Source organism: Stomoxys calcitrans, chromosome 5, assembly GCF_963082655.1.
Source record: "Stomoxys calcitrans chromosome 5, idStoCalc2.1, whole genome shotgun sequence".
Classification (NCBI taxonomy): Eukaryota; Metazoa; Arthropoda; class Insecta; order Diptera; family Muscidae; genus Stomoxys; species Stomoxys calcitrans.
In genome coordinates, this window is record NC_081556.1 from 18,928,672 (window position 1) to 19,000,760 (window position 72,089).

The 72,089-nt window shown below is 39.9% G+C and overlaps 1 protein-coding gene, 2 long non-coding RNA genes and 5 other non-coding genes across 8 annotated transcripts; 4 read left to right on the forward strand and 4 right to left on the reverse strand.

Annotated features, from left to right (window-relative positions):
- Positions 1 to 14,295: 14,295 nt before the first annotated feature.
- LOC106086971 (chitin deacetylase 8) lies at positions 14,296 to 21,177 on the reverse strand. The gene is made up of 3 exons (XM_013251815.2): positions 20,932 to 21,177; positions 20,141 to 20,865; positions 14,296 to 14,601 (listed from the first exon to the last, which is right to left on the reverse strand). Exons 1-3 carry the CDS (start codon positions 21,145 to 21,147, stop codon positions 14,349 to 14,351), a joined length of 1,194 nt encoding a protein of 397 aa, XP_013107269.2. The 5' UTR covers positions 21,148 to 21,177; the 3' UTR covers positions 14,296 to 14,348.
- Positions 21,178 to 25,268: 4,091 nt separating this feature from the next.
- LOC131998182 (uncharacterized) lies at positions 25,269 to 41,012 on the reverse strand. The gene is made up of 3 exons (XR_009398636.1): positions 40,781 to 41,012; positions 25,584 to 25,860; positions 25,269 to 25,500 (listed from the first exon to the last, which is right to left on the reverse strand). It is a non-coding gene; the product is annotated as an uncharacterized LOC131998182 (long non-coding RNA).
- Positions 26,392 to 26,473, forward strand: Trnal-aag (transfer RNA leucine (anticodon AAG)). The gene has a single exon. It is a non-coding gene; the product is annotated as a tRNA-Leu (tRNA).
- Trnal-aag (transfer RNA leucine (anticodon AAG)) lies at positions 31,757 to 31,838 on the forward strand. Its single transcript has one exon. It is a non-coding gene; the product is annotated as a tRNA-Leu (tRNA).
- On the forward strand, positions 33,567 to 33,648 carry Trnal-aag (transfer RNA leucine (anticodon AAG)). The gene has a single exon. It is a non-coding gene; the product is annotated as a tRNA-Leu (tRNA).
- Trnal-aag (transfer RNA leucine (anticodon AAG)) lies at positions 34,243 to 34,324 on the forward strand. Its single transcript has one exon. It is a non-coding gene; the product is annotated as a tRNA-Leu (tRNA).
- Positions 41,013 to 41,176: 164 nt separating the features above from the next.
- Positions 41,177 to 41,249, reverse strand: Trnak-uuu (transfer RNA lysine (anticodon UUU)). The gene has a single exon. It is a non-coding gene; the product is annotated as a tRNA-Lys (tRNA).
- A 5,464-nt stretch (positions 41,250 to 46,713) lies between these two features.
- Positions 46,714 to 56,045, reverse strand: LOC106086973 (uncharacterized). The gene is made up of 3 exons (XR_001221211.2): positions 55,829 to 56,045; positions 55,599 to 55,747; positions 46,714 to 47,221 (listed from the first exon to the last, which is right to left on the reverse strand). It is a non-coding gene; the product is annotated as an uncharacterized LOC106086973 (long non-coding RNA).
- Between the last annotated feature and the right edge of the window lie 16,044 nt (positions 56,046 to 72,089).

The following is a 72,089-nucleotide window of genomic DNA, read 5'->3' on the forward strand; positions in this document are numbered from 1 at the left end:
TTTTCCGATTAGACAGTGAACTGTCATGACGGACACAATGAATGAGGCGTCTGTTCTAGCCAATAACAGCAAAGCAGTAGACCTCTTCAAGTGTAGATTAGGTCACATTTTTAGAATGCTCACAGCCGCCTCTTTGTGACCATCTATCATTCGCTGTCCTTCGGGCCTGGTCCTGAAAACTTAGCTTACATGTCGCTAGAGGCATACCCACAGATTCCAACATTCCTAGAATGTGTTGGGTAGTTCCTAGTCTCGCAAGCTCGTACGCTTTACAATTCCCTTGGATATCTCTGTGGCCCAACACCCAGAGCAGGTGAATTTTTAATTGGTCAGACATCTCGTTGCGGTTTTTGTGTTCAGAAATACGTTTTCCAAGGATTTAATGGCTGCCTGGATGTCTGAGAAGATATTTATGCCAATCGTCGTTATGACATTAAATCTTAGCCATTCCAACACTTCCTTTATTTCAAGGATCTTTGCTTGATACACACTATAGTGGTCGGGTAACCTCTTTGATATGACCAGTTCTAGATCTTTAGAGTACAACCCAAAGCCCACCTGGTCGTTTAGTTTGGAACCATCCGTATAGAAGTCCATGTAACTTTTGTTACCAGGGATATTGTAGTTCTAATCGATTCTATCAGGAATAGTGGTACAGTACTTTTTATCAAAAAGCGGCTGAGGTAGGGTGTAAACCACACTACCTGTAAAATCGGATATTATATCAAAGAAAGCACAGTGTATGTAGCCGCAATATGACCAATGAGAAAGCTCCCTTGAGCTCACTGCAGTGGTCGCTGCAATTTGGGTAGCCACAATGTCCAGAGGCATAAGATGTAGCATTAAATTCAGTGCATTAGGTGGTGTAGTGCACAAACGAGCCATCCTTTGGATCCGGTTAAGTATTGAGGTGTAGGTGGACTTTTGAAGCGCCGTCCACCAAACCACAACACCATATAGCAATATAGGTCTGACAACTGCAGTATATACCCAATGCATGACACGCGACCTAAACCCCCAACTTTTTTCAATGGTTCTCTTGCAGGTGTATAGGACAAGAGGTGCCTTTCTTGCATTTTCCAAAATGTTGGATTTGAAGTTCGATTTCCTGTCCAGCAAAACACGCAGGTATTTTGCGCTTTCTGTAAATGGAACATTCTCTCCTCCCAAGGAGACAGGTTCCACTATAGTCAACTTGTATCTCTTGCTGAAAAAAAACTACTTCTGTCTTGCACGGATTTATATCTAGACCATTTTCGGTAGTCCTGGAGTATATTCCTTAGAGTACTAGGAAACTTTCCCTTAACTGCAGTTGACGTGTCGTGAAGATCTGTTTCAGTTCATTTGCCTTTACTATATGCATGCTGCTGCCGCGACAGGCGATCTCCAGGGATCCTAGTCCTAAGATATGTTTCTATCAACCTCTCAAGAGTCTTAAACATAAAGGATGGCAGACTAATGGGTCGAACATCTTTCGCCGTCGTGTGGTAAGATTTTGCTGCTTTCGGAATGAAAATGACCTTCGTGTCCCTCCATCCCACAGGTATATATGACATTCTGATACAAGTAGAGTATATCTCACTAGTCCAGGGAACCAATCTATCAGCCACAGCTTGTAGTTCAACCGGTGATACATCATCAGGGTTAATTTGTGTACATTTTTAAAAGAACCCAAGGCCTATCACCTATATCTGCCAATATGACGCTGGAATTCAAGATTGTTTTAAGTTCTCATGATTCATTGCAACTAAATTATACTGCGCCACTGCTGCATGCTTGTTGCTAAACAAACATCGAACTTTACCATAAACTGGACATAACTCAGGGATGGTAAACATTATGATTAAGTACTATTTAAAGCCTACATCACTACTGTGGGACATGAATCACTTTTGGATTCCTGTTGAAAAGGCCGCAACATTGATCTGATCTTAGCAACATTTTTAGATTACGGGTGCAAAATTTTCTTCACAAACAGTCCAAGTTAAGATATAGCTCCCATATATACACTCATACAAAAAAGTCTGCTGATAATAACAGCCACTGTCTGCTGACTGTAGTTAGTTTATTTTGCTGCTATTACAGCAGCAGTTCTGCTGTCATAACAAAATGTTTGCATTTTCAGACCAGCAGTCTGCCTGCTAAATAGTCTGTTGTTTGCTGAAAATCTCCGCTGCTCTAATTATTAAGGGGGTTTTAGGGAAAAAGTAAAATTAACTAAACTAAACTAAAACATTAAATTAAATAAATAAAATTAAAAAAAAATAAAACATCGTATGAGAATTGCGCCCTCTAGAGGCTCAAGAAGTCATGATCCCAGATCGGTTTATATGACAGCTATACCAGATTATTGGAAGTGGTTCCAAAACACTACGTGCATAATTGCAGTCAAACCAGACGAGAATTGCGCGCTCTAGAGGCTAAAGAAGTCAATACCCAAGATCGGTTTATATGGTAGCTATAGCAAAACATGGAAGGATTTAAACCATACTTAGCGCGGTTATTGGAAGTGATACCAAAACACCACGTGCTAAATTTCAGTTACATCAGATGAGAACCGACCTGCACTAATAAAAGGTATTTGTGCAAAATTGCAAACGGCTAGCTTTACTCCTTCGAAAGTTAGCGTGCTTTCGACAGACAGACGGACGGACATGGCTAGATCGACTTAAAATGACATGACGATCAAGAATATATACTTTATGGGGTCTCAGACGCATATTTCGAGGTGTTAGAGACTGAATGACGAAATTAGTATACCCCCATCCAATGGTGGAAAGATTTTGTTGCTGAAACAGCAGATTTAGTTGAATTAGCAGACCGAAATGTTTGCTGACACAGCAGCACTTTGTTTGCTGACACAGCAGCACTTTGTTTGCTGAAACAGCAGTCATGCCTGTCTTTCCATTTTCAGCAGACAACAGCAAACATTTTTGCTATTTTGAATAAGAATTTTTTGTTGAGTGTATCTTTCATCCGATATTCATTTTTATACCCACCACTTTAGGATGGGGGTATACAAATCTAGTCATTCTGTTTGTAACACCTTGAAATATTGATTTAGGACCCCATAAAATATACATGTTCTTGATCGTCTCTAAAATTGTGATTCGAACTAGCCATGTCCGTCCTTGCGTCCTGTCGAAATCACGATCGTACGTGTAGAGCTAGCCGCTTAAAGTTTTGCAAAGATACTTTGTATTGAAGTGGGTCATTGGGGATTGCAAATGGGTTATATCTGTTCAGATTTCGATATAGCTCCCATATAAACCGATCTCCCGATTTGATTTCCTGAGCCTCTGGAAGCCGCAATTTTCGTCCAATTTGGCTGAAATTTTGTACATGGTGTTCTGTTACCACTTTCAATAACTGTGTCAAGTACGGTCCAAATCGGTCAATAACTTGATATAACTCCCATGTAAACCGATCTCCCGATTTGACTTCTTGAGCCCCTGGAAGCCGCAGTTTTTGTCCGATTTCGCCGAAAAAAAATTTTATGGGTCTTGCTATCGCACTGTGATATAGAATCGAAAACGAGATAGCTCTGGGGGGATTCTTGAGCATTATCAAAAAAAAAAAAAAACAGAATTTTGAAAATCGAATAACAAAAGAAGATTTGGCAGCCCGAACAATTTTCAAAATGTCGAGGTGACCAATTTTAGGGTCCTGCCAAGCGACTCTGGGGCCTCATAGGACATTGAACTATTGTACTTGATGTCGATAACACTTCAGCTCTAACCGTTCAACATTACAAAGACTTATCCCACTGTGCATCGCCTGCTTTTCTATGTATAATTCTCAAGGATCTTTTTTTTGCAATAAACAAATTCAATCTGCTTTACTTTCTTTACAAAATTTACGAAATTTCAGTACAACTAAACTTTTTACCTTGCACAACTATCAAACAAAATGAATTTCCCATTCCTGACACAACCTCAAGCAACTGAAATGTTTGAGATCAAACCTACTTTTTGGTTTGCTTGCAACCTTTGCCAATAAAACCAGAAAAAAACGCATTTCCGGTTGAGTTCATTCTGGCTGCATGAACTCCCCATTTGAGGTGCATGTGTTTATGTGGTAGTGTTTGCATTGGAGTTTCGCATTATTGCTCTCTGCACATAAATAGGGGGCACGTTCATCCAACCAGTGCAGCAACCCCTAAGAACCTACTCAGAAAAAAGGAAAACAAAATGCTACCAATAAACTTGCAAACAAAAAAAAAAGAAATAGAAAATGCAACAGACAATGAATGACACGAAGAGGAAATGAAAATGGGAAAAACTCAGTTCCAACAACTCGGAAAATTTTTAACGACGAATGAGCGATGAGCAAGAGGTTTACGCCTTACTACGTGACTTTTGCCATTAAGGGAGGACCAACTCAATGGCCCACATTGGCTAGGTGGAGAGGCTTGGTTTGTTGGTAGGGAAGCTGCTACGTGGTGTGAGAGTCTCTGTGGAGATGCTTTTTGAAGGATGAAATGAAACATGCTGCTCCTTTGCTTCAATGCTGTTTGTTTGTTGGCTCATAAGAAAAAGGGCGCATTGCTGCATGATGTGGATGGTGTGTTTGGTAGTAGTGGTGATGGTGGTGGTAGTGTTGCTGGTATGGCTGGCTTGCTGACTGACTTTGGTGTTCGTGCATGGTGGTTGCTGTGTCAGAAGCTGTTGACAGTAATGCATTTATTATACAAGACCATGTATGCATTTCTCTTTTTCTTAGGTATTAAAACCACCAAAGAACCTCTCACCTCCCTACCTCAGCCCGTCCCGTACTTAGGGCAAGGACTTTTCGTTGTAGACACCAACAAAATGTTTAATGAGTTCATATCCTTGTGAAGGCTTAGTTTTGATGTAAAACAAAGAAGTCCACGTTGTTTTTAGCGCTGATTAAATTCTCTAGGAAATTTTGCAATGCTTTTAACAGCGAGTTGCATGACATACTCTGGTACACTTTAATGAAGTTATCAAATGGTAACCAACAGTGTTGCCGGACTAACTTTTATGGAACGTTTTTCAAAGACAGAAACTTCCTTATCCTAGAGGGCTCAGATGTATCCTCCACGGAACTGCAGAATTCTACCTAGGATTGTTTCTGAGCCTTTCTCAGCTCGCCCTTATATTTTCTTAACTCAGCCTTATAGATGTCGCAATCGTGTGGTGCTCTTATGGCTTTTGCTCTGTTGAAGAGATTTCTGCAGTCCTTCCTTAGACCAATCAGCTCTGGGGTTCACCATGGCGGTCGCTGTTTGCCCCTTGGCTTGGCACTAGGACATGCTGAGATAAGCGAGTCATTCAGGGCCTTCGTAATCCGCTTGACCACTATGTCCACATCCTCCGCAGTTTCCAAAGTTAGCAGACTAACTTTCTAGGCATTTAGAGCCTAATGGCCTTCTTGGCGACCAACAGTACGGTTTCCGCAGATATAGCTCTACGGGTGACCTCATGGAATTTCTGTCGGAACATTGGAGTCGCTCAATCCAGTGGTTTAGTGAGAGTAAGGTTGCTGCTCAGGATATATTTTAGGCATTTGGTAGAGTCTGGCACGGTGCACAACTATGAAAGCTTGTCGCATTTGGTGTCGGTAATGGCTTCGATCCATTTATTTCGAGTTTTCTCAGAGATCGCTCTATACGAGTTGTTAAAGATGGGTTCTCATCCAAAGAGCATAAATTGACCGCAGGTGTACCCCCGGGCTCTGTCCTTTCTCCTTCTCTTTTTCTTATTTTCATCAACGATTTGAGGAGTCAGACATCGAATCTGATCTACTCATTTGCGGATGACAGTAATCTCTGCCATTCGTACTCATTCGACTATAGGCCAAGAGTTCGAGCGATTGAGGACAATAGGCGGGTTATGAACGATACACTCTGCCAGGATTTGCTGAGCATTTCTGAGTGGGGTCGAATGAATCGAGTAGATTTTAATGCACGGAAGACTCAATGCTGTTTATTGTCACACAAACGATTCGCTAAAGCATTACGATCATCGGTATAGATGTTGAGGAATCAGAAGCTTTTGATGTTCTGGGCATGAAAATACAAAGTGATGTCCGTTGGGTTAAACATGTATTTGCAGAGTCGAAAGAATTGCTAAGTCTTCCTTAAACGATGTAAAAATTTCTTCACTCCTTCTGATCTTCTTAACATCTATGCCACTTTCATAAGGCATAAAATGGAGTATAACTCACATGTATAGGCTGCAGCTTCAAAATCATCCCTGGAGCTAATGGACCGAGTACAGAGTAGAGCGTTAGCTTTTATTGGGGACATTAGGGTAACCAACTCTGTTACCTCCTTTGAACATCGTCGCAATGTGGGTTGTGCGGCGCTGTTCTATCGGTACTTTCATGGTGCGTGTTCGTCTTCTTATTCCCCATGTAAGGATGTTTGTCAGAGATACGAGACATTCCAGGCACTCAAAGCCGTTTGTAGTTGATGGGCCAGCGGACCGGACAATGCATTATAGAGAGAATTCTTATTTCGCCCGAACCGTTCGTATTTTTCCCGCCCACTATGAAAGGCTTCGATTTTATCAAATACTTTGACCGCAGTTCTGTGGTCTTCACTGCTAATCTGCTCTAATATCTGCTCTTTCATTCTCCGCTATCACCAGGCACCCAAAGGATGCAGATCGTGGCATCCTCAGAGAAGGCGTTGATCTCCTTCTTACACTCCAAGACTTTTCGTGATTCTACAGTCCTGGTTGCTATTGCCCTGATGGCCAGCTTACTGTCCGAAAACGTATTTACATTCGACGTCCTCGCGTTAACACTACACCAGCTCTCACATTCTGTGATCGACCGGATCTCCACCTGCAGAACTGTATTATTGTCAAACAGTGGAAAACAGATCTCAGTTCCTGGGCTCCCAATGTAGACCTTCATTCCCACTGTGTTCTCTAGCTTTGATCCATGATCCATGTAGACCCCCAAACCCACGCTGTCAGCGAGCTTTGATCCATCCGTGTAGCATGAATTTCGAGATGGCAATACCAGTGTTCCGTCAATCCAAGACTGTGCCGCTGGTAGCGGTGCCTCGGACTCGACCTCAAGTGTCATCTCACGTATCCGATCGGAAATCTCTCTCACTTTTCCAGGTTTCCTTTAGTTGCCTCGATTATACCGCGATGATATGACCTGTTGCTATCCTCTACCCATTCTTCCATCGCATTAAGTCCCATAGCTGCATTGGCTGCCTCACACTTAATCTGTATGTCTATGGGTGGGTTATCTAGAATAGCCCTCATTGTCTTAGTGGGCATGGTCCTCATCGCCCCGCTTATGCTCTTTCATTCCCCCTTACTCCGATACGGCCCAGCACCCAAAGGATGCGAACACACGGGCGTTTATCTCCTTTTTACAATCCAATATTGTTCGTGACCTCACCGTTCTGGTTGTTTTTGCCCTGATAGAGAGTCTATTGTCCGTAAAGATGTTCATACTCGATGTCCCCGCGTTAACACCATACCACCTCACGCATTCCGAGATCGGCAGGATCTTCACCAGCAGAACCGAATTATGGTCAGACAGTCGATAACAGATCTCAGTTCCTTGGTTTTCAATATAGACTCCCAGGCCCACAGTCTGTCCTCTAGATTTTATCCATTGTGTGGTATGAATTTCCAGATGGCAATACTTGGGTTCCATCAATCCAAGACTGGGTTAGCATTGAGACCCCTAGGTCTAACCCATGACTTTGTCAAGGGAAGGTCGTTGAAGACTGCCCTGCACGAGGTTGTGCATAAAATAGAAGCATCCTTCGATGCCAAGACGTACACATTGGTGGTTTGCATTGACATCGTGGGACGTTTAACAATGTGCGGACCGACGCATTAATCCAACCCTTAAACTACAATAGTACCGGGTGGACCTGATCCTTAGAGATTGGATAAACCATATGCTAAGGAACAGGTTAATAAATTGCGGGTCCTATGACATAAATATAAGGCAGTAATTGGCACAGGGCACGCCACTACTTTGGGTGACCAGCATAAATGACCTATTACGGATGCAGACTCGATTGGTAAACCAATCAAATGCCTTTCATTAGAGATTCAAAGTGCCTCAACCGACCACATATCCTTTGTATTAATAGGATATGCCCCTTGAGGGGCCCTCTGACTCTTAAATCATAGTTGTGGCTACGAAATATATGGAGGTAGCGATCCTCGTTAAACTCCTGTAGATGCACAAGATCGCCACAGGAACGTGATGGCCATTGAGTATTTAAAAGTGCCCCTAACTCGCCTTGTCCGATGCCACTCGGCCTCTCACTGAGACTCTCCACTCGATACCTCTGATTGTCCACGACTTAACTTGTAGTTTCCCCCCCTACCTTCGGAGCATTTCATATCCACAATTTGTGGACCGATGAACGCCACACTGGTTAGAGCTCACAATTCCAACCAGTGTGGTGCCCATAATTGTGGCTTCCCGGGGATTATTAGGCTCTTGGAGTTTCTCGTGATACCGATGACCACCACACAAGTTATCTGAATATTGCTTTGAATATCATTTTCGCACTCTGCTCCTAAACACTTTTCATTTGAGACCTATATTGTCCCAATCAGCCTACATGCCCGTTTTGTTGGTTTGTGATGGGGCATCCCCCTCATTGGCGAGGCCCCAAACTTCTTAACTCCTCAAAAAAATTCTTGTTTTAGGGTTACCTTAAACGGAAAAACAAAAATTAGCTTACAACGTATATGAATCTCGGATATGATCTGGCGTTTTAGAAAATTTTGGTAAGGGAGTGTTTGCCTCGTTCCTAACTTGAGCTAGAATTTTTCTAAGACAGCTGTATTCTTGGGTATTTTTCTACCCCTTCGTTGTTGTGATGAAAGGGTAGTTTGTAACGTACAAAAGCAATCATAGAAAAATATTTCCTGATAAAATTCCCACAAGGGTATCTGTCCAACTACAATAAATCTGAGACTGGAAACTTTTGCAACGTAAATTGTGTCCAAGGTGTAAAACCAAAAGAAGTCAAATGTGACCTTCAAAGGTTAGGCAGGGTATTATGACACTTTTTTAGTTTCCTCTCTATTTAGCAACTCGGCAACACTGCTCTCAATACATTGAACTCAACCCCAGTCTAATATCCTGTCAAGTAGTTTATCCCTTCTACTCTTTTATGTTGCTTCGATTCCTAAGTTTTAATTCAATTTATGGTCAAGTTATTGGTTTTTTTCTCCTAACAGCATAAAAGGGAGCAGAGGACAATGCTCGAACCCAAAAACAATTCAAACTTTCTACATCTTGAATTTTCCTATTTCGGTTTTGTTTTACAAAGACCACTTATTAGTTGACTTCCATTTCGTTTGTATTTCAAATTATGTTGGCTGGACACTTTACAGGGAAATTCTTTGCAGACTTGGGGAAAATTTCAAGTGCAAATTTGTACCCCCCCCCAAAAAAAAAGGAAGTCGCTTGGCAAATATTCCCTTCAAAACAAAAACTCCTGGCCACTTGTCTAATAATTTTGAGCATTACCATTTTCAACTCCTTATTGGAAAACTTTTGGCTCAAACCCTAAATCACTTGGGCAAAACTCTTCAAAAAAGCGACTACGTTGTTGGTGTGAATCGATGACTTGTCCAAGAAAATTTATGGTAAATCATGGCATGATGTGTGCAAACAAATACAACAAATCATACGTTAAACTAACAGAAAATTTGGAAGTGCTTGAAAACTAGAAGAACACATTTGGCTGATTAGAAGGGGAGTAACTTCACCCTTTAAAGTTAAAAAAAAAAAAAAATAATTTTTATGCTAATCAGGGCCTTAATTTTAGAAAGTTTTAATTTTAATGGTATAACTATAACCAAGCATTGAGATGACTGAAGTGTCTATTGGAAGGGTAATAATTGAAGTTATTGACCTGATAACCTTCAACCTATAACTCGATATCAATTTTAACCCATTAACGACAAAGGGGTAGAAAAATACCCAGGAATAGAGCTGTCTTAGAAAAATTCTAGCTGGAGTTAGGAAAAAAGTATCCTTATGAAATTTGGATTGGCGTAAAGTAGACGAATGAAACATGTCAAAAAAAAAAATTACCGTCATATAATGTCCGTTTTTAGGGGAAAATTGGCTTGCCAATAGTTAGCTATTTTTTATATGCAAAAAAAATCTAATAAAATATTTTCTCAAAATTCTTAGGATTGAGATTTCTGGAAACCCTTTTAATATACTGTTCCATATGTTGGTTTCTATTAAAAAAATATGCTGATAAGCCTACCAGTCTTGACCAGGGTTGCGGAGTCGACGGGAGTCGAGGTTTTGAGACCGGATTCGAAGTCTGAGTCGGACTATTGGGCCGAAGTCGGAGTTCGGTTTGAATTTGAGCAAGCTTGCCCCCAATACGGACCGCTCTCCGACTACCGGTTAATACTCCAACTGCAACTATGATTCTGACCCGAGATCGTTGGTTAAGGTCAAAACTCGCTCTCCGACTACGGCTTAATACTCCAACTGCAACTATGATTCTGACCCGAGGTCGTAGGTTAAGGTCAAACCTCGCAGCCCTGCTCTTGACAGAAAGTGCGATTTTGTGTCACAGTCATTAAAAATCCACTTTTCTTCACTAAATGGCCATAAAATATTAAATATTAAAAATAAAATATTAAAAAAATATTAATAAAATGGGGGGGATTGCAAATGAGGCCATATCGGTTCAGAGTTCACATAGCCCCCATACAAACCGTTCCCCCCAACCCTCGATATGTGTTCTTGAAGCCTCTATTTGCATCACACTTGGCTAAAACTTAAAACAAACAAAGACTTGGGTTACAACATCCAACACCCATGCAAAGTATGATGCGAATCGGTCTATAAGCAGACATAGACCCCGTATAAACCCATTGCCGGTTTTGACTTTTTGAGCCCTTAAAAGTTTCAATTTTATCCGATTTGGCTGAAATTTGGAACAAAGACTTATGTTATGATTTCCAACGTCCATGCCAAGTATGATCCGAATGGGTCTTTAAAGAGATATAGCTCCCATATAAACCCACTACAGGATTTGTAAGCCTGGAGTCTTAGCTGAAATTTGGAACAAAGACTTACGTTATGACTTCAACATCCATGCCAAGTATGATACGGGTCGGTCCATAAACAGATATAGTCCTCATATAAACCGATTCCTTGATTTGATTTATTGGGCCCTTAGAAGCCTTAATTCTCATTAGATTTGGCTACAATGTGTAACAAAGACTTGAGTTACGACTTCGAACATCCATGCCAAGTATGGTCCAAATCGGTCCATACATAGATATAGGCCCGATATAAATCGATCTCTGGATTTGACTTCTTCAGCCTTTAGAAGTTACAATTTTCATTCCATTTGGCTGAAAATTGGAACGAAAACTTGTGTTTTGACTTTTAACATCCATGCCAAGTATGATGCGAATCGGTCTATAAACAGATATTGCCCCACATTAACCGATCCCCGGATTTGATTTCTTGAGTCCTTAGTAGCTTCAATTTTCATCTGAAATGTCTGAAATTTAGAACAAAGACTTAAGTTACTACTTCCATTATCCCAGCCAGCCAAGTATGATCTGAATCGGTTTATAAACAGATATAGCCCCCATATAAACCGATCCCCGGATTTGACTTCTTGAGTCTTTAGAAGCCTCACTTTTCATCCCATTTGGCAGAAATTGCACACAAAGACTTGAGTTACGACCTCCAACATCCATGCCAAGTATGATCCGAATCGGTCTATAAAAAGATGTAGCCCCATATAAATAATCCCCGGATTTGACTTCTTGAGCCCTTAGAAGCCTAATTTTTCACCTGATTTGGCTGAAATTTTTAGCCCAAGAACCTATCTTATGACTTACAACATCATTGCTAAAATTTATCGGAATCCTTAACTATGGTGATATAGGCCCCCATAGTACCGATATCCCAATATGACTTCTTGCGACCAAAATTATTCAAATCCAAACTTTGGGTTCCCCACTTTACCAAAAAAATGGAAAAATCATGTATGAGTCTTTGGTAATTTAAGCACATATCGGCTAAACCATTTTTTTTTGGAAATAATGACATAATGATCCTGGGGGTGAAAATAGGGCAATACATTTTTTTTATATTTGAAGGGGGGACGGACCCTCCCCTTATCCTAATTTTCAAAAACACCAGATCTCAGAGATGGATATTGCGTTTTAAGCGAAATTTTGTGTGCTCTCTTATAGTAAGCTAAAAACAAATATTTGGTATCCAAATTTCGGATGGGGTATCTAGGGGGGGGGGGGGGGGGGGGGCACCCCTCCCCTAAAATCCACCAAAAATATGTATAGACCTATCAAGACAATATGGGACTCAAATGAAAGGTATTTGAGAGTAGAATACGAATCGTATATCTAAATGTGGGACCAAACATTTGGGGGACTATCCCAGCCTCCAAAACACCCCTAAATGAGACATTTTTATCGACCATGGTAATATGGGACCCAAATTCAATGTATTTGAAAGTAGAACACGAAACTGATATCAAAACGTGGGACCAAGTGTTTGGGGGGTTGCCCCTCCACCAAATACACCCCCCCAAAGAGGACAAATTTACCGACCACAGCAATATGGGGCTCACATGAAAGGTCTTTGGGAGTAGAGCATGTACCTGATATCAACATTATCCATAACACTCCCCAAATAGGACGTATTTGCTGACCATTGCAATATGGGGCTTAAATAAAAGGTATATTATTGGGTTGCCCAAAAAGTAATTGCGGATTTCTTAAAAGAAAGTAAATGCATTTTTAATAAAATTTTGTCAAATATAATTTTTTTACACTTTTTTCTAAAGCAAGCTAAAAGTAACAGCTGATAACTGACAGAAGAAAGAATGCAATTACAGAGTCACAAGCCGTTGAAAAAATTTGTCAACGCCGACTATATGAAAAATCCGCAATTACTTTTTGGGCAACCCAATATTTCCAGGTCAAGTCACCCGCACCATCCTTCAAACCGAACCTGTTTGTGGACTATGGAAATATGGTGCTCAAATGAAAGATATTTGAGAGTAAAGCATGAATCTGATACCAACATTTGGAATCAACTGTCTAGGGGATGTCCCACTGCCATAAAAACCCCCAAAATAGGACGTATTTGCTCACCATGACAATTTGGACTCAAGAAAGTGGAGCACAATGTTGATAGTTTTTAGGACTCATTCCTGACTATTGCAATAAGAAAAGGTATTTGTGATTAGAAAACGTATTTGATATTCAATTGAGGCCAAGTGTTTGGCCCTCTTAAACCAATGAAAATATTTGGTAAAAAAAAATAATATTTGAAAGTAGAGCACGATGCCGACATTTTTTCAGGTCTAAGTGTTTGGGCGACCACTCCACTCCCCAAAACAACCCTTGAAAGGACATATTTAACGACCATGGCTATATGGGGTCAAATGAAAGGTATTGGGGAGTAGGACATGTAATTGATACCCGCTTTCGGAACCAAGTTTCTGGGAGTCCATCCCTTCCGCAAAACACCACCAAATTGTGGTCGCCAAATATGTATGCTTTAAATCCGGCATACATATTTACCGGCCAAGGTAATTTGGGATTCAAATGAAAGGTATTTGGGAGTAGAGCAATTGATACCCATATTAGACCACGTTTCTGGGGATCCACGTTTCTGGGGATCCACATCCTAAACCCACCACCCTCGGGCCCGTCCCAAACCCAAAATCGCAATGAGAATATCGGCCCCTAATACAGTTTTTAAGAATGGAGTACATAAAACATCCAAACTTAAATGACCCTTAACCCTCGTAGCGAATTCATAGGCCAATAAAGATCCCATATGATCTTCATACAAAGACATATTTTATTATACTGTAAGTCAAGCAACATACATATACCACTTTCGTTCAAAGGTATTTAACTAAAAGCTCTTTAACTGTCGAAAATAAATATTCAAAAGGTAATCTTGTTCCATATACTGTAAAAGAAGGCGCAGCGGAGTGGGCCCGGCTTCAGCTAGTTTAGTATATTTGCTCGGAAATCTGTTTTTATTCGTTCCAGCTATTTGCCCTAGTACACACAAATGGATAGCAATCGACTTTTTGTGTAGCTTTTTCACATTCAATTGTGCCCTCTATCAGTATTTTGCAATCATTAGAACATTTACAGTCTGATCATAAGTCAAGTCACAAACCAAATTCTAGAACTGTAAGGGTGATCAAATCGTTCAATTTATCGTCGAAGTATTGGGGCACACAACAATGAAAATTTACAAAAAAAAATAATGAAATTTTTATAATATAGACAATTTCTACTCTTTCTTTAATTGCGTTTTTATATAAGAATTTATTTGGGTTTCTTTCTTTTTATTTATTTCAATACCTCTCCCAATGGGTTATCAAGCCAAGGATACGTTTCTGGGCAACTATCACAAACGGTCATGTAACGCATTTCACCCGAAGGTTGTTTGGCAAGGCCACACGTTACTGGCTTACAGGTTGTATGAGGTTTTTTGAAGCAACCCTTAAAGGGTTTGTCCAAATTAGGATGTTTCATGTACTGTATAACGGCCGAGGGAGTGGTTATGTAAACATTGGGCAGTGAGTTGGCGTATTCCAAAAATCTGGAAAAAATGGATAACAGAAAAAATATCAAATATAGCAAGAGGAAATTTGATGTAGAAACAAGTAAAAGCCTAATAAGTTCGCCCGGGCCGAATCTTATACACCCTCCACAATGGATTGAATTTATCAAGTTGTTTGAACGATATCTCTTTCAAGAGACAACCAAAGGCTAATAGCTAATAATTGCTATGCTATTTCAGCTATACGAAGTTATGAACCGATTGGGGCCATACTTAGTGCAAAATTTCAGTCAAATCGGATAACACTTGCTCCCTCTAGAAGCTCAAGAAGTATAATCGGGAGACCGGTTTATATTCGAGCTATATCAGGTTGTGAACCGATTTTGGCGAAGTTGTTGATGGTCAAACCAAAAAACTTCATGCTAAATTTCAACCAAATCGGATAATAATTGCGCCCTCTAGAGACTCACAAAGTCAAGATACGAGATCCAATTATATTGGAGCTATATCAGGTTATGAACCGATTTAAACCATACATGGCAACCAAATCGGATAAAACTTGCGCCCTCTAGAGGCTCGCGGAGTCAAGATTTGAAATCGGTTTGCATGGCAGCTATATCAGGTTTTACTCGATTTGAAGCCTACTTAGCACAATTGTTGTAAATCATAACAAAACCGATTTGGGCTATACGTGGCGAAGTTGTTGATGGTCAAACCAAAAAACTTCATGCCAAATTTCAACCAAATCGGATTATAATTGCGCCCTCTAGCGACTCACAAAGTCAAGATTCGAGATCGAATTATATGGGAGCTATATCAGGTTATGAACCGATATTAACCATACGTGGCAACCAAATCGGACAAAAATTGCGCCCTCTAGAGGCTCAAGGAGTCAAGATTTGAAATCGGTTTGCATGGCAGCTATATCAGGTTTTACTCGATTTGAAGCCTACTTAGCACAATTGTTGTAAGTCATAACAAAACCGATTTGGGCCATACGTGGCGAATGGTCAAACCAAAACACTTCATGCTAAATTGATGGTCAAACCAAAACACTTCATGCTAAATTTCAACCAAATCGGATAATAATTGCGCCCTCTAGAGACTCACAAAGTCAAAATTCAAGATCGGATTATATGAGAGCTATATCAGGTTATGAACTGATTTAAATCATACGTGGCAACCAAATCGGATAAAAATTGCGCCCTCTAGAGGCTCGCGGAGTCAAGATTTAAAATCAGTTTGTATGGCAGCTATATCAGGTTTTACCCGATTTGAAGCCTACTTAGCACAATTGTTGAAAGTCATAACAAAATAGTCTTATACAAAATTTCAGTCGAATCGGATAAGAATTGCGCCATCTAGAGGCTCAAAAAATCAAGGTCCGAAATCAGTTTATATGGGAGCTTTATCAGGTTATCAACCGATTTAGACCCTACTTGGCACAACGCGCCCTCTAGCGATTGAAGAAGTCAATATCAAAGAACTGTTTATATGTTAGCCATATCAGGTTATAAACCGATTTTGACCATATTTGAAAGAGTTGTTGTCAAAATAAAACACTTGGTGCAAAATTTCAGCCAAATCTGGTAAGATTTGCGCCCTATAGAGGCTCAAGAAGTCAAGATCCTATATCGGTTTATACGGCAGCTATATCAGATTATAAACCCATTTGAACCATCCAGTGGTTGGAAGTTATACCAAAACACCACGGGCAAAATTTCAGCCAAATCGAATAAGAACTGCGCCCTCTAGAGGCTAATGAAGTCAAGACCCAAGATCGGTTTATATGGCATCTATACAAGAACGTGAACCGATTCGGCCCATTTACAATTCCCATTTTGGTTAATTTATAGCAATCCCATGACCGATTATACAAACTAGAGTTCAAAAATAAATTTTTAAAAATTTCAATCATATTTTTAATTGGATCAATTCAAAAATTAATTGAAAAATTGCAATCATTTTTATACCCACCACCGAAAGATGGGGGTATATTCAATTTATTGTTCCGTTTGCAACACATCGAGATATCCATTTGCGATCCTATAAAATATATATTCTTGTTCGTTGTCTTGCCATTACTGTCCGTCCGTCCCTCCTTCTGGCCGCTAGCTAGCCGCTAGCAGGGACTTCCTATTCACGTAGGGGTCATTGAGAATTGCAAATAGGGGTCGTTAAGAATTGAATAAAGCTTCCCTAAAAAAGGGTCCTTCGATTTGACTACTTGAGCCCCTGGAAGCTGCAATTTATATGCGATTAGGATGAAATTTTGCACATCGTGTTCTGCTGCGACTGCCAACAACCATGCCAAGTACGTTCCAAATCGGTCTATAACCTGACAAAGCTCCCATATAAACCTATCACTCAATTTGATGTCTAGAGCCTCTGGAAGTCGAAATTGTGGTTTGATTGGACTGAAATTTTGCACATTGTGCTCTGTTACGACCTGTGCGGTGGCTACCGTAGCGCAGAGATTAGCATGTTCGCCTATGACGCTGAACACATGGGTTCGAATCTTGGCGAGAACATCAGAAAAAAGTTTTAAGCGGTGGTTTTCCCCTACTAATGCTAGTGACATTTGACAGGTACCATGCCATACACAAACTTCTCCCCAAAGAGGTGTAGCACTGCGGCATGCCGTTCGGACTCGGTTACACTCGAATCAGATAGCACTCGGTGATATGTGAGATGTTTGCCCTTGTTCCTTAATGCATTCCTGCCATTGCTCTCTTACAACAATCGTGCCAAGTACGATCCATATGGGTTTTTAATAGAGATGTGCGGGTGAGTGATTTTCCACTAACGCTCACGCACGACTTTTTTATGTCACTAGCATTCACACATGCTCACACACTCTCACGATGCAAAAAGTTTACTCACGCACGACTCACGAGAAATTTACGACTCACTAGATACTCGAGAGACAATCAAGACTCACGAGAAAATCACGATTCCCGAGACAATCACGAGTCACGGTTAATCAAATATTTTTCTAAGAAGGAGACAAGCTTATTGTCGGGTATACCAATATGCTTAGAATTACTTCCTGATTCAATTTGGGTATAAAATCTCATCGAAATCAGCCCAGTTTTAAGTATTGCTATCTCTTAATAGAAGTAGGTAGACTAGGTAGTGTAGTGCCTTTCCTTACTGGTTTTAAGTTTAAATGTTAATTTTCTCGTGAGTGACACAAGAGTCGTGAGCGTCTCGTAAGTTGAGAGTATCTCGTGAGTCATGATTAATGTCGTGAATTTGATCACCTAAGCTCAACACGAAGAATTTTACTTAACGTGAGTCGAACTAGCCATGTGCGTCCGTCCGTCTGTCGAAGGCACGATAGCGTAAAGTTAGCCGCTTGAAATTTTGCACAAATACTTAATATTGATGTAGGTCGTTGGGCATTGGAAATGGGCCATATCGGTCTAGATTTGGGTATAGCTCCCATATAAACCGATCTCGCGATTTGACTTCTTGAACCCCTATAAGCCTCAATTTTTGCCCGACGTTGGTCGTTGGGCATTGGAAATGGGCCATATCGGTCTAAATTTGGATATAGCTCCCATATAAACCGATCTCCCGATTTGAGTTCTGGAACCCCTATAAGCCTCAATTTTTGTCCGATTTGGCTGAAATTTTGCAAATAGTGTTCACTTGTGACCTCCAACAACTGTGCCAAGTACGGTCCGAATCGGTCAAGGACCTGTTATAGCTCCCATATTGCACATACGGTTTAAATCGGTTTAAATAAATCGGCCACGTACGGTTTAAATCGGTCAAGAACCTAATATAGCTCTCATATAAACCGATCTCCCGATTTGACTTCTTGAGCCTTTACAAGCCGCGATTTTTATCCGATTTGACTGAAATGTTGCAAATAGTGTTCTGTTATGACGCTCAACAACTCTGCCCAGTACGGTCCAAATCGGTCTATAACCAGATATATATCCCATATTTTAGCAGAATCCATGGTGATGAGTTACGAAGATTCGGCCCGCCCGAACTTTGCCCTTTGTTACTTGTCATACATATTTTTTATACCCTCCACCATTGGATGGGGGGTATACTAATTTCGTCATTCTGTTTGTAACTACTCGAAATATTCGTCTGAGACCCCATAAAGTATATATATTCTTGATCGTCGTGACATTTTATGTCGATCTAGCCATGTCCGTCCGTCTGTCCGTCCGTCCGTCTGTCTGTCGAAAGCACGCTAACTTCCGAAGGAGTAAAGCTAGCCGCTTGAAATTTTGCACAAATACTTCTTATTAGTGTAGGTCGGTTGGTATTGTAAATGGGCCGTATCGGTCCACGTTTTGATATAGCTGCCATATAAACCGATCTGTGCCAAGTATGGTTCAAATCGGTGCATAACCTGATATAGCTGCCATATAAACCGATCTTGGGTCTTGACTTCTTGAGCCTCTAGCGTGCGCAATTCTTATCCGATCAGAATGAAATTTTGCACGACGTGTTTTGTTATGATATCCAACAACTGTGCCAAGTATGGTTCAAATCGGTGCATAACCTGATATAGCTGCCATATAAACCGATCTTGGGTCTTGACTTCTTGAGCCTCTAGAGTGCGCAATTCTTATCCGATTGGGATGAAATTTTGCATGACGTGTTTTGCTATGATATCCAAAAACTGTGCCAAGTATGGTTCAAATCGGTTCATAACCTGATATAGCTGCCATATAAACCGATCTTGGGCCTTGACTTCTTGAGCCTCTAGCGTGCGCAATTCTTATCCGATCAGAATGAAATTTTGCACGACGTGTTTTGTTATGATATCCAACAACTGTCCCAAGTATGGTTCAAATCGGTGCATAACCTGATATAGCTGCCATATAAACCGATCTTGGGTCTTGACTTCTTGAGCCTCTAGAGTGCGCAATTCTTATCCGACTGAAATGAAATTTTGCACGACGTGTTTTGTTATTATATCCAACAACAATGCCAAGTATGGTTCAAATCGGTCCATGACCTGATATAGCTGCCATATAAACCGATCTTGGGTCTAGACTTCTTGAGCCTCTAGAGGGCGCAATTCTTATCCGATTGGAATGGAATTTCGCACGACGTGTTTTGTTATGATACCGAACAACTGTGCCAAGTATGGTTGAAATCGGTTCATAACCTGATATAGCTGCCATATAAACCGATCTTGGGATTTGACTTCTTGAGCTTCTAGAGGGCGCAATTCCTATCCGATTTGGCAGAAATTTTGCATGACGTATTTTATTTTTACTTTCAACAACCGTGTCAAATAAGGTTCAAATCGGTTCATAACCTGATATAGCTGCCATATTTTACTTCTTGAGCCCCCAAAGGGCGCAATTCTTATTCGAATTGGATGACATTTTACACAGGTCTCCAACAAATAATTTAATTGTGGTCCAAACCGGACCATATCTTGATATCGCTCTAATAGCATAGCAAATCCTTTCTTATATCCTGTTTTGCCTAAGAAGAGATGCCGGGAAAAGAACTCGACAAATGCGATCCATGGTGGAGGGTATATAAGATTCGGCCCGGCCGAACTTAGCACGCTTTTACTTGTTTTTTGTTCACTTACTTGCGGAATGCTTTGAAAAAATTCGGACTACGTCCAAACCATGCCGAATGCAAATACATGCCAAATGGTGCCCGGTTGCCTTCATAGTGTCTGCGGAAATTATCCTTCATCCATTCAAACAAACTTTCCACATTATCGGGAGGCAAATATATACAGCCATCCAACATGGAACAGCTATAGCCCTCATTGTCGATCCATGAGACCATGGGATTTTCCCACAAGCCAGGAAACGAAGCAGTTGGGCAGGGTCTTATCTGGCAATCTTGCATTGACAAATAATCCAAGGTATAGGGCCACATGGCAGGATTGCGATATTGTTGTGTGGGCCAAGAGCTGTCATAGAGCAGACCCAAACGTTTGGCTGCTATGAAAGAGTTATTGCCAGAGATCTGCAAGAAGGGTAAACGCATTCCGCGTATATGGCGACGATCAATTTTGGCAAATCTCTCCAGCATATCGATTTGTTGGCCAAATTCACGCATTAATAGATCCACATCGGCATTACGCCAATAATCGGTGCCAGCTCCATGGGTAATAGAGTGCAAAGCAATTTCATGACCCTCATTGTATAGGGCATTAACTTTGCTATAGTCCGTATACTCGTGGCAAACATAGAAACAGCCATGGGCCTCACAATGATCGGGATTTAGGAGGTTGGCAAACAGCTCCTGGTACATTTCATAGTTTAAGGCGGTCACAGCATCATCAAAGGTCACAGCGATAAACTAAGGGAAAAGGCAAGAAAAAAATTTAAACGACATGGTATGGCTTTTTTTCTAGTTTTTATGCACCTGCGGTATTTCCTTTTCATGACCCTTAAATTCCGGTTTAGGCAACGACATTGCCGAACATCGACAATTTGGAGCCTGACATTTTTCTCTGGTACACATCGCAGCTTCCTTTAGCTCCAGGTCGTGTGGTGAACGCCATGCTGCTTGAATACACTGCACAATCACCAAAAACAGCAGCAACTTTAACGTGTGCATCTCAACGTTGAATTTAAACATTTATATGATACTTACATTTCAAATGATAGTGTATGGTGATTTTATAGATTTTAAGGAACTTCCAATTTTTATCGGAAAATTTATCTTATCAATGTGACACATCTTTTAATGTTATTAAATTTGTTATGATGCATACTTTTTTTTCACACCCCAAATGTGAGTGTCTGTTATCAGTTAGTTACACTACCCGCAAATAGAACATTGTCTGGAATGGGAAGTCTTCAAAAGGGTTCACAAAAAAGACTAGACAACATAAATTTATTCATTACTATTTGGCCCGGTGCGCTTTGCCACACCCTAAAATGTCTTTTTGAAAATGGATTTTGCTTTGAGCATTTTGTAGGTGACGATCAAGATATTCAGAGCTATGGGCCCATTTCAGAGCCACACTAATATATCTAGTCTCAAAAACGTTTTCTAAAACATTTTCAAAGATCCGCAGATCCTTCTTGTTCCAACCCAAATTTAAGGACGTAACAGTCGAACTCTGTTTCCCGTACGACCTCATGCGTTTTCCTTTTACATTTTCCTTTTTTTGTAGGTGGCCCCCAGACACTTGATCTTTCATTTGAGCACAATATAATCCCGGTGCGTCAGCATCACATTTTGGTGTTGATTTTATTGGGAGAAGGGAGTCGGTCGCCCCAACACTTGAATCCAAATGATAATAACAAATGATTTGTCTTTAATATGAGTCCTTTATTGTAGCGATCTATTGGGTTGCCCAAAAAGTAATTGCGGATTTTTTAAAAGAAAGTAAATGCATTTTTAATAATACTTAGAATGAACTTTAATCAAATATACTTTTTTTACACTTTTTTTATAAAGCAAGCTAAAAGTAACAGCTGATAACTGACAGAAGAAAGATTGCAATTACAGAGTCACAAGCTGTGAAAAAATTTGTCAACGCCGACTATATGAAAAATCCGCAATTACTTTTTGGGCAACATGTCCTTTTGAAGGGCTGACCATGACTCAGATACATGCATCCTTAAATTAATATCAGATTCGTACTCTACTTATGAATAACTGCAGCCAAAAATGTAATATTTATGCCTTCCACCAAAGGATGGGGGTATACTTATTTCGTCATTCTGTTTGTAACTTCTCGAAATATCCGTCTAAGACCCCATAAAGTACGACTATATATATTCTTGATCGTCATGATATTTTAGGTCGTTCTAGCCATGTTCGTCCGTCCGTCTGTCTGTCGAAAGCACGCTAACTTTCGGTTGGAATTGTAAATGGGCCATATCGGTCCATGTTTTGATATAGCTGCCATATAAACCGATCTTGGATCTTGACTTCTTGAGCCACTAGGGGGAGCAATTCTTATTGGATTTGGCGGAAATTTTGCAGGAGGTGTTTTGTTATGATTTTTAACAATTGTACTAGGTATGGTTGAAATTGGTTCATAACCTGATGTAGCTGTAATATAAACCGATCTGGGCCTTTGACTTCTTTAGCCTATAGAGGGCACAATTCTTATCCGAATTGGCTAAATTTTTTCATGACGTTTTTCGTTATGATTTCCAACAAATTTGCTGAGTATGGTTGAAATCGGTTCATAACCTGATATAGCTGTCATATAAACCGATCTGGGATCTTGACTTCTTAAGCCTCTAGAGGGTGCAATTTTGTACAACGGCTTTTCACATGACCAAAACACCTGTCAAATATGGTCTGAAGCCGTCTATAGCGTGATATAGCTTCCATATAAACCGATCTGCCTATCTTACTTCTTAAGCCCCCTAAAAGGCGAAATTCTTTTTCGAATTGGCTGAAATTTTACACAATGACTTCCATAGGGTGATTTTATAAGAGCTATAAGGAATTTTTTCAAAAAAAAAAAAAAAACATAAAATTCAGAAAAATTCATAAAATCCTTATTTGTATCGATAGTAAGGTCCATATAATTTAATGTTTGAAGATTATTTCATGCAAACGTTGACTGTGACTGCGCCTCAAATGGTCTATCCGCTTGGTCCAATTTTATCATACTCTTTCCAACATTTCGGCCGGTATCTCACGAATAAATGCTTTAATGTTGCCTTCCAATGCGTCAATTGAAGCGGGCTTGTGTGTATAGACATGAGCTTTAACATAGCTCCACAAAAAATAGTCTAAAGGTGTTAAATCACTCGATTTAGGCGGTCAATTGACCGGCCCTGAGCGTGAAATAAAGTTTTTGTTTGTTTCCCTTTCGAGACGAGCTCAATGATTGGAGATTGCTAATGGAAAAGCAAAGCCAGATATAGCAACACACGCCAACCACTATGGTACGCGTTTCGTCTTTGGTTAGAAGACTTATCAACAATATTAGGTGTGATGGCTTCAATGGCCGTGCGTTGGTATGTTGTATTTGAATCGTATTAATTGCGATAACGCCTCTATTATACAATTACCACGCTCGACAACCCTGTCTATTAGCTGTACACTTTCCCAATGCATGTGTATTTTTTTTTATTTGTTTAAATGTTCACGGAATTCGCCTCTCATAAGTCCATTGTTACGCGTGCTGTGTGGCATGTGGCGTCGTCTTGTTGAAACCACATGCCATGCTAGTTCAGCTTTTGCATTTTGGGCAAAAACAGAGTTGGACATCATCTAACGATAGCACCCACCATTCACAATTACGTTACGATTCGCATCATCTTTGAAGAAGTACGATCCAATGATGCCACTAGTCTATAAACCTCACAAAACTGTGACTTTTTCTGGATGCATTGGTAGCTCTTGCAATGCTTCAGCTTCACGTTTGTGTTGTTTCTTTTCTTTCCACAACGTTTATTATAGAGTCACTTGCACTAACACTGCTTTGGATTCCCACGACAAGATGTGGTGGCTGGTAGCCGTTCAGCGGACTGGCGTGGGGTGGAATACGGCTATCTAAATAGTTGACGGTGCAGTGTGTTTTGAAGATGCCGCGCTGCTGATGATGCGGTGTGATGATGCGGTGTGATGATGCGGTGACGATGATGGTGGTGAAATATGATGACGGCACCATGGTTGTATCTCAGCTGATGTCGACCGCTGTGAAAAACGACCAGAGAGGGATCAACCAACGAGTGCGCAGTAGTATCACAGCCGGTGTGAAAACCGCGGTGTGAAAACGACCAGCGGCGACAGCCGGGGGGAATAACCGACGCTTCCCCTAGTCACGAGAACTGTAGAGTGTTTACTCAGGCAGGCTCTAATAACCCAAGACCAATACCAGATTACTTACAAACAGATAAGTCTTGTTGCCGGTGCGTGAATACGCTTGACCACTTTGATACTTCTATCTGTAAGCCCTCCACCGGCGAACTGCGATGCTGTGCTAATTGCTAGCTCTTTTATACCCTGGAGAGGCACACACCCAGCCATTCACGCACAAAGATCAGCTGTTGATAGTGTTGTCGTATTATTGTGTTCATATCGCCGTAGTGTTGCCACTGCTGCCGTGTTGTGGTATTGCCATTGTTGTTATGTAGGGGTATTGCCATCGCTGGCCGTTAATTTTGTAAATTTCTGTTGTCAAAAACGAGCCAGCGACTTTTGTCCTCACAATACCCATTTCGTGACGTTGGACATTCATGCCCGTTTTGGGGATTTTTGGGGGTGGGGAGGCCCCGTAGACACCTTGAACCAAATTCTTATAACAATTGAGTACACTACTTCCAAACACCTTTCATTTGATACCTATATTGTCCAAATCGGTAACTATCTCTTGTTGAGGGGATTAGGTGGGTGGGGAGGCCCCTCACACACCAAGGAATACATTTTTATATCAGCTTTTTACTCTACTTCTCAAAGCCTTTAACTTGACATCCATATTGTCCCAATCGGTAAATATGTCCTGCTGGGAGGTTTTGGGAGTGGGGAGGCCCCTCAGACACCAAGGAATAAATTTTCAGGTTACATTTGTACTCTTATTTTAAATGCCTTTCATTTGATACCCATATTGCCCAAAGGCGGTAAAAGTGTCCTGTTGGGTGGTGTTTTTGGGTGGGTGCGAGACCCCCCGACACTAAGGGTGACATTTTAATACCAAGTTCGTACTCTACTCTTAAATACCTTTCATTTGATACCCATATTGTGCCAAACGGTAAACATGTCCGTTCGGGTGGGTTTTGGGATGGGGCGTCCCCTCAAGTTATTTAACCACAAAATGTAATACCAACTTCGTCTTTTTGGGCATACAAAATTTAGCTTAAATCGGTGCACACATCTCCGTGATCTGGTGTTTTTGAAAATGAGGGTAAGGGGGAGGGTCCGCCCCCCTTCGTATATGAAAAAATTTAGTACCCTATTTTCACCGGGGGCTCAAACTCTACCATCTGTGAAAATTTTTGGATTCAGCCGTTTTTGAGTCTATATGGAACAGACAAGCAAATAAACAAACAAACAAACGCATCAATTTAATTTTTATAAAATTGAGGAAGTATATACTTCACCTTACAAGGGTGGTACCCTATCTTCGTTACGCCGTGTCAAACATCTCGAGAAATTGGTCTATGACCATATAAAATTTCTACATATATTCTTGATCCCCATGACATTCATGCTAGATAAAGCGATGTCCGTCCGTCTGATGAAAGAGTAAAGCTAGCCGTATTTTCACAAATACTTCCTGATGATGAGTTAGTTTGGTTTGGATTGAAAATAGGCCAAAGCGGTTCATATTCATCGATCGGCTTATATCTCATGTCTGGGGGATTTGGCTTCAGGTGGCTGGCAAACGAATAACGATGTAGTTGTAATTTACTAATAACGATGTAGTTGTAATTTACTAATTTACTAAAATTAATGGTAAATGACAGTGAAAATCTACTGACGGACAGACATGGCTAATACAATCACAGCAAGATGATCGAGAGTTTATATAAGCAGTGCAAAATTTTGAGGTGTTACATATAGAATGACGAGATTAGTGATTATAGATTTTTTTTCTTAGATTCATATACTTAGAATGTAAAAAAGTTTATAAGGCAATCCTAGCGGGCTGGATAATCCGGTTTAGATATCATGGTGTATACAAACACTGTCTAAATGGGATTTATGTAGAAAAATTAAACAACTATTTGATCTGCAAATAAAGCTAATAAACCTTTGCTTAAGATGACTAGTGAACTTGAAGTCTTTGTATTACTTTTAGAGAACATATGTGACCTTCCACTGATATTTGTTCAAAATTTCAAAATATATATCCAAGACTTTTCAAACTAGATAGATAACAAATATGCCTAAAGAATCGTTCTATATGGTAGCGTGGCCGAGCGGTCTAAGGCGCTGGTTTAAGGCACCAGTCTCCTCGGAGGCGTGGGTTCGAATCCCACCGCTGCCATGTTGTAGTAATACTCAATTTTTATCCAAACTTTAGACGATGAACTCTTTATAAGGGATATACCAGGAGAGAAATGGTTGGTAAAATAAATTATTCTAATTGTAACCATTGAGTGGAGCGGACGTGCTTTCATTTCGCTCCTCATAGAAAAATATCCCTATCTCGCAATAGGTACCAATTACTTCAAATTTTAAAGACTTTCGGGAGTAGGCTCAAAATTGACTCCAAAGATCTTACAGCTGCGATGATGGCATCAGACCGTAGCATGTTGTCCACCCCTCCTATAGGTATCGGTGCCTTGGCACCTGTAGTCAAGAGTAATGCTTCAACGCATAACTAGTCGTCAGACTAATTAATGAGGAAGAAGCGGATAAACCAGAGGAATGCGCCGTTCTTCCCAAGTCTTTAAGTAAGGGTGGTGTTTTTCGATTCACATTCAGGCAGCGATAGTGTCAATGAAACCGTCATCACTGTCGAATCGAGAAATGAGTACAGTGGGATGACGGCAGCACTGAGCGAGGGCTTTGCTAAGCTCATAAGAAGACCGAGAAACCAATCAGGGCATGACAAAGGAGTCGTAGGAGTATAGCAGTGCAATCGGGCAAAAGTGCAGAAAGCTGGAAGGGATAGAACTGACATTCCCGACACTTCTACGGAAGCTGGGTAGAGAATCAGATCTCCCGAAAACATAACAGTGCTAAAATTCCAGGCACTTCTACGGAAGCTGGGAAGAGAATCACATCTCCCAAAGAGTGCTAAAATGCTAAAAACGAATAACAGCTCCCCGCTCTCAAGTACTCTGGGAAGACCAAGCCAGCCCTCCTGCAATGGAGAATCCAGACATTGTACTGGGGAGGAAGACAAATTCGAAATAGGACTGAAGGCAACGAGCACGACCCCTGAGTCTTCATGGGGGACTGTGACTTTCAAAGGGATGACACAGCCATCACGAAAGCGGAAGATGGTTGCTAAAAAGGTAAGGAACCGCCCTCTTACGCCAGAATGGCAAGGAAGCACAACAGAGATGAGCTCACATTTGCAGCCATCAATATCGGCAGTGTACCCAGTAGGATTTCACCAGCCCTTTGGTCCCAAATGGAGCATCTGCATACAAATGATGAGCTGCGAGCAATGAGGGGACATCTTTACGTCAACAGAATGTATTGATACCGTCAAAAAGCTCGTTGGAAGTATCCACATTCCCTGGGGAGCAAACCTCGCGCTTGTGAGAAATATGGACATTCCCCAGTTCACAAAGGCGACGGTCTTCATCAAGGATGTGGGCACCGAAATCGCAACGGAACGTATGATGGAAGTCTTAAACAAGCAAAATAAAGATTTGATCGTGCAGAAATGGGTGGTCTTACACCGCGAGAAGAAGGAGGAAGGAATTCTCTTTGTGGTGGCCAAGTTTGGCTAAGACTGAAGGCATAGAGTAACTATGGGACCAAATACGTCTTTTTCAAAATTAGGAAGACTAGGAAAGGCAAATATCTTCAATATTAAGTCAGGAAACTCAATAAAGCCTAACGAGCAGGGTACCATCGACGAGACAATAACCGACTCTTTTAATATTGGGAAGAATGGGATAAGCAAAGATCCTAATACCAAAACTTCAGACAGTGAAGGGACGAGAGACTCAATACATAGATCTAAGATGGTCATGTTAAGGGCATGTGGGGAAAATGATGAGGCATTAAAGTTTTTCCTATGTCATTGCCCTGCTTTCTCGGCTAACAGACGCCGGTATTTATGTGGGGATACAATACCAGACATGAACCAACTTAGAGGCGTGGTATGAAAAACAATTAGGGATTTTGTAAGAAGCATGGAATTTCTACCTTAGATTTTTTTCGGGTTACTTTTTTTGTATTTCGAGCGCACAACAACCCGCTTACTGGCTTAGGTGTATGTCCGTAGTGGCATAAGACGGATTTATATCCGCTCCCTCTTTTCAACCTTACCTAAAATAAAATATTTGTAACGAGTTTGACTTGTCTAGAGGAAGCACAGCATTATATTTAGGTTAGGATAGGTTTTTAGGTGGCAGTCTGCCATCAGTCTCACTTAGACGTTTTCATCCACTGTGATACCACAGTAACGGAAGAACGAAGATGCCTTCTAACTCCTACCGATGCAGTTGTTGTTGTAACAGTGTGTTGTGTTCTAGCTTTCGTCTGCTTAATTCTGTTGAATAGCCAGATGCGGATTCTTAAAATGGAATGGGAGGCGGTGGTTTTCCAAGGACCACATTCACCCGATAGCTATTTATTGCATCTGCTACCGTGTTGGGATGAATGTTGTCTAGCTCATGGCTGCGGAGTCCCTCCGACCCCTGGTCGGAGTCGGATAGCGGTTCTAGCGTGCTCAACACCGAACCGAACTCCGACTCCGTCTCAATAGACCGACATCCGTCTCAACACCTCGACTCCGCAACCCTGGTCTAGACTCTGCAGTCTATGCCGCTTGATCTAGACGTTCTCTCTTGTAGCGCTGAACCTCTGGCTCTAGATTATGTATTGAGTTGCCCAAAAAGTAATTGCGGATTTTTCGTATAGTCGGCGTTGACAAATTTTTTCACAGCTTGTGACTCTGTAATTGCATTCTTTCTTCTGTCAGTTATCAGCTGTTGCTTTTAGCTTGCTTTAGAAAAAAAGTGTAAAAAAGTATATTTGATTAAAGTTCATTCCAAGTTTTATTAAAAATGCATTTACTTTCTTTTAAAAAATCCGCAATTACTTTTTGGGCAACCCAAATTTCAGGGATTGGCCCTGCTTATTAATGTTGGTACTACCCACGAAATTTTATGACAATTCGCATCCTATAAGTACCTCATTTCTTGTCTGCATTGCCTTTGCCATGTAGGGTTTTGCTATGACTTCCAACAACAGTACCAAGTACGGTCCAAATTGGTCTATAACCTGATGTAGCTCCCATATAAACCGATCTCCCGTTTTGACTTCTTGAGCCCTTACAAGCCGCAGTTTTTGTCCGATTTGGCTGAAATTTTGCATGTGGTGTTCTGTTATGACTTTCAAGAACTGTGTTAAGTACGGTCCGAATCGGTTTATAACCTGATATAGCTCCCATATATCCTTCACATTAATTCTAACCACTTGTTTTTATCCTCTCTTACTGCCGGAACTACTATAACGAATTTTTTTCTTGATTTTTCCAGGAACTAAAGTTACTGAACGCTTTCATCGACATTTCGTCATTGGTAAGTACCCTGTATTTTTTGTTGAATAGCAAGTAATTGTAAATGGGCCAAATCGGTCCATGTTTTGATAAAACTGCCATATAAACCGATATTGGGTCTTGACTTCTTGAGCCTCTAGAGGGCGCAATTCTCGTCCGATTTGACTAAAATCTTGCACGTAGTGTTTTGGTATCACTTCCAACAACTGTGTTAAGTACGCTTTAAATCGGTTCATAATCTGGTACAGCTGTCATATAAACCGATCTTGGGTCTTGACTTCTTGATCCTCTAGTGGGCGCAATTCTCATCCGATTTGGCTGAGATTCTGTATGAGGTGTTTTGTTATAATTTGTTGGGGAGGCCCCGTAAACACCTTGGACCAAATTCTTATAACAGTTGAGTACACAACTTCCAAACATCTTTCATTTGATACCTATATTGTCCAAATCGGTAACTATCTCTGTTGAGAGGTATAGGTGGGTGGGGGGCGCCTCAGACATCAAAGAATACATTTTTATATCAACTTTTTATTCTACTTCTCAAAACCTTAAACTTAATATCCATATTGTCCCAATCGGTAAATATGTCCTGCTGGGGGGTTTTGGGGGGTGGCGAGGCCCCTCAGACACCAAGGAATAAGGTTTTAGGTTACATTTGTACTCTTATTTTAAATACCTTTCATTTGATACTCATATTGCCCAAAGGCGGCTGTTGGGTTGTTTTTTTTTTTTTTTGGGGGGGGGGGGGGTGTGGGGTGGGGGGTGGAAGTTCGTACTCTACTCTTAAATACCTTTCATTTGATACCCATATTGTCCCAATCGGTAAACATGTCCGTTCGGGTTGATTTTGGGATGGGGCGTCCCTCTAAGTTATTTAACCTCAATATGTAATACCAACTTCATCTTTTTAGGCATACAAAATTTAGCTTAAATCGGTGCAGACATCTCCACTATCTAGCGTTTTTGATTGGCTGAAATTTTGTATGCGGTGTTTTGTTATAACTTCCGCTAATCGCTATATAACCTGATATAGCTGTCATATAAACCGATCTGGGTATCTTGATTTCTTAATCCTCTAGAGGGCGCAATTCTCATCCGATTTGGAAGAAATTTTGTACAACGGCTTCTCTCATGACCTTCAACATACTTCTCTAATATGGTCTGAATTGATAAATAGCTTGATAAAGCTCTTATATAAACCGATCTCCCGATTTTGCTTCTTGAGCCCCTATAAAGCGCAATTCTTATCCGAATGAACTGAAATATAACACAATGGCTTCTACAAACTTCAGCATTCATTTATGGTCCGAATCGGACTATAACTTGATATAGCTCCAATAGCATAATAGTTCTTACTCAATATTCTTTGTTTACCTAAAAAGAGATACCGCGCATAGAACTCGACAAATGCGTTCCATGGTGGAGGGTATATAAGATTCGGCCCGGATGAGCACGATCTTACTTGTTTTCTCTGATTTTTTATATGTACTGCAGTGGTCTTAATTGAATATGGGGTTTGCTGGCTATATCTTGTTTATATTACCTAATTTTATCTCTTGAGGACATAGAAGACATATTTTCTATCTATTTTCGATGTAGCCTCTTTGAGGGCTCACTAGTCGTGTTTTTCACCCGATCTCGCTTAAATTTTTATCCATAGGGTAACACATAGATTCGTTATTTCATATTCATATGTCTCATAATGTAGGGGCTCTCCAGACTTCAGTTTATGAGCACCTGTGCAAACAATGTTTGGTTATGATTCGACTGTACTTTCAAGGCAGCAATTCTATTTGAACTTGCCAAACACTATGCATGGCAAGGGGGTATAAAAGGATGACCCAGATGAACATAACGGGCCTGTAACTATTCATCGCATAACGATAGGAGTGGCATTTCATAACGATTACTGTTCAAATATATCAATCCATCATAATAAGAAACCCCCGGACTTGGCGTCAACATAAGATTTCCGGCAGATGTATGGTGGTGAGCATTCAAAATTTGTATGGGCTGAACATTTGCCTTATAGATAAAACATCTTATCCCACAAAATCTTTTGGATATATAATTTATGTGGCATAAGGTAGCGTGGCCGAGCGGTCTAAGGCGCTGGTTTAAGGCACCAGTCTCTTCGGGGGCGTGGGTTCGAATCCCACCGCTGCCAAGATATTTTGATCCTATTAAAAAGATTTTAGGTTTTTTTCAAGACTTTGTCCACATTTTTATAGCGATTTTGTAATATGTTGGTTGGGTTTAGCTAGGGTGATCAAAAAACCGATTTCCCTAAATCCGGATTTCGAACTGTTCAAAAAATAAGCTTTTTTAGAAAACTGGTCGAAATCTTTGAGATTTTTAAAAAACCGGTTAAACCAATTATTTCTCTAGAAAAATTAATCCTTTTACAATGTTATAAAAAATGCTTAGATGAGGTTAAAAGTCGATCAGCATATCTTTTCACAGTTTCTGAGACAACATCTAACGAAATGTGTTTCACTAAAATTTAGCTGAAAAAAAAAAAGTTATATGAAATTTTCCCAAAAAAAAAAATTTTGAATAAAATGTTCTCCCAAGTCCATAAATCAGTGAATTTTTCTATAAAGACAAAATTTTAATCAAATTTTCTGTAAAGACAACATTTTAATAAAATTATTTCTTAAGACAAAATTTCAATAGAAAGTTCTCTTAAGATAAAATATTTATCTAATTTACGTTAAAGTGTTTTGTAACTCTTAAAAATATTAATGAAATTTTGAAAGAAATTTTTGAAGAAATTTTTCTAGAACAAATTTTTTCAAAAGACAAAATTTTGTTTTGAAATCATAACAGATTTTAATTAAATTTTCTGTAAAAACAAGAATTTTTTCATAGAAAAAATTTGAATGGAATTTGGATTAAATCGACCTGTCCTATTTATGGAGATGGGCGATGGGTAAATACCCGAGTACTTACACATTTATACCCAAAAGATGGGAATTTACAATTTTGCAGATATGTTGCGTATAAAAACATTTTTCAAAAAATTTTTGATGAAATTTTATCGAAATAGGATGAACAATGCTCCTTTTATAGTCTCATTACACAACATCGGGAGATCAGTCTATATAACAGCTATATCCAAATATAGTCCGATCTAGACGATATTCAAAAGAAAGGTTTAGAAGGGTACCGGAAGTCGCTGTGCCAAATTTCATTAAAATAGAATGAAAAATGCTTCTTTTATAGGCTCATTACACAATATAGGGAGATCGGTATATATGACAGCTATATCCAAATATGGTCCGATCTGGAATGCGTAGGGGTCTACCAGAACACACTGTGTGCCAAATTTCATCATATTCGGGTAATAAATGGATCTTTTATGTCCTCAAAACTCTTTATCGGGAGATCGGGTGGGCGATCTAAGGGCAGCTATATCCAAATATAGTTCGATCTGAACCGCACTCCATAGAAATGAATAGGGGTCTACCAGAACTAACTGTGCCAACTTTCATCGAAATCGGATGAAAAATGACCAATTTATTGCATCAAGACTTTAAGTCTGGAGATCGGTCTACATAGCGACTATATATAAGTAAAATCCGATTTTATAAGATCTGAAGAACAGGTTTATATACAAAGAATACGAAATCATGAAAACATTTTTGAAAAATATTTTCATACCCAAGGTAGCAGGAAAATTATAAATACCCAAAACAAGGTATTTATTGGGTATTTACCCAATAAATACCCAAGCGTTGGGTATTTACCGGGTAGAAAGCCATCTCAACCTATTTACAATCTTGGCCGACCTTCATAAATATAGGGTAGTTGTAAAATATTAGGACGAACAGTGAGCATGTGAGCAAATGTCACACGATTTATGAGGCATAAAATAATCTCATCCATTTGCGGTGGTAGCGTGGCCGAGCGGTCTAAGGCGCTGGTTTAAGGCACCAGTCTCTTCGGAGGCGTGGGTTCGAATCCCACCGCTGCCAAAAAGTTTTTTAAACCGATTATTCTAAAATGTTTATAAAGTCTTGACCATGAGAGATACAGTATGTGACTCATCTCATAGTTGGGAGTTTAGCCAATTGGAAATATAAGAGGCTGTATCCTATAGGGTAACTTATAAGTCCGCATTCTGGGGAGGGGGCCTAAAACCCATTGAAAAGCAATAAAAGAAGCTAATTTTCCCCCCAAAAATAGGATTTTCAGACTATCCTGGGTATGGCGGGATTTGGGATAATCATATTCTGTTGAAGAAAAGCTTCCCCAATGACCTTTCCAAGATTATGTCTGTGACATTAGCAGATATTTTGTGGTCTATGCAAGGCTATAGACATTATGACATATATAGCTCTTGGCAATAAGAATTCTAATCAGCATACTTCACAAAATACTAAGATTGAGACCATAATCAATTTTTACGAAGGGAGTGGAATAACATCCTGCCATGATTCTCAAATTTTGGATGTTTTGGAAAAACACTTGGCAAGGATCCAAATTTTGTTTTTTTAAATATTTTGTTTGTAAGTGATAACTAATTTTTCTTATAATTCTATTTTGATCAAACATTAGTACAATAGTGGGGTAGCGTGGCCGAGCGGTCTAAGGCGCTGGTTTAAGGCACCAGTCTCTTCGGAGGCGTGGGTTCGAATCCCACCGCTGCCAAGATATTTTGACTTTAAGATCATATCGGAAGATATATTAAAAACCCTATGATCGGAAAATCAGTTAATGTGGAAAAATTATGTGGGTGTTGGAGTGCTTAAACATAATTCTTCATGTATCATATTTCCATAACAACGGGATAAGACGAAGACTTCAAGGGTTTCAAAAAATCAAATCGGAAGATCGGTTTATAGCATATAGAAACAAACATGGTCCATTAAGAATCTAAACCTACTTAAATTCCTCAACAATATGTGCAAAATTTCAGCCAAATCGCGTAAGAATTGCACCCATTAGAAGCTCAAGGAGTCTATCGGATAGGAATTGCGCCCATTAGAAGCTCAAGAAGTTAAGACAAAAGATCAGTTTAAACGGCTGCTATGTCAAAGCATGATCCCATTTGGCCCATTTATAATCCCAAACGATCTATACTAATTTGATCAAAATTTCAATTTCAATTTGGACAGACAGACGGGCGGACGAACATGGCTAGATCGACTTATTATATCATGACAAGCAAGAATATGTATACTTCATGGGATCTTAGACGCATATGTCGAGGTGTTACAGACGAATTGATGAAATTAATATACCCTCATCCTGCATGAACGTAGGAGGTCGCAGTAGAAGAAGCCATTGCGCAAAATTTAAGCCTTAGCGGATATGAATTGTGCCCTACAGGGGCTCAAGAAGTAGATTCAGGAGTTTGGTCTATATAAGCGTATGGTGGAGGTAAAAGAAAGTCATTGTGCAAAATATGAGCCAAATAGGATAACAACTGCTCTTTCTAGGAGCTAAAAAAGTACAGAAGACAATACTTGTGCATTTAAGCGAAATTCTGTTGTATGGGAGCTCAAGAAGTACACTTATGAGAGGTGTATCAGGTTATGCACCGATTCGGACCATACTTGGCCAGTATATTGGAGGTTTTAGGAGAAGTAATTGCGCCAAATATAAGCCAAATGGATAAGAACTGCACCATCTAGCAGATCAAGTACAATTTGTAGTTCGGTCTATATGGGATGCAATCAGGTTATGAACCGATTCAGATCGTACTTGGCATGGATGTTCAAGGTTATAGATGTCAATGTGGAAAACTTCAGCCAAATCAGATAAAAATTGCTACCTTCAATGGCTTAAGAAGTTTTATGGTCGATCGCTTTATATGGGGGCTATATCCAAATCTGCCTTGGGGTCATGCGATAATTGTGAGCATCACACGGGCTGAAATTTTGAGCTCCGACTTGTGTTGTATTCATTGTTGTGACGGGGCGCGTCCAGATAGTGAAAAGCTTCCCATATAGTGGAGTAGCTGCAAATGCGGCCGCGGACAGTCATCGATTTCGAGAGGAGAGTATCAGTGAGGGGTCAGATGGCACTGACTGTTACTTAAATACTGAGTGCTAATGATATCCGAAATGAAAAGGCGAGTGATTGGCGTCTTCAAATAACCAATGACCAACATCAGTTTCTGTTCTCAGACAGACTTCCCTAACGTTGTCGAAATACGCAAACGAAAAAATTTCCATAATCTGCTGATCTGGGCTCTTTATAGAAGCTAATAGCATACCACCCAATTGATATCATTGCTCCAACTCTATATTTGCTCTGCTCATGCTCTGCGTCCAAAGCATGAGAGCAGTGTAAATACCGAGTGGTGAGTAATGATATCGGTTGGGTGGTGTGCCATTAACTTAGAGAAGGTGCAGTATTCACATTGGCGGATATATTGGAGAAGTACAAGGCAGATATTACCGCCTTACAGGAAGTGCGATGAATAGGCAATGGCGTCAGAACAACACCAAACGGTGTCGAACTATACTAAAATCCCATAACACGAGGGCATGAATTTGGCTGTGGATTTGTGGTTATTCGGAGACTGAAAAACATTGTCTCCAGCTTTATTCTGGTGGACGAAAGGCTAGCCAAAATCCGCATAAAGCCAAATATTTCAACATAAATCTTATTTGTGCTCATGCCCCGATAGTGGGTAGAGGCAATTAGATTTCGCTGCGGCAAAAAACGTGGCAGTAAACAGCTCCAGGTTTCAACATAAACAAATTCACACAGCCATATGGTTGCCCCAGATCAAGAAGTAAGGCATCAAATTGATCACGTTGTGATAGAGGGAAGGCATTAATCCGATGCAGATATAACTGCATATGCACCGATATGGACCTTGTGCAACTTACGGAGGCCACCGTGGCGCAGAGGTTAGCATGTTCGCCTATGAAGCTGAACGCCTGGGTTTAAAACCCGGCGTGAACATCAGAAACATTTTTCAGCGGTGGTTATCCCCTTATTAATGCTGGCTATATTTTTGAGGTATCCTGCCATGTTAAAACTTCTATACCAAGTGGGGTTGTTATGGGGGACGCCGTTCAAACTCGGCATAAAAAAGGAGGCCCTTACCATTGAGCTTAAATATTAATCAGACTGCACTCATTGATATGAGAGAAGTGTCACCTGTTTCTAAAAGGAATGTTCATTAGAAGTTTAGTAGAAGTAGTAGTGCAACTGTTCCAGATAGATTAATAGATGAAGCTTCACGTAAACCTTTCCTTCAATATGACTTTTTAAGCCCCTAGAAGCTTCAAGCAATTTCGATTGTTTTTCTTACAAACAAATCACAAATTATATGATAAAATTGGTTTAAATTTTTAGTAGTATCCATGGTAGTGGGAAAATCGCTTTTGGCTATTATCCTTAACACCTTGTCGCTCTATCCAATGCCTTCTATACTCGCCCCTAAATCTATGCATCATTTTATGTTTTCTCCCTCTCCCAGCCTTTGTTTATGCTAACATTTTCCTAATAAATATATCTTCGCCATTTGCTTTTCATAGAAGCCATGATTTATTTTGCATTCGATAGTCTTGTATATGTATCATTGGGTGTTGCCACCCTCTGCAGCTGCTATGCAATTTCCTTGCAGGGATTTCCACTATGTCATTCAGTATCCACCAATGGCAATGACTTGGTGTCAAGCAATGCCATAAACTTTGCTAGACCAACCATAACCGGAAGCACTTTTGATGTTTGCGTTAAGATAGTGTCAATTTGTGTCACTTGATAAATGACTTTAAATTATGTCTAGCCTCTAGGTGGTGGTTGTGGCAGGGTTCGCATATAAATTCAGCAGCCAACTTTCAGGCGTGTTTTTACTGATGCAACACCAACAGCAAACACTTCGACGTGTATGCATGGCTCTTAATTAAGTTACATTCAAATGTGAAAAAATTTCAGGACTTTGCATAGCAAGCCAAAACAAACTGACAAACAAAGCAGGGACCTTTTCTCCCTTAAGGCACAACCTCAAGACATGATGAGATGATGATGGTTCAGCAACTGTAAATGTTGCATGGCCACACGGGACGTTGGCCAACATCAATTTTGATGGTAAAAGCGCTCCTTTGTTAATGCTCCAGCAAATGGCAAATGTCAAATGCCAGGTATGTGATGTGTGATCACCATCATCATCATCAGCATCATTGACAAAAGGCATCCTCTGGATGGAAGTGGCTATGCTGGCCATATGGATGTGGACATGTTGCTTATCCATCAATGTCTTATTTAATAGAAATTGCATGCGGGCTGGCATGCTGCTGCTTAAGGAAATTAAAAGATCGTTTGTTTGCATAGCAAATGCCAATTCTCTAGTCCTCCCTCTCTCTCTCTCTCTCTCTTCCTCTCTACCATTCTATGTCACGGCATCCTTTTTGAAAATAAACTCCTTTAGCCTGTGTTGAGTTCAATTCACACTAAGGACATTTGGTAAATTTTTAAACATTTTCCAATAAATTTTATTGCATGTTGCATTCTTAACATAACACGAACGTGACCTCAACTTTGCGGATGTGCTTTTCGGTTAGCACTTTTACGTAAATTTTAAATTCGTATTTGTCTAGTCGGGTTTTATGAACGTTTATCGCTGAGTTCTTTGGAGAACTGGTGGGGGTGTACGGAGTTCACATATTTGGTATGCATAGAAAGGCATGCCTTGATTAAGAAACGGGGCAAAAAAGGACATTGTGGTTGCCAAGCATGAGCAGCAAAAGAAAATTAAATTTTGTCTGGTTTCCGTTGTATGTTGACGGTTTTTTAATAGAAATTATTTTAATTTTTCTTTGCAGGGCATGCATTTAGGCTGTAGGAAGTCATTGTAAGAAAATGTTGCATACATTTGGGTGACATTGGTTGTACAATTTTAAATAGATATGAAGAAATTGTTAAAAAAGGAGAATATAAGGATATTTGAAAGCTTTTGCAGTTAAAACAGATTTTGGATGACCTTAGGTCAACAAACTTTAATCTGGGGACCGTTTTATATGTAGGCTATATCTATTTACTTCTAATTTGGTTTGCCTCTTAGGGTGAGGATAATTTTCTGTCTTTCGAGATGAGATTAATGTACGAAATTACTCACATTTTTTTGTTGGGCATACACTAAGGCTGAAGGAATTGATTGTAAGAAAGTGTTGCATACATTTGGGTAACATTGGTTTGGAAGTTAATAAGGATGTGTATTACACACGGCTCAAGGAATACAATAAAATTGCTAGAGCGGCAAAACGTGTCTTCTGGAAGCTTTTCTGCGAACAGGTCGATAGCGTTAATGACAACGCCAAGTTAAAAAATTTTCTCTCAAAAACCCATGTCCAAACTGAAACTTTAGTAGACGACATGGGAGTGAGAGCAGAGACAACGGAGGACATGTTGAGGCTTTTGATGAAGCCCCATTTTCCACAGGATACGACGGGACTCACGGAGACACCGGAATCTTTGAATTATGATGGTTATCGAAGGCTTCTCATAACGGAATTTGTGGTCAAGAAAGCCTTGAGGAGCTTTAAACCTTTTAAGCCACCCGGACCCGATGGAATATTTCCGGTGTTACTGCAGAAGAAGGCAGACTATCTGGCGCCCCATCTTGCCAATATTTTCACAGCATGCCTTACCCTTAGGGACTTACACATACTCCGAAAGCCTGGCGGGAGGCAAGGGAGGTATTTATACCCCAGCCCGGCAAAGCAAGTTATTCGACACCAATGGCCTACAGGACTATAAACCTTATGTGCTTTCTACTCAAAGCCATGGAACGTATTGTGGACACCATAATAAAGGGTAGGACATCCAGCGAACAGCTCAAATACAAACAGCATGCCTATCTCAAGCGAAGGTCGGTGAAGACTGCCCTGCACGAGGTTGGGCCTAACATAGAAGAATCCTTTGATGCCAAAACGTACACACTGATACAATGCTTAGACCCGTACCGGGTGGACCTGGTCCCTAGAGACTGGGTAAACCATATGCTAAAGAACAGGTGGATAAATTATGTGTCCCATGACATAAACATAACAGGGAAAGTGGCACAAGGCACGCCACTGGGGAGCATTTTATCGCCACTCCTATGGGTGACCCCCATAAATGAACTATTACGGATGCTGATTGAGGAGGGTTTTGAACCAGTCTGCTACGCTGACGATGTTGTTACTGGGCTAGACCCAGAGATATCAATTACAACCTAGAGAAGACTGAAATATGCGTGTTTACGAGGAAGACCAAGGTGGGCCAATTTTACGTGCCACTTTTCCTCCATAAGACGATTTCGATTTCTGACAAGATCAAATACTTAGGTGTGATGTTGGACAAGAAACTGAATTGGAAGTGTCAGGTTCGGGAGCGTACTGAGAAGGCTCACAGATGTTAGGCACTATGTAGACGGGCCGTGACTCGAAAAGGGGCCTGAATCCGAGGATAATCCACTGACTCTACATGAGCGTGATAAGACCAACACTTACTTACGCCTCAGTAGCTTGGTGGGCTGCTATGGAAAAAAAGTGCAACATAAGAACCTTACAACAGGTTCAGAGAACATGTTGTCTTGGCATAGGCGGAGCGATGAGGACCATGCCCACTAGGGCACTGGAGACTATTATAGATATCCGACCCATTGACATACAGAATAAATGTCAGGCAGCCGCTGCGGCTATGAGACTTAAGATGATGGGAGAATGGATTGAGGATGGGAGCTGCTCATACCATCGCGGTATAATCGAGGTGACGATAGGAAACCTGGAAGGAAGGGGAGATGTTTCCGATCGGTTACCTGAGATGAACCTTGAAGTCGAGTGCGACGCACTGCTGCCATCGGCACAGTCTTGGATTGACGGAAACCCAGTATTGCCATCTGGAAGATCATGTTACACGGATGGTTGAAAGCCAGAGGACAGAGTGGGTCTGGGGGCCCACTCTGAGATCAATTTTTATTTGATTCGGTTAGACTGAAAATAGCACTGATCTATTCTTGTTATTCCTCATAAATCATTCCTCCACTCCACCTTAATGTTACAAATTGTTTTTGCTTATTAAACTTAATACCCCACCATTCATTTGAAAAAAAAAATTTATATGAAGTTGTAAAAAATTTGCTACATTTTTGTTAGATTCACGTACCTTACTCTCTCTCTCACTCTCTGAAGATGGTGGTATGGTGAACGCATGACATTTCCATTCGGTCACACACGTCTTTCACGGCACTTAAGTGACATTTGCTTTTATTTGTGCGCGTTAATGTTGATGGCGATAGTTTCAAAATCGTCGTATATTTCAATGCAAGTTTTTGCTAGAGTCGACTTCTTCAACACCCCATGCTCACTAGCAGAAAATACTTTTTAAGAAGCATCATTTGTCATAATGAATACTTTTGACATTTTCCTTTTACTTTAGCACTAAAAAAAAAATAAAGTCATATGAAAAGTCCTTAGATCATAATGTGGAAGCATTTAGAAATGTCATTTGACAGAAAAACCAAGGGTATATAAAACGAAAAAAAATTTGAAAAAATTACTCCGCCCGAGCAGGGACTTGAACCCTGGACCCTTGGATTAAAAGTCCAATGCTCTACCGACTGAGCTACCCGGGCTTATGCTAATGCTTTGGCAAAAGTGTTTCTTGTGTTCATATTTGTGGTCTTGTGTTTGCTTAGCCACAATATTGAATGAAATTGAAAAAAATCTTAAATTGTGGGTTTTTTTTTGTTTGTTTATTTAGATTTTATTAAAAATAGTTTTAGATGGCCGTTTAACCCCCTCCACCTAACAAACTTGTGTAGCATGTTCACTTGGGTAAACAGAATTCAGCCAGTCAATGTGAGCGCCAACATTGAATGACACATGGATGGCTGGCTGGCTATGTGCTCACCTCATTCACTTGTACGTGCCAGCTATTGAATTTTTTTTTATTGTTTTCTTGCCGTTGTTCTTTTTTTCCTCTCTTCTTAAAAAAAAAAACAACAACGATTGGCTGTTAAGTTGTTGTTGTTGTTATTATCGTTTGGTCATTGAAAGGGGAGAAGGGAGGAAACTTTGATATGAATCTAATCTGTCTATACAGGATTCACTGAATAAGGTTAAGCCAAGCGATCAGCCGATATACTTTTTTTTTAATATTTGGCAGTACTTGGCATTGAGGATGTCAACTTGTTCTCTTTTTACATTCATTCTTTGTTTACGTTTTCTCCTATATGATGACATTTTCAATTGTCAGATTTGACATCCTTAATGATGTTTATGGGGCCTATCCACTTTGTGTTTTTGCATGTGACCTAACCTTCTATTAGTGAATCCTGCTGTCTATATAAACATTGTGCTTGTTAGCATGACATTGGGGGTAATTGGGAAGCATGCAAGTGATGAAAGCTGAAGGGGTCTTTACATTGTGTGATTTGTTATAGCTGCTAGCATAACAAGTGAATTGGTCAAAAGTATGGAGTGGACAGCATAATGAAATTTTAATAACCGCAAACAAAAGACGCATAGAAAAATTTTTATAAGAAAACAAATTAAAGCTTGGTAAATTCGGCCGGGCCAAATCTTATATACCCTCCATTTTGGATCGCATTTGTCCAGTTCTTTGCCCAGTATCTCTTTATAGGCAAACAAGGGACAATGGATAATCTTGGTTACCCACCACCATAGATTTCGCGAAACATGTACCCTTATTTAAACAATCTCATTTGTAGTTGATTAATTTTGGTCTCAAGAAGTCATATGGCGATATGGGTACTTAGGGGGGCCTATATCAAAATATTGACCTATTCGAATAAAACTTGAAATCGATGTTATAAGTCAAAAGATTGGTTTTTGGGGAAAATTTCAGCCAAATCAGGTGAAAATTTAGGCGTCTAAGGGCTGAATCCGGGGATCGGTTTATATGGGGGCTATATCCGTATATAGACTGTTTCCGATCATTCTAGACATGGATGTTTGAAGTCAAAACTCAAGTTTTTGGGCAAAATTTCAGCCAAATCATATGAAAATTTAGGCTTCTAATGACTGAAGAAGTCAAATCTGTGGACGGCTATATCTGTTTGAAGACTGATTCGGATCATACTTAGCCTGGATGTTGGAAGTCAACTGAAGTTCTTGTTCCAAATTTTAGAAACATCGGATGAAAATTGAGGCTTCTAGGGTCTTAAGAAGTCAAATCCGGGAATCGGTTTATATGGGGCCTATATCTGTGTATGGATCGATTCGGATCAAACTTGGCACGGATGTTGGAAGTCAAAATGCCCTTTCCAAATTTTAGCCAAATCTGATAAAAAATTGAGGCTTCCAGGGGCTCAAGAAGTGAAATCTGGGGATCGGTTTATATGGGGGCTATATCTGTTTAAAGATCGATGCAGATCATACTTGACATGGATGTTGGAAGTTATGATCTAAGCTTTGTTCCAAATGTCAGTCAAATCGAACGGAAAGTGAGGCTTCTAAGGGCTCAATAAGTCAAATCCGGTGATCGGCTTATATGGGGGCTATATCTGTTTATATTTTGATTCAAATCATACTTGGTGTGGATGTTGGAAGTCATAACTCCAGTCTTTGTTCCAAATTTCAGCCAAGTCTAACGAACATTGAAACTTCTAAGGGCTCAAGAAGTCAAATCCTTCGATCGGTTTATATGGGGGCTATATCTGTTTATCGACGGAGACGAATCATACTTGGCATGGATGTCGAAAGTCGTAACTCAAGCCTTTGTTCTAAATGAGATGAAAACTGAGGCTTTTAGTGGCTCAAGAATCAAATCAGGGGAAGGTTGTATATGGGGCCTATATCTGTTAATAGACCGATTTGGATCATACTTGGTATAGAGTTTAAAAGTCACGACCTAAGTCCTCGTTCCAAATTTCAGTCGAATCGAACGGAAAGTGAGGCTTCTTGTTGCTCAAGAAGTCAATTCCGGGGATCGGTTAATCTGGGGGCTATATCTGTTTATAAAACGATTCGGATCATACTTGGCATGGATGTTGGAAGTCAAATAACTCAAATCTTTGTTCCAAATTTCAGTCAAATCGAACGGAAATTGAGGCTTCTAAGGGCTCTAGAAGTCAAATCCGAGGATCGATTTATATGGGGACTACATCTGTTTGATGACCGATTCGGATAAAACTTGGCATGGATGTTGGAAGTCACGACCTTAGCCTTTGTTCGAACGGAAAGCAAGGCTTCTAAGGACTCTAGAAGTCAAATCCGAGGATCGATTTATATGGGGACTATATCTTTTTATAGCCCTATTCGCATCATACATGGCATGGAGGTTGAAAGTCTTAACCCAAATCTTTGTTCCAAATTTCAGGCAAATGGGATGAAAGTTGACGCTTTAGTGGCTCAAGAAGTCAAAACCGGTAATCGGTTCATATGGGGGCTATATCCAAATTTGAATCGATATGACCCATTTGCCATGTCCAACGACTTACATCAATAAGAAGTATCTGTGGAAAATTTCAAGCGGCTAGCTGTACGCGTTTGCCCGCTATCGTACATTCGACAGACGGACGGAAGCGGCTAAATTGACTCAGAATGTCGAGACGATCCAGAACATATATACTCTATGGGGTCGCAGATCAATATTTCGAGTTGTTACAAACGGGTTGGCTAGATTAGTATACCCCCATCCTATGGTGGTAGGTATAAAAATTGCCATGCTATTGGAGCCTAAACAGGTTATGGACCATGTTTGGTTTGGATGTTGGAGACCATAGTGGAAGTCATTGCGCAAAATGTCTGATAAGAATAGCGCCCTATAAGAAATCAAGAAGTAATATCGGGAGATGGGTTTCTATTAAGTGGTATCAGAATATAGACCGATTCAGACCATATTTGCCACGCATGAAGGTCATAGGAAAAGATACTGTACAATATTTCAGCGAAATCGGATAAGAATTGCGCCCTCTAAAGGCTCAAGAAGTATAATCGAAAGATCATTTTATATGGGAGCTATATCAGTTTATGAACCGATTTGAACCTTACTTGGCATAGTTGTTCGAAACCAAATTAGAACATTTCATGGCTAATTTCAGTCAAACCGGATAATAATTGCGCACTCTAGCGGCTAAAGAAATCAAGATCCGAGATAGGTTTATATGGCAGCTATAGCAAGTTATGTACCGACTTGGACCATACTTAGCACAGTTGTTGGAAGTCATAATAAAACACTTTATACAAAATTTCAGTCAAATCGGATTAGAATTGCGTCATCTAGATGCTCAAGAAATCGAGATCCAAGATCGGGATACCAAACTCAAAGATTGCTTGAAATACATTTGAAAGTATAAGACTGTCGATGGTGGTTTTGTGGTCAGCAAAAAGATGAAGAGAAGTAGATGTTGGTTTGTCCTGCTTTGGCCTTTTCCAGGATTTGGCGCAGTGTAAATATTTGGTCTATGGTGGATTTACCAGGTCCAAAACCGCATTGATAGGCCCAATTATCACTTTGTCTTTGGACTTAAATCTTTCACGCAGTACGCTAGAGAGGATCTTGTATGCGATGGGAAGGACACTTATTGCTATGTATTTGGCACATTCTGTCTTGTCGCCTTTCACAGAACGCTTAGGTTCCGATCATTGGTTAGGGGTTCTTTTAGCCAGATCGCGAAGACAAGCTGATACATACGCCTTAAATAGTTCAGCGGGCAACTCATCGGCTCCTGCTGCCTTGTTATTCTTCTGTCGGGTCAACATATATTACTATCACCAGGAATTGGTTTTGCGGTATCCTCTTCGCCGCCGTCGCAGAACGGAAGGAATAGATCTTTAGGGCTCTAGAGATCCCAGGGGCCCATTGGACCATAAATGCGCTTTTGACAGCCCGAAAAAAATTGTGTAGGGCCGAGGTGACCAACTTTACCAGGTCCAAAACCGCATTGATAGGCCCAATTATTACTTTGACTTTGGACTTAAATCTTTCACACAGTACGCTAGAGAGTATCTTGTATGCGATGGAAAGGACACTTTTTCTCTGTATCTGGCACATTCTGTTTCGTCGCCTTTCTTGTGTACGGCATATAGAACGCTAAGGTTCCGATCATTAAGTATGGGTTCTTCTAGCCACATGGAGAAGACAAGTTGACACATACGTCTTTAATAATTCAGCGGGCAACTCATCGGCTCCTGCTGCCTTGTTATTCTTCTGTCGGGTCAACATACTTTACTATCATCGGGAATTGGTTCTGCGGTATCCTCTTCGCCGCCGTCGCAAAACGGAAGAAATAGATCTTTAGGGCTCTAGAGATCCCAGGGGCCCATTGGACCATAAATGCGCTTTTGACAGCCAGAACAAAATTGTGTAGGGCCGAGGTGACCAACTTTACCAGGTCCAAAACCGCATTGATAGGCCAAATTATCACTTTGTCTTTAGACTAAAATCTTTCACACAGTACACTGGAGAGTATCTTGTATGCGATGGAAAGGACACTTTTCCTCTGTATTTGGCATATTCTGTCTTGTCGCCTTTCTTGTGTACGGCACATAGAACGCTAAGGTTCCGATGATTGGTTAGGGGTTCTTTTAGCCAGATCGCGAAGACAAGCTGAACACATACGCCTTAAATAGTTCAGCGGGCAACTCATCGGCTCCTGCTGCCTTGTTATTCTTCTGTCGGGTCAACATACTTTACTATCATCAGGAATTGGTTCTGCGATATCCTCTTCGCCACCGTCGCAGAACGGAAGGAATAGATCTTTAGGGCTCTAGAGATCCCAGGGGCCCATTGGACCATAAATGCGCTTTTGACAGCCCGAACAAAATTGTGTAGGGCCGAGGTAGGGTCCTGGGACCTTTAGGACCCTGAATAATAATATAAAATGGAGAACACCTCAGCTATAGCCAAGTAAAATTTCATGAAGATATCTCTATCTGCTCCAAGATGGCAGTTTTATTTCCATTTAGAGAAGGCTGGCAAAATATCGATGGGACGATCGGTATTTTGTTTCTCTTCTTAATATCGATATTAATTTTTGCTATCGATACTATCAGCAAAGTTCATTCTATAGAATACATTGCGCCTATAGAGGGCGCAGGTTTCATTCGATTGGATTAAATTTTGTACAATGATTTCTCTCATGACTTCCAACTGACTTTATTAAATCATGTTTTATTCGGTCTGTACATTGATATTGTTTCCGTGCCAGTATAAATCCATTTCCTAATTTTTTATTTTTTTATTACATTTTTACACTTTTATTAAAAGAAAATCTCTCAAAAATTTGCTTAATTGTTTCCACTATAAAACCTTAAGACAAATATATGTACAGGACTCAACTATTCAAGGCTCCAACTTTGCATTCACTTTCCATATCGAAAGTCCAATTAATGCCATATTCCTTAGTTTTTGCTTCGTTCGATCGTTTGCTTCATCAATTAGAGCCAAGAAAGGCAAGGAAAATTTACGAGTCTTTTGAATGTATTGCGTGTTGCGGAAACCCTTCAATTGCCATACAAATTGTTTTCTTGTTTTCGTTTCAATTTTAATTTCTTGCCAATACATTTCGCTCAATATTTGTTGATTGCTTATCTTTTGTGTGGCCAAAGGATGCGAATGCCCAAACAATGGCCAAGAAAACTATGAAATAAAAGAAAAACTTTTTCATTATGAAAATTAATAAACAACAATAATATGAATGGAGCCAAAGAAAACAAAAAGTCCCATTCCCTGCCATGCCATCCCTTAATGGGAAACTGCAAATGGACGAGAAGCAAGAGGAGAAACGGATGAGAAAATCCATTCATGAAGACAGCTCAAGTATGAAGAGAATAGATTCTATCCAACTTAAACATCAATGCATTCCGTATGCATGGAGGGGGTGATGACTACGCAGAAAAGGGCCAAATAGAAGGGTTTTCCATGTTTAGCAGCTAAATAGAAACGAATGTATGAGGCAGAGGAAATTGCCCATTACAAGGCATTTCTTTTCCAAGACAATGGCAGTTTCAAAAACAGAAGAAAAGCAAAAAACGGCTAAAAAGACTCCCTTAAGACGAGTATTTCAAATATAAAATGACAACAACAACTATGCTGAAGTCAACATTTTCAATCTTCATGTCCCCTGCCACCTTAATCAATCACAGACGGGCGGACGGACGGATGGATGGATGGACGGACGGTTTATATAGATCTTGAGTGGAATGCTAAGAAAACGTTTTGGCAAACGCTTAAAAAATGACAAACGTAGAAATTGACAATCAGACAGATGGCGAATGTGATGGTGGATATAAATAAAATACACTTAGAAAAATGATTCGTTATCAGATAAAGCAAATTCAGCCGGTGTGTATTTTATTGGGTTGCCCAAAAAGTAATTGCGGATTTTTCATAAAGTCGGCGTTGACAAATTTTTTCACAGCGTGTGACTCTGTAATTGCATTCTTTCTTCTGTCAGTTATCAGCTGTTACTTTTAGCTTGCTTTAGAAAAAAAGCATAAAAAAAGTGTATTTGATTAAAGTTCATTCCAAGTTTTATTAAAAATGCATTTACTTTCTTTTAAAAAATCCGCAATTACTTTTTGGGCAACCCATTATATACTACTAGCCGAAACGGGCCCCCTCCGCTGCGCCTTCTTTAACACTCTAAATCTTTTTAGGGTGGAGACCCTTCACCCTGAATGTGGATATCGAATTCGTGCCATTGCAGCCTATGACGCTGAACGCGTTCGAATTCTGTCGAGAACATCGGACAAAACGATGTTTATCCCCTCTTAATGTTGGTGACATTTGCGAGGTACAATGCCATGCATGGTCATTTAAAAATTTTTCCCCAAAAGAGGTGTCGCACTGCGGGACGCCGTTCGGAATCGGGTATAAGAAAAGGTAAGGAACATAGAGTTTGCCACTTCTCGGCTCCTGGTGGTAATGTTCTGAGGGATGGCACCTTAGACATTTCCACTCAAATATGGATATCAAATTCGTGCTGTATTTCCAAATCCCTTTAATATGCGCCCCATATTGCCATTACCGGTATATAATGAACCGTTGGGAGGGAGTTTTGGGGCTGGGGTGGCCACCGGCACTTTGCACTGAAAATAAATATCAAATTCTTTATTGCCAACGGAAATAAAGTTCAGTTTAGGGGATGCTTTAGGGCGTACCCCAAAGCACTTGGCCCCAAAATTGGCTATCAAATTCGTTTTCTACCCTCAAATACCTATCAGTTGAGTCCCATATTGTCATAAGGGGTCAAATAATCCAATTGGCGTATCTTTATGAGGAAAAGCGCCACATAGACTTGAACCCAAATCCATATTCGTGTTGTGGTCTCCACTACCTTTCATGTGATACCCTTATTGTGTCCATCGGACCTCTTTCGGATATGGGTGGCGTTTTTGGGGTAAAGGGGAGGGTCCGCCCCCACCCGATATCTAAAAATTATGTAGCCTATATTTCATTCCAGACAAATGTACACAATCTATGAAAATTTTAAGAAAATCGGTTCAGCCAAGTATAACGCATAATGGGTCTAATGACATTTTTGAGAGTTGGCCTGATCCCCTTCGATCTGATTTTGTACACCAGACTCGAAATCTACTCCCGAATACCATTCATTTGAGCCCCATATTGAAATGAACATCCAATATGTCTGTATGGTGCAGTTTTGGGATTGGGGCGGCCCGATGGGTACTTAGACTCAAATTTTAATACCATATTCGTATTCTACTCTCCAATACCTTTCATTTGATACCCATATTGTCCCGATCGGTCCACCTTTGATTTTGGGTTGTGTTTTTGACATTAGGGGGAGGGACCGTCCCCCTTTCGATACATATATTTCCTTCCAGACCAACCTACACAATGTGCGAAAATTTCGAGAAAATCGATTCTGCCGTTTTCAGTCTATACGGAACAAACAAACCGAAGCCCATATAACCGCGAGCCCCATATTGAAATGAACGTCCAATATGTCTGTTTGGGGCAATTTTGGGATTGGGGTGGCCCGATGGGTAATTAGACTCAAATTTCAATACCATATTCGTATTCTACTCTCCAATACCTTTCATTTGATACTCATATTGTCCCGATCGGTCCACCTTTGATTTCGGTTTGTGTTTTTGGCATAAGGGGGAGGGTCCGTCCCCCTTTCGATACATAGATTTCTTTCCAGACCAACCTACACAATGTGCGAAAATTTCGAGAAAATCGGTTCTGCCGTTTTTCAGTCTATACGGAACAAACAAACCAAAGCCCATAGATCCGTGATTGGCTAATATTCCAATTTTGGGAGTTTTTGTGGGGGTGGGGTGACCGCCCTATACTTCGACATGAATTTGTATGCCAGATTCGTTATCATTTCATTTCATTTGATACCCATATTGTCCTTATCGTTATCATTTCATTTCATTTGATACCTATATTGTGCTTATCGGTCCACTTTTGATTTTGGGTTTTGTTTTTGGTGTAACGGTGGAGGGTCCGCCTATTCCTACTTTGTGACCATATTTGTAATCTACTCCCAAATACCCATATTGTCATTTGAGTCTCATATTGTCATGATCGTCAAATAAACCTATTTTAAGGGGTTTTGGGGCTGGGGCGGCCCCCCCGGTACTTGGACCCTACTTTTATTATGAAATTCGTACCCTACTCTTGAATAACTTTCATTGGAAACCCTAATTGTCCCGATGGGTCCACTTTTACTTTTGTGGTAAGGGGGAGGGTCCGCCCCCCCCCCTCCCGATATCAAAAAATTATATAGCCTACGTTTCCTTCCAGACCAACCTACACAATCCGTAATTTTTTTTTAGGAACAAACAAACCGACATACAAACAAACACAAATTGAATTGTATATATAAAGAAAAGTCTGCCGAATTGTAAAAGAAGATTTGGCATTCCGAACAATTTTTCGAAATACCAAGGTGACCAACTTAAGGGGCCATCTAGGGCCCTGAAGTTTTCCACACAACCCGTTCTTAAATGTCATATTTTTTACTAGGTTTTTCGGTTCTATCCCACTGTGGGTCGTGGAAAGGTAAACAAATGAATATATAGACCCATTTAAATCGATGTTCGATGTGACTTCTTGAGCTCCCGGGAAACCCTTATTTTAGTCCAATTGAGCTAATGATTGGTATTAAGGACGTTTTTACATGTTCAGATAAAAATAATATTTTGAGTGTATATTCGGAATACAGAAACTTTACAAATGGAAATTAACAATAAAGTTGCAGCAGACTTTGTTTGCTATTAGTATCAAATTTGGTTTTTTTTCTGAGTGTAAATATGCTTCAACCAAATATTGATGTTTGTAATGAAAGTTCCTTTGGAAATAAAGTACTTAACATTTCCCCCTGCTTTCCATTAACAACATCAAGACTCTGTTGATGAAGCTGCCTGTGATTCATTTGTTTGGCACTTGCCAATATGATGCTGTTTCTGCTGCTACTGTTGTGGCTGGTTTTCATGATGAACAAAATCACAAACAATTGCGTGGGAATAAATTACAAAGTGATTGCTTCAATGGTTAGTACTTGAAGTTAGAAAGCAATGCCAGAAGATTCATCATATAGTACACAGTACATGGTATTGTCGTTTTTCCCATTCTTGGGCATCAATGATGGGAGAGGAACCCTACATTGGCACAAGTAAAAGCATGCTAAGTTCGGCAGTGCCGAATCTTGGAAACCCGCTCCCATGGATTCTGCTAAAATATGGAAGGTTTTTCTGGTTATCGATTTGGACTGTACTTGGCACAGCTGTTTAGATGCAAAACATAAATTTTAAGCCAAATCGGATAAAAATCGCTGCTTGTTGGGCTCAAGAATCAAATCAGGTTATAGACCGATTTGGATCGTATTTGGCACAGTTGTTAAGTGCCATAACAGAACCATATGTGCAAAATTTCGGATGAAAATGGATGCTTCCAGGGGCTCAAGAAGTTAAATCGGGAGATCGGTTCATATGGGAGCTTTATCAGGTTAATGTCTGATTTGAACCGTACTTGGCACAGATATTGGAAGTCATAACAGAACATTATGTGCCAAATCGGACAAAATTTGCGGCTTCCAGGGGCTCAAGATTTCAAATCGGAATATCGGGTTATATGGGAGCTATATCAGGTTATAGGCCGATTTCGACGGTACTTGGCACAGCTATTTGAAGTCGTAACAGAACACTACATGAAAAATTTTAGCCAAATCGGATAACAATTGCGGCTTCTAGGGACTAAAAGTCTTATATCGGTAGATCGGTTTATATGGGAGCTATATCCAAATCTATCATCGTGAATTCGATGGACATGGCTAGATCGACTCAGAATGCCGAGACCATCAAGAATATATACAACCATCCAAGGGTGATGGGTATACAGGGTTGCCTTTTATATTTCGGGATTAGAGAAAATCGCTTTATTTTTTTTTTCAAAATAATCTTCATTAAGATCTATAAACTTCTACATGCGTTTGAACCAATTGTCGAAACACTTTTGCCACTCTCATTGAGGTATCTCTAAAACATGCATTCTGAACGCATCATCCGCTTCTTCAGGTATCGTAAAACGTTGGCCCCCTCATTTTCTTTGTTACGGTCGGGAATAAAAAGAAGCCATTCGGTGTCACTTCAGGACTGTACGGCGGATGGCTTATCAAATCGATGTTTGGAGTGCTCAAACATGCAGTTGTTTGAGCCGATGTGTGAGAGCTCGTATTGCGGTGGTAAAGGGTGAATGGTCTTCGGCGGTTGGTTTTCATTGGAAGACAACTGGCTAACAAATGATTGTGTATCACTCAGAATTGACTGTTCTGCGTTGTTCTAGTGGTACGATTGCGACATGTCCAGTTTTTCCCAAAAAAACAGGCGATCATTTGCTTGGAAGTGCGTCGTGCGCGATTTGGCTCATCTTGAAACACCCATACATCGATTGTTGTATACTTTCGGGTTCAACGCGTTAAACCACTATTCATCACCTGTCACGATGTCACAGACGTGTTTCGAAGCACCGCGATCGTATTTGAGACATAAGACTTTATTTGAGCGATTGGCAAATTGTGTGGCATCAAACGCGAACAAATTTTTTTCACGGCCGAATGTTCACGAATATTGAATGTATGCTGGTCCCACTTAGGCCTAAGGTTGTTTCCATCTCACGGTAGGTCACATGACAATATTGAAATATCAGTTGGATCAATGGTTTTTGATACAACAATTGATTTTGGAGGACCTTTACGAAAGTCGTCTTGGTTGAGTTAACCATACCATCGATAATCATTGGTCCTTGAGGGAGCTTCATCGCTAAAAATTGAATTAAGTTCATCGATGCTCTGTTGTTGAGTTAATCCGCGTCGAAAGTTGTTAAAAAGTAATCGCACGAAAATGTTCACGTTTTTATTAAATTTTTTTTTATGTTACTGTAAACGACACAAATAGCGCTCGTAAGTCAAAATGTTCTGAGTACGTATAACCTAAAAAATGTCAAACTTTGCGACACAAGGCACAATTGTTGTTGGTTGTCCAATCCCGAAATATAAAAAGCAACCCTCGTAAAAGTCGAATATCCCCGAAATCAGTGGAGATATTTTATTATAAGTCAAGTGGGTTTTTTTATGTATTTTTAAGCACTGTTCAGCAAAACAGAATTTTGGAAGTCGGAAAGTCAAATAACGATTTGGCTGCCTTTACAATTTTTCGATATGTCGAGGGCCCTGCCAAGAGGCACCCGTACCACCTCAGCTCCAACCATTTCAAAGTTCAAAGAGTTATCTCTATCTGTTCTCAAATGGTACATTTATACTCCACACCACCACTGTGGTATAGGGTACTATAACTTTGTATATGTGCTTGCAACGCACAGTGGGCCTGAAAGCTTATATCCTGCCCTACAAAGGTCTAGAACATTTTGAAAGCCTAAGATCAACAGATATAAAGTTGTATACTTATTTTCAATTTTTTTTTCGTTTAGCCCACTGTGCAACGCTAAGAGGAAGAAGAACTAGACTCATCATAAAATATACTGATCGTCTTAAAATCATTTCCTGATTCCATTTAGCTATGCCCGTCTGTTTGCGCATGCATTCTTGTGATCAAGGTAAAGGTCGCATTTGTTTCCCAATTGCCATGTTTGAACGTAGGACGAACGATATCGGTTAAAATTTAGATTTAGCTTCCATATATATCTTTCATCCGATGTATCCTTTAAAGGCTGTAGTAACCACAATTTTGATCCGACCTTTACAAACTTTAGCATAAGGGGTTTTATTTGACGTCCCAACATGTGTGCAAAATTTCATCAAAATAGGTTAGGATTTAGATATATTGGGTTGCCCAAAAAGTAATTGCGGATTTGTTAAAAGAAAGTAAATGCATTTTTAATTAAACTTAGTATGAACTTTAATCAAATATACTTTTTTACACTTTTTCGAAAGCAAGCTAAAAGTAACAGCTGATCACTGACAGAAGAAAGAATGCAATTACAGAGTCACAAGCTGTGAAAAAATTTGTCAACGCCGACTATATGAAAAATCCGCAATTACTTTTTGGGCAACCCAATAGATCCCTTATATATATATATCTTTCATCCGATACGGGCTTTAGGGCTGTAGTAGCCACAATTTAGATCCTATCGTAAGAATATCATACAAAGTTCAATTCGATATTTCAATAGGTATCCAAAATTACAGTTTGACTAGATTTCGACGTAGGTTCTATGTATTAAAAGTAGTACGTAGACTCGGTGGTGCAGGGCATTATATAGTCAGCTCCGCCCGACTTTTATCCTTCCTTACTGGTTTTTACTAATCTTTACAAATGAATAACTGACTGAATTGATACATGTCATTGCCAAACAAACTTATGCCCACTCTAACGTAGGGAACTCATCATCGGTTATATCTTCACCACAAGTAATTCCCAATAATTTTGATTAAACTTCAACTACACTGATTTGCTTTCATTCCTTCTTGCCTGGTTTGTCGGTCGTCGTCTTGAAAATGATGGTTATGAATTGTATTGTGGCATGAATATGAATGATGGTAGAATAATTGTTGCTGAGATGGTTTCATCCATTGTGCCATGTTTACGAGTTAGACTTCATTTACAAGTAGGGAATTGAAGACAAAAACCGATTGACTATTGAATAAATACAAAATTGATGCCAAATACTATATTGGATTTTGCCCCAGCATTGTCAAATGTGTATTGTATTGCTGTGTAGTGTCATTTATTAACAAGAAAGGATAATTTCAACTATTTGAAGTTCTGAAGGAGACTCTTTAGATTATGCATTTTATTATTTTTACTATAAAAGTGTAACAGTTAAAACAAGTGTCGAGAAGTAGTTTTGCCCTTCTTTTCATCTATATCCCAAAAAAAGAATGTAATGTGAAATTATCATACAACAATTTATAACCAAGATTGTTCCAATAAAAGAAAGTCGGATAGAAAATATTCCCCTTTCGTGTTAATATTAAAATTTTTATGTCAGGGTTGGGGCAATGATCACGAGATTTCTCTAGAAACGTCTATACTTTATCTTCAAGGAAAAACCCCTTCATCCCAAACGAAACTCGTTCATCCCAAACAAAGAATTCGTTGAAGTAAGTTTATCAATTACAGTTCAATGACTGTGGAAGTCTCCCTCAAGTACAAACTGAAAACCAATTTTTTTTGCTAATGCCTTTGGCCTTTTTCTTAGAAACGCTTTATGTCTTCTAAGGACATCACAACACTTAAACCTAAACCCTTTTTCAATTTAAATTTTTCCTAGCATTTTCTCACATTTGAAATTTTTTCAAAAATAAATTGCAATCCGTGCACATATGCAAAGACATGACATGGCATTGTATTCCCCTTTTGTTTCACTCCGAGAGAATATCACCGAGAAAAACATCATCATAGTAAGCCATTCGTTTCAAGCCCCCCACTCCATTTTCATGATAAATGTTAAAAAGTCCTTTCTTGACACCAGCTGTCAATTGTTTTACAACAACATTAATTTAATGCATAATTTTCCGTACCGTTTTTTGCTAGTGCGGTGTCCTGGCATTTCATTTTCGTTTCATTTCAAATGTCTTCTTTGTCCTATCCTTTGTGTATGTTAGAAATAGCGCCACCAGTTCGCATGGTGCTCCATATGTCTCAAACCTAAATAGAAAAAAATTGGGTGCTGGAAGAAAAAAAACAAAACACAGAAAAACACCACATAACGTAAATGTCGACAAATGCCACCCTTTTTTGCGAAAATTACCCTCCTAAAAGGTTTCCACAATTATTTCCAAGTTTTTTTTTCGGTCTTTTCAAAAAAATTTCCATATTGTCGCTTATTTTGAAGGAAACGCCAAAACATGCGGCGAGCAGCGAAAAATGTGTATTTTTTTTTTTGTTTTCCTTGCAAAATGATGTCGTTTAAAGTGAGACATTTATAATTTTTTTTTTAACATTTCTTCAAGCGAATAAAAATACAAATGATGTCAGTCAAACAGTGAGAGAAAATTGTTTAAGGTAAATGAGGGATTTTTATGGAACCTTTTGAACATAGGATGATGGTGAACCATCGAGAGCTATATTTGGTTAAATAACAATTTTGAGGAACAATAGAGGAGCAAAACATGTACCATTTTAGCCAAATTCGACAACAATTGTAACTTTAAGGGGCTTAAGAAGAGCTACAATTGTCAAATCGAAGAACCACTTATGAGGCAGCTATATATTGGGTTGCCCAAAAAGTAATTGCGGATTTTTCATATAGTCGGCGTTGACAAATTTTTTCAACGGCTTGTGACTCTGTAATTGCATTCTTTCTTCTGTCAGTTATCAGCTGTTACTTTTAGCTTGCTTTAGAAAAAAATTGTAAAAAAAGTATATTTGATTAAAGTTCATTCTAAGTTTTATTAAAAATGCATTTACTTTCTTTTAAAAAATCCGCAATTACTTTTTGAGCAACCCAATATTTAGCGCCTCACTCGGCGTATTACTCCTCACTTCCGAGATCAACACTGCCGCAGGACCCTGAACTTTCTCTTTCATTCTCAGGAGGTTCCCCCTCTCCGGGGTCCGATGATAGACCAGGCTCCCATAAATGGGAATCAGAACAGTAAACTTTTAATGTATCATCTCCTTCATAAGACTAACTCCCACCTATTGAGTTAATACAGAAGTAGAGTGGATTCCTTTCTCAAAAATTTATATAAAAATTTAAATCGAACAACATTTTTGTGAAAATTTTTATATAGACAGGACATTAAAAAAAAAATCATGCACTGCACCTATTTGAATTTCGCGCAGTGTATGGAAGTACTTAACAATCGTAGAAATATAAGTCCAGGGGTACAAATAGACTAGTAGCAAAATTATGCTATTTAAATGTTTTCTTTTTTTCTTCACCTCGCTCCTTGTTCCTCTTATGTGTTTAGAGCTTTTACTCTGCCGTTTTGTCCTTCCTGGCATATTGGCGGTTTTTTGGTCGTTTACATGTGCCACATAAAATGAACTCTGGCACTTAGGGCTCCAACCTAGACAAGATAGACAAGCTCTCTGAAAGCGAACCAAAGAACGGAAGAGCAGCATATGCATATGGAGGGATGAGGTACGCGAAACTGGGTGTGTGCAGAGAAGGGGGATGAAAAGAAAGACTATAGCAGCAAAACGCTGAGGAGCCAACCAAAAGCAATGACAATAGAAATGTCAAAATTATTAACGTAAATTACCGACATTTATTATGTTACTTTTACGTGTTGCATACTTATGAGAACCGAGGCAAGACAAATGCCACATCCTTCGTTGGCCACCTTACTCTTGTGCTGGTATAGTAGAAGAAATTGCTTCAAGGAAGCAGCGAAAGCAAAGTGGCAAAGTGTGTTTTTTGTATTTTTCATTTAAAAAGGAATTTCATGTATTTCAAAAAAAAAAAAAAAGAACGAAGAAGAACAAAACCAAAAAAATACTTTGAGTGCTATTTTTTGCCACTATTTATGTGAGGACTTAAAGGAAATTTACCGAATATTAGAACAAAAATTTATGAGACTACCAAAATAGGCTCACAGCAAATGGAAGGAAATTTTAGGCAATAATGTATTATTTATAATTTTCCTCAATATCATATAGAAAAGAAAACATGGAAAATGTCTCAAGATAAAAGAAACAACGGAAGCTAATGTCTTCTTTTTTTGTCATAGCAAATGGCAAGAGCAGAGAAATCAATTAGTTGCCAAATGTTATGCTGGGTAATGTGAAGTGTAAAGATGAAATCTATTAACCAAAGTAACTTCTTGTACTACTTGGTGCTTCTTGTCAATTTATAAATCCCTATTTGGCCAATTTTATGTGCCACTTGATGACATTTATGGCAAAGAAATTCAAATTGCTTTGAAATGATGTCACCATTAGCAACCTTTTTGGTATTGAAGTCATTTGTATGCAAAATTGAATATCAGTCATATTTCTCTTAACCAACTAGAAACACCTACTTCTTGTAATTAACGCATTTAAGAAAACTTCAACATGTTGAATTCTTACAAACAATTGTTGATAATTATCCTAGTCCTTGTGTGCTATTATCCTAAGCTTATCCTTAGTCAAGTTAACTCAGCGGAAAACATCGCGGATTCAACGAATTCTGTGCCATTAAATCCTACATCCGGCAATCATTTGGCAACTGCTCATCTGCTATATAATCAGGACAATAATTATCCTTATCTTGTGGCTGCCGGTGCTGGTCAAGAGTTACCTGTTTTAGTGCAACCCTACAACATTTTCGATTCGATAGCCATATGTCCACCTGGTTATATATTGGCCCACAATCATTGTCATAAGCAAGTGAAATATGCTGTTGTTTTAGCTGAATAAGTTATGGTTAAATTTAAGATAAATAAAAATTGTATTTATTTAAGGTGAAACAATGCAAAAAGATAACCGAAGTTTGGAAAAAAATATTTTTTTATTTTTAAAAAAAAAAATATATTGTATACTAGCTGAACCGGGCCCGCTCCGCTACGCCTTCTTTTACTTTATATGGAACAAAATTATCCCTTGAAGGGGTAAAACCCCCAATACCTTTCAGTTGAGCCCCACATTGACGTGGTTGGTAAAAATGCCTGATTTAGGGGTGTTTTGGGGAGTGGGATGGTCACCCAAACACTTGGCCCAGAAAAAATAGTAGCATCGTGCTCTTCTCTCAAATATCATTTATCTGAACCCCATATTGCCATTGACCTCAAAATTGGATATCAATTTCGTTTTCTAATCTCAAACACCTTTCATTTAAACCCCTTATTGCAAAAGTCAGCAAATATGAGCGGTTTAGGATATGGGCCCTAAAAAAGATCCACTCCCTTTAAGAGCCAAAATTGTCATGGTAAGCAAATACGTCCCATACGTAGTTTAGAGTAGAAGACGAATCAGATAAAGGGTGATTTTTTTGAGGTTAGGATTTTCATGCATTAGTATTTGACAGATCACGTGGGATTTCAGACATGGTGTCAAAGAGAAAGATGCTCAGTATGCTTTGACATTTCATCATGAATAGACTTACTAACGAGCAACGCTTGCAAATCATTGAATTTTATTACCAAAATCAGTGTTCGGTTCGAAATGTGTTCATTCACCGTAACGTTGCGTCCAACAGCATCTTTGAAAAAATACGGTCCAATGATTCCACCAGCGTACAAACCACACCAAACAGTGCATTTTTCGGGATGCATGGGCAGTTCTTGAACGGCTTCTGGTTGCTCTTCACTCCAAATGCGGCAATTTTGCTTATTTACGTAGCCATTCAACCAGAAATGAGCCTCATCGCTGAACAAAATTTGTCAAAATTTGAACACATTTCGAACCGAACACTGATTTTGGTAATAAAATTCAATGATTTGCAAGCGTTGCTCGTTAGTAAGTCTATTCATGATGAAATGTCAAAGCATACTGAGCATCTTTCTCTTTGACACCATGTCTGAAATCCCACGTGATCTGTCAAATACTAATGCATGAAAATTCTAACCTCAAAAAAATCACCCTTTATCTGATTCGTCTTCTACTCTAAACTACTTCTTATTACATCCCCATATTGGAATGATCAGCAAATACGTCCTATATGGGTGGTGTTATGGGGGTGAGGTGGCCTCATACAGCCTTTTTCGCGAATATTGATATCATATTCCTGCTTTACTCCCAAAGACCTTCCATTTGAGCCCCATATTGCTTTTGTAGTAAATTTGTCCTCTTAGGGGGTTGTTTTTGGATGGGGCCGCGGGTGGGATGGCCCCATACACACTTTTTCCCGAATATTGATATCAGATTAACGATTTACTCCCAAAGACCTTTCATTTGAGCCCCATATTGCTAGGTAGTAAATTTTGTCCTCTTTGGGGGTTGTTTTTGGAAGGGTTCGCCCCCCATACTCGTGGTCCTACGTTTGGATATCAGACATGTATTCTACATTTAAAAATGTAGAGTGCGATGTCTCTTTGGAGAGAAGTTTTACATGGCCTAGTACCTCACAAATGTTGCCAGCATTAAGAGGGAAAAACCACCGATGAAAAGTTTTTCTGATGGTCTCGCCAGGATTCGAATCCAGGCGTTCAGCGTCATAGGCGGACATGCTAACCTCTGCGCTACGGTGGCCTCCGGGGCGGCGGCTATTACCGCATGGTAATTGAACCCGAACTACTCTGGTTTATCGGAGGAGGTCAATTTCTTTGGGTGCGGTGGGTGATTATCATTCTCTAAGGACGACATTTCCCCTGTAGCAATTTACCGCAACTGCTACCGTTTCTGAATGAATGTTGTCTAGACCCGCATGATATGCCGCTTGATCTAGATATTCTCTCTTGGAGCGCTGAACCTCAAGCTCTAGATCATGTACAATAGATCTTCCTAAAGGCTTCTGGGCGGTGGATATCTATCCACAAGATGATGATTTGGATGGCCACTGCGATAAAAGCCCAAAAGGTATTGCTTAGACAGCATGTAGTTATGTCTACGCACTGGTAGGATCTTTGTCTCCTGTTGGAGGTGGTCCACATGAGAACTGTGGAGACAGCCCGTCGCAGTTCGAAGGGCGGTGTTCTGACAGATCTGAATATTATTCCACTGTGTAACACAGAGCTGACGAGACCACACTGGCGCTGCTTAACTTGCCGCAGATCGGCCAATTGCTTTGGACGTGGTCAATAAGGTTTCTTTATCTGCACCCCAAGTGCTACCGGCAAGCAAGTTGAGGGCTTTGTTTCTACTTTTGCATTTATTGCAAATTGATTTGGCATGTGGGGAGAATGTGTAAGATGTGTTAAATGTGACGCCAAGTATTTGGGACACTTGATCTGGCGCTTTCATCAATATGCCGTCATGCTTTGTTTTTGCTCATCAATTCTTGATCTAAGCCTTTGAAATCGTGATAAATGTATGTATGGAAGTTTGAAACAACCGAAATGTGTGAACAACTCATGATGACTACGACTTTAACTATTGTTGTCAGCAAGTTTGTAGAACACCCAAGAGTTTAACACGTTTTTGCAATAAAACATCCAAAAAGCAATTATAGCTAGAAAAGGAAACACTGCAATAGCTTTTCTTTTTTTTTTAATAATTTGTTATAATTAACTCTAAAGATAGAACAACAACATACTAAAAGCAATATCTTTTTTTTTTGGAAAAGAAATATTTTTGGTCCCATTTAACCAAACAAAGTTAATTGAGAAAGTTAATTTAATTAACTTGGGAACAACTTTATTGTTGCTTAAGCTACTTTGAATTATTACTAAGGTAAATATATATTCAATCATTATGTCATCTCATTATCAATTGTCGACCCTTTTCCCACTTTGCAGAATGTCATTAAGACTAGCCGAAACGTAATTTGATAGAAAATTGCATTAACTGTATAATTTCTTGTATTAGGGGTAGGAAAATATTTGCAGGGTCCTTAAAATCACTAGATAATACTTTGTCAAGAAACTATGAATAAACTGTGAACAAAAAACAAACCTGTTTAGTACACAGTGGAAAAGAATACAAAACGTAGTCGTAATATGGTTGCCCAAAAAGTAATTGCGGATTTTTCATATAGTCGGCGTTGACAAATTTTTTCACAGCTTGTGACTCTGTAATTGCATTCTTTCTTCTGTCAGTTATCAGCTGTTACTTTTAGCTTGCCTTAGAAAAAAAGTGTAAAAAAAGTATATTTGATTAAAGTTCATTCTAAGTTTTATTAAAAATGCATTTACTTTATTTCAAAAAATCCGCAATTACTTTTTGGGCAACCCAATAGAACACTGCACGCAAAATTTCAGCCAAATCGGACAAAAATTGCAGCTTGTAAGGACTCAAGAAGTCAAATCGTGAAATCTGAACCGATATGGCCCATTTGCAATCCCCAACGACCTCGAGCTCTATCGTGATTTCGAAAGACGGACGGACGAACATGGCTAGATCATTTCATGACGTCGAGACGATCAAGAATATATATACCCTATGGGGTCTTTGACGAATATCTCGAGATGTTACAAACGGAATGATTAAATTAGTATACCCCCATCCTATGGTGATGGGTATAAAAATAGTTTTTAGGGGAGTAGTACATCTGCAGAGAGTGACAGAATAAATACCCGACAGTAAAGCAGTTGACAAACAAGACAAACAGCCTGAGCCGAACAAAGAAAATAAAAGAACCACACATCAAAACGCATGTGGATGGTTAAATTTTTTTTCTGGTTTATGTGTATATTGTTGTTGTTGTTGTTATATGTTGGCTTGCAATGAGTGCCTTTCAACAACAAATTTGTACTTTTGGTCGCTGAGATTCAGAATAAATTGTTGCAGAAAAATAAACAAATTTCGTTGTCGCATTTTCGACAAAAGTTGTTGTTTTTCAAAATTATGTTTATCTTTGTATGTTCTTTATGTGATCATAGGTCAGTATTTAGATAGGATACCAACGGAGGGTATTAAAAGACATCAGCATAAGTAGAGGCCACCATAGCTCAGAGGTAAGCATGCCCGCCAATGACGCTGAACGCCTGGGTGTGAATCTTAGCGAGAACATCAGACAAAACTATCAGTAGAGGTTAGCCTTTCTAAATGTTGGCGACATTTGTAAAGATCGATGTCAGTTGAAGAAAAGGTATGCTTACTACCATGTAAAACTTTCTTTCCAAAGAGGCATGTGGTTAGGACAACAAATATGAGAGACTTTTGTTCCATTAAGAAATCTAGGATAAGGAAAAATACTGAGGGAGACTAGGACATCAGTATGATTTTGCGGCACAATTACAAGACAAACAAGATAGGTGTGTATCGGTGTCTGTGTGTAGAGGCATGTGGTTCGAACAAAAGGCTGATGAAACAATTCTTATTGCGTTGTAGCTTTTGCGAGGAAAAAGTTCTAAAGTTTCCAGAATGAAGGTATGCGGTAGGTTATATCCTCAACACCTATCGACTTCCTGCATTTTGGAGTCATGGTCTGAGCATGATCACCGTTGCGCTGATTTAGCATGTACGCCTATGATGCCGAAGGACAGATTTCAGATACCGGCGTGAATTTCAGCTGGGGTTTTCCCTTTACGAATGCTGGCTACATTTGTGAAGTACTCTGCCATGTTAAAACTTCTCTTAGCGGCACGCCCTTCGGACTCGGCATAAAAAAGAAGGCTCCTTATTATTGGGCTTAAACTTTAATCGGACTACACTCAATGATCTGGGAGAAGTATCCCCTGTTCTTTAATGGAATGTTCATGGGACATTTTGACAAATTTTACAATGATAGCGGCATTTGTGTGATATTGGTCCACGAAAAAATTCTCTACAAAGATGTGTGGCCTAGTGGTATGCAGTTCGGATTTGCTAATAGAAAGGAGTTACCTTATAACTGAGCTTACACTTCAATTGGACAGAAGTGCTGCTACTAAGTGAGTCTGTTTGGAAAAAAGGTTGCCTATCTAAACGAACCTAACCTCACTTCATCCCTCCTAATACTGGCGACATTTGCAAGGTACTATGTCATATACAAACATCTCCCCAAAGTGGTTTCGCATTGCGGGCCGCCGCTCGGATTCGGAAAAGAAATTCCCTTAACATTGATCTCAAACCTGAATAGGACAGCACTCATTGATATGCAAGAGTTTGCCCTGTGTTTCTTAATGAAACATTCATGGGCAAATTAAAATTTGCATTAGGTCAGGTTAGGTTAGGTTGAAAAGAGGGTGCAGATTTGTCCTATGTGTCCCGTTATGTCACCAATAGCTATACTGTCCTCCTTCTTGCTTCCTTTCAGTAATTGCCTCGTCATCTCACGATCTGGATCCCCCATAGGGTTTTCGCCGTCCTACCGACCGTTTCGCTGTTCCACAATGTTGCATGCGCATTCGTCGCCCACTCCCTTAACTCGGATTGCATCGACCCGAAAGACTTCGGGTTACCAAGTTTATTGACAGCAGTCCTCCACCCTTCACGGCCAAATCGTCTGCCCTTTCATTTCCCCTTACTCCACTATGGATCCGATCCTATGTGGATTTTGCCATCCTCAGAGTAGGCGTTAATCGCTTTCTTACACTGCAAGAATGTTGTTGCCCTTATGGCAATTTTACTGTCGGTAAATATGTTCACACTCGACGTCCTCACGTTAGCACCACATCACTTCACGCATCGCCCGGATCTCCGCTTGCAAGACCGTATAATGGTCAGGCAGTCTAAAACAGATCTCAGTCCCTGGGTTCTCTTTGAGCCATCCGTGTGACATTATCTTCCAGATGGCAATACTAGGGTTCCGTCAGTCCAAGACTATGCCGCTGGCAGCAGTGCCTCCCATTCGACTTGAAGGTTCATCTCAGGATTCGATCGGAAAACTCTCCCCTTCCTTGCAGGTTTCCTGTCGTACCGCAATGGTATAAGCTGCACCCATCCTCAATCCATTCTCCCATCGCCTTAAGTCTCATAGCCGCAGTGGCTGCCCCACACTTAATCTGTATGTCAATGGGTCGGATATCTAATAGAATAGTCTCCAGTGCTCTAGTGGGGGTGATCCTCATCGCTCCACCTATGCCAAGACAAAATTGTCTCTGAACCTGTTGAACGGTCCTTAAGTTGCACTTTTTCTCCATAACAGTCCACCAAACTACTGAGGCGTACACAGATTAAAAAAAATTCCAAAATTATGCGCCAACATTGTCATTATCATATACGGGCGTTGTGGGAAAATTGTCAACAAGCGTGAATGATTTTGTGAACACGCTTAGTTGATTCATGCAATGACCGTTGTGGACATCATCCCTTCGACATATATGTATGTATACCAACTTTATGGTTAAATGACTCTTAAAACCTTGTATATGTATAGCCGTCCGTGGTGCAATGTGGTAAAACGTTTGTAAACACAGATTGATGGAACACAGGTTCGATACTCATAGGCACACAAAATCTTTTTGTCATCCTTAAATAAACTAAGCACTAGAGGTTGTCAGATTGTGAACGTCTGTGGACGTTTTGTTCAACATAACTGTTGTTGGTTTATAAATATTTGTTGTTGATCTAATAACATCTGTGTGTTGATTCACTTTTATAAACAAATGTGGCCACTTTGTCAACGCCGTGCTTGTTTTTTTTCTGTGGGTGTAAGTAAGTATTGGTTGAGCCGGTGGACTATCCTCGGATTCATACCCCATTTCGAGCCTACATAGTGCCAAACATTTGTGAGCCTTCTCAGTACGCTCCTGAATGTGACACTTCCACTTCCAGTTTCCTGTCCGAGATCACACCGAAGTATTTGACCTTGTCAGATATCGGAATCGTCTTAATGAGGATGTGCGTGGTGCGTTAAATTGGCCCACCTTCGTCTTCCATGTGAACAGGCATATTTCAGTCTTCTCTGGATTAACATTGAGACCTCTGAGTCTAGCCCAGTCATATGCCATATGACTGGATCCTTACCCCTAAAAAGTATTATAACATCGTCTGCGTAGCAGTCGGGTTCAAATCCCTCCTCAGTCAGCATCCGATATAGGTCATTTGTGGTGGTCACCCATAGGAGTGGCGTTAAAGTGCCCTCCTGTGGCGTGCCCTGTGCCACTTTCTCCCTTATATTTATGCCATGGGACCCGCAATTTATCCAGCTGTTCCTTAGCGTATGATTTATCCAGTCTTTAAGGACCGGGTTCATCCGGTACTGGTCTAAGAATTGGTGTGTCGGTCCGCACATTGTTAAAAGCCCCCTCGATTTCAATGCATACCGCCAGGGTGTACGTTTTGGCATCGGAGGATTCTTCTATTTTATGCATAACCTCGTGCAGGGCAGTCTCCACCGACCTCCCTTGACATAGGCATGCTGTTTGTATGTGAGCAGTTCGCTGGATGCCCTACTCTTTGTCATGGTGTCCACAATTCTTTCCATGGTTTTGAGTATAAAGGACTTAAGGCTTATGGATCTGTAGGCCTTTGGTGTCGTATAACTTGCCTTGCAGGGCTTGGGTATAAACACCACCCTAGCCTCCTGCTAGGCTTTGCATTACTAAGGCATCTCTTAAATATACCTGAAAACTTTTAGATGCCTTCTTTAAACTACCACACTTTATCCACATATCATTACGATAAGGGCATAAATAAGACATTGACCACATTCCCAGATAAAAATACTCTACTCAATCTTCAGTCCCCAAGAAATGGCTTACCCCTGGTATTCATATTTCTGAAAAAAATTCTTATCAGACCTAGCTCATCTTGCTAATTATTAAATTCTATAATAAGCAGATTTTGTCTCGTGGTATTTGTTGTTGCTTGCATTGGCAAAAAAAAAACAAAGTCACACCGAGCTGGCATCAACGATTATAGACATCCCGGCTATGGGAAAAACACAGTCACAGACACCTACACAAACACACACACACATACTTGGCCTCATACTAAATGACAGAGAGACAAAACGAATTTATAAAAATAATTAAACAATCTGAACAATTTTAGTATCATTTGCTTAGTGGAAGGTATAGAAACTCGAAAAAACGCGAACGGAAAGTATCGAATGATACAAAACGGGCTATTGCGAAGCATTTAATTTCATTTATAGGCCATATAACAAAAGACGGAATTCAATCATTATGGAATATCTAAAAGTATTATTGTTCGCCTGGGCCTTGTTTATGATGGAAATGACAAAATCAGAGGCTTTGCCAAAACGTCATGGATCTCCAAGGCATTTTTCTGCAGACGACAGCTCTCTAGAATTGGTAGTTAATGAACAACAACAGCCCAGAGAAAGGCGCCATGGTTGGGGTAATGGTAATGGTCATGGTCGTGGTCATGGTCATAGACATGGTCCATCATTTGTGGAGCCAGATATTCCTGGTTACCCTATGACAGGACCACCTTCCGAGCCTTTTGTGTTACAACCTGTTGGTGGAGGACAAGGTTTTCCAAGAGGTCCTCCCCCTCAAAGAGGACATCACCGTGGCGCAGGCAATGCATTTGGGGGCAATAACTTTGCCCCACCCCAGGCCAATGTGGGATCACAAGTTCCCTTAGGAACCAATAATTTCCCCACCAATTCCCAGCCATTGCAGTTCCCCAGCAGCAATGTCTTTCCCAACAATGACAACAATCCCTCACAGTTTGCCAATAATAATGTCTTCCTACCTCGAGATCCAGCTAACAGCAATTCAAATGGCCTACCTGTGGTAGGGGAAAATAATTTTGTTGCTAGACCTCCATTATCGCCAGTGGAAAATAATATTGCAAATATTTTCCTAATTCCTAAAGCCAATAAATTTAACTCAGGTGGCACTAGGGATGTTGTACCCCAGACACCATTAAAGCCAAATCAGTTTATCAACATAAATAACCCGCCAGCCATTGATCCAGTCACCAATGAGTTGCCCAACAATGAAACTCCCAACGAGCACACTGCAAGGCCCACTGTAAATCCTCGCACATTCGATCTCTTGCATGGCAGTAATTTGTTTGAGGAGACCTCCAAGACCCCACAGACATTAGCCGCAGATGAAGAAGGCACCATAATTCAACCCGCAATTGGGCCCCGCATGTTATTGAACGGTGCAACACATTGTCCAAGTGGTTATGTGGCCTACAAAAATTCATGTCGTCCCAGGGTATAGAAGTTCTATTAAACTTGGTTGGAACCTCGTCGTGTTTTTCGACTCGTCGTTTGGAAATAGGTCGCTTTCAAAATAATCATCACCATGTGACCAGGAGTCTTATCAAATAATTAGAAAAACAAACAAATAGCATTAGGCTACACTCAGAGAAACAGTTCTGAGATATTTAGTGATAAGAAAAATACATGAATTTATATTTTTAGTATAGCAATTCTATGTAGGTAAGCTAAAAAGTGATATTGTAACAAAAAACTAAAAAAAATCTAAATTGTACAACATGTGAGGTGATTTAATTTAAGGCATCACAAAACCAGTTTTAAGATGTTTGTTAATGAATAAAATCAAAAAAAGACAAAGTACTTAGCTTTAACAGAATATCTGCCGACCGGCTTTATATATTGCTGCCAAAGCGCTTTGACGTTTGTTTTTGAAATGTTTGAAGAAAAATAAACCGGTCTATTAGCGATACTCAAAAATATGTTTTATGAGATAAAAGTCGAATATTTAATTGAGTATAAACCTTTCATTCTTAAACGAATACATTTGACTTTACGAATTTGCTCCATGCAACTATGGATATACACCTAAGCCAGTAATCGGCTTAGGTGTATATATCACGAGTAACAAGTTAAAAGCCTGTTTGACCGGGTCTAACTTTGGTTCCCATCACCTCATATATGTATCCTATCTATACTTCGTCTAAATCCGCAGAAAATTGCTTCATTCATGAACCCAAGACGTTTATTCGGGAGACCGATCTAACTGCAGCTATTTAACATTATGGTCCTATCTGGACCATATTCGACACGGATATGAAGAGTCCAAAATATCCTACTGTACCAAATATCAGAGAAATCGGGTTGTTAATGCGCCTTTTTAGGGCTGAAGACCTAAGATATGAAGATTCTCCATATATTAGGTCTTCAACCTAATATTTCCTTGGAGATCGGTCTAAGAAGCAGGCATATCCGAAAATGATCCGATCGTGTTAGACCATACTCGGCACAGATGTAAAGGGTTCTTCCGTAACTCACTGTTCCAAATTTCGGCGATCTCACAAAATCTGATCGGGAGATCGGTGTTTATAGCCCCACATAACTCGATTTCCCTATTATATTGGGTTGCCCAAAAAGTAATTGCGGATTTTTCATATATTCGGCGTTGACAAATTTTTTCAACGGCTTGTGACTCTGTAATTGCATTCTTTCTTCTGTCAGTTATCAGCTGTTATTTTTAGCTTGCTTTAGAAAAAAAGTGTAAAAAAAGTATATTTGATTAAAGTTCATTCTAAGTTTTATTAAAAATGCATTTACTTTCTTTTAAAAAATCCGCAATTACTTTTTGGGCAACCCAATATTAGGTGAGATCCATTCAATAATGGTCCGAATTGAAACATAGTCGCCACAAAAGACGAGAAACTTAACATAACTCAAACATAACCCAAATTTCCGCGAAAACGTGTTGTAAATACACCTATTATGGGTCCAAGGCCTTAAATCGGGAGTTCTTTTTATACGACAACTATTTCAAATTATAGCCCAATCTGGAACGTACTCGGCATTGACGCTTAGTGATCTAACTTGACTACTACTACAGAATTAGACATGAGCATTCCACCAAGAAAAAGGGGATACTTCTCTCATATCAATGAGTGCAGTGCGATTGAAGCTCAATGATAAGGGGCCTCCTTTTTCATACAGAGTCCGATCGGCGTGCCGCATAGTAACACCACTTGTTAGAGAAGTTTTAACACTGCAGGATACTTGAAAACTGCCGAGAACAGCGGCAAGCCACCTTAAAAACAAATAAAAGCCTGCTAAGTTCGGACCGTACTTGGCGCAGTTGTTTAGAGTCATAACACTATATGCAAAATTTCAGCCAAGTCGGAAAATATCGGTCCAATCGGTTTATAAAAGAGCTTTGTCATATCTTGGCCGATTTGAACAGTACTTAGCACGTTTGTTGGGAGTCATAATAAAACACCATGCACACAATTTCAGCCAAATTGGATGAAAATTACGGCTTCCGCACGCTCAAGAAGTCAAATCGGGAGATCGGTTTATATGGAATCTATATCAGGTTATAGACTGATTTTAACCGTATTTGGCACAGTTGTTAGAAATAAAAATAGAACACTATGTGCAAAATTTCAGCCAAATCGGGCTCAAGAAGTCAAATCGGGAGATCGGTTGATATGGGAGCTATATCAGGTCAAAGACCGAATTGGACCGTACTTGGCTCCATTGTTGGAAGTCATAACAGAACAAAATGCAAATAATGACCATTCCACTAAGGAACAGCGGCAAACTTCTCACATATCAATGAGTGCAGTTCGATTCAAGTTTAATCTCAATGATAAGGGGTCTCCTTTTTTAGCCGAGTCCGAACGGCGTGCCGCAGTGCGAAAGAAGTTTTACATGGCATAGTACCTCAAAAATGTTGCCATCATTAGGAGGGGAAAACCTCCGCTGAAAATTTTTTCTGATGGTCTCGCCTGAATTTGAACCCAGGCGTCATAGGCGGGCATGCTAACCTCTGCGCTACGATGGGCTCCGAACATTATGTGCAAAATTTCAGCCAAATCGGACAAAAATTGTGGCTTCCATGGGCTCAAGAAATCAAAACGGGAGATCGGTTTATATGGGAGTTATATCAGGTTAAAGACCGATTTGTACCTCACTTGGCTCCATTGTTGGAAGTCATAACAGAAAAGTATGTCCAAATTGTCAGCCAAATCGGACAAAAATTATGGCTTCCATGGGCTCAAGCAATCAAATCGGTAGATCGGTTTATGTGGGAGATATATCCAAATCTAAACCGATATGGCCCATTTCCAATCCCCAACGACCTACATGAATATAAAGTATCTGTGCAAATTTTCAAGCGAATAGTTTTACGCGTTCGACCGCTATGGTGATTTCGATACACGGACGGACGGACATGGCTAGTTCGACCCAGAATGGCGAGACGATCAAGAATATATATACTTCATGGCGTCCTAGATTTAGGTGTTACAAACGGGAGGTGTTCCATACGGCAGATGTTACAAACGGGAATGACTAGATTAGAATACCCCCATCCTATAGTAATGGGTATAATAAATGTACATGGAAGACATGCAAGCTAACACCTTATACCAGCAATAGTTGTTGACGCATACGACTCTCAACGACCAAAACATAATATACTCCTTTAAATTCTTTGAGCTATTGTAAGCGTTTTTGTTGATGAGCACAAAATGATTGCTGGCCGTAGTTTAGATTTTGAGCAGTACTCACAAGGGCTCACATTGACCGTTACTGAATGGAAGACACACACACATACAGCTAACTTTCAAAGATATGAGTGCTGAAATGAATTTGCGTACTTTGTAATGGCTTGAGTAACGAAAAAAATTTAAGTTAGTCTGTCACTTTTGAATATGTGGAAAAAGACAGCACCTATGTCACTGATAACGGCGATTTTTATCCAAAATCAAAAAAGCAAGAGAAAAACACAACTGAGTATATCTATGCTGCTCAACAAAAGTTGATGTCTCATTCCTCTGCTTGCTTTGGCTTTATGTGGCACTCATCTGTGTGGTTTTCATTTGCAAAGAACACCCGATGGCTGTCGACCAAAGTGAAAATCACATCCACTGAACGATTACTAAAACTTTCGCGCATATCTCAATCTATAGTACATGTGCGTGAGTTTTTAGCTAACTCTGTTTTTATGTAGCCTGCATTACAGACAATTGCTTTGCCAATCAGTCAATCAGTCACGCCACAGTGCGACAGACATCTCTTTGGGAGAAGTTTTTACAAGCCATAGTACCTAACAAATGTCGCCGGCATTAGGAGAGGAAAACCATCACTAAAAATTTAATTCTGTTGTTCTCGACAGGTAAAAAATTAAAATCGCATCCACTGAACGATTGTTAAAACGTTTGCGCATCTCTCAATCTATTGTACATGTGCGTGTGTTTTTAGCTTACTTTGTTTTTGTGTAGCCTGCCATACAAACAATTGCTTTGCCAATCAGTCAGTCAGTCAGTCAGTCACGCCACAGTGCGACATCTCTTTGGAAGAAGTTTTTACCTCACAAATCTTGTGCCAGCATTAGAAGAGGAAAACCATCGCTAAAACTTTTTTTCTGATGCTCTCGCCAGTATTCGAACCCAGGCGTTCTGCGTCATAGGCGGTCAAGCTAACCTCTGCGATATGGTTGGGAATGTAAATGTGCTAAATCGGTTAAAGTTTTAGATATAGCTCCCATATAAACCGATCTGTCGATTATACTTCTTGAGCTTCTAGAGAGCGCAATTATTATCCGATTTGGCAGAATTTTTGCAGATAATGTTTTGTTATGACTCTCAACAATTGTGTCAAGTATGCTCGATATCGGTTCATCACCTGATGTAGCTACCATATAAACCGA

What these genes read in the sequence shown, in the direction of transcription:
- LOC106086971 (XM_013251815.2), bottom strand. Translation starts at nt 21,147, where the DNA reads ATGTTTAAATTCAACGTTGAGATGCACACGTTAAAGTTGCTGCTGTTT. An exon ending in ATGAAAAGGAAATACCGCAG is followed by an intron (nt 20,866 to 20,931) that starts GTGCATAAAAAC and finishes CTTTTCCCTTAG; the next exon opens with TTTATCGCTGTGACCTTTGA. An exon ending in TTTTTCAAAGCATTCCGCAA is followed by an intron (nt 14,602 to 20,140) that starts GTAAGTGAACAA and finishes CATTTTTTCCAG; the next exon opens with ATTTTTGGAATACGCCAACT.